This window comes from Chaetodon auriga, chromosome 18 (genome assembly GCF_051107435.1).
Source record: "Chaetodon auriga isolate fChaAug3 chromosome 18, fChaAug3.hap1, whole genome shotgun sequence".
NCBI classification, from domain to species: Eukaryota; Metazoa; Chordata; class Actinopteri; order Chaetodontiformes; family Chaetodontidae; genus Chaetodon; species Chaetodon auriga.
This window is the reverse complement of record NC_135091.1, coordinates 14,378,414-14,433,281: the sequence shown is the minus strand read 5'-3', so window position 1 is coordinate 14,433,281 and position 54,868 is coordinate 14,378,414. Positions and strand designations below refer to the sequence as shown.

Sequence of the window (54,868 nt, the reverse complement as noted above, 5' to 3'; positions counted from 1 at the left end):
AACACGACTGGTTCGTCACTCACTCACACGCACAAAAATCAGCCACAGGTTCAAACACATGCACAGACAAAATCACACATCAGGAGAGAAATTTCAGTTTGTCTCCCTTTTCAGCCTCCAAAATAGATCTAACTGTACACTGTAGAAACTAATAAGTTAGCACATTTTGTGATATTATTACATTAGGATTTTGGGGCAGTGTTTGCAGTGAATAATGTAATTTAGCATAATTGTTATTCATTCATTCATTCATCTCCTTTACCCGCGCATCCCAATTCGGGGTTGCGGGGGGCTGGAGCCTATCCCAGCTAGCAATGGGCGAGAGGCGGGGTACACCCTGAACCGGTCGCCAGCCGATCGCAGGGCCACATATACAGACACCTCACACACTCACACTCACACCTATGGAGAGACCAATTAACCTGTGGGAGGAAGCCGGAGTGCCCGGAGAGAACCCACGCATGCACGGGAAGAACATGCAAACTTCACACAGAAAGGCCCTGCCCGACCCAGGGTTCGAACCAGCAACCTTCTTGCTGTGAGGCACGCGCACTACCTGCTGCGCCACCGTGCCGCCCCATAATTGTTATAATAAACTAAAATAATCCACATGTAATCCACACTGAAACTGGTGACAGCTCACCTAGAGCTCTTCCCAAAACCAGCTGAAAAATCAGGACATGAGCCCTCGCTGGATACAATTAGAGCTTTAGGTCTCACGAAGACAAGCAGCAGCAAATAATGAAACGGCTGCAATGAAGGCTGATTTCCATGTAGCTGCTTTAGTTTCAGGGTCTTGGTATTGTGCACGCTGGCTCACATTATCCATGTTATCAGTAACATCTGTACTTCTACCACATCCACTGATGAGGCCATAAAATGTGACTGAAAGCTCAAGAAAATACAAATATGTTGGCTTTTTCATAATATTTCATTGTGAAACTATTTCCATGGCCAGGAAGGAACCGTCCATTTCGTGTCTGTTGTTATGAAGCCATGCAGATACTTTTCTTTTGATTTGTCCAGGTTTTAATACACCTGCCTCTGAGATTTGTTCAATGGAGGTAAATGTGTGTTTTCCATGGCGCTCACAACAGCCTTTCCTGTGTCATTCCTGCAATAACACTCTGGTTTCTCTGGATAACTAGAAGAACCCACTGTGAACAATTTTCACTGGAACCCTTTAACTTACATCAGCTCAGCCTGTGCTGTGACACAAACTTCTTTAGGTCACCACATGTTGACTGTGTGAAGTGCAAATGTGTGTTTTTGTGCATGCAGGTACACACCATGATGGCCAATGTGTGGGAAGCTACAGCTCCCTGACAAGAGGGAGGAGGCCCACGACAACACACGTCAGACACACACAAACACACAGCCACACACCCTCCTCATCAGCCGCTCCTTCCTCGTCCTCCCATCAACCCTCTCTTCGTTGGCTCTCCCCTCCTCCTCCCAAACCCTCCCAACAGTCCTGCCAAGCTGACAGCTCCAAGCTCCGTGGAAAATGAGTCTCGCTTGCATTACAATCGCGCAGGACAGATTCCATTAGCACTATCTGAAATTGAGCGCGGGGAGCAGAGAGCGGGAGGCAGCGGCGCGTGCCCTTATCAGAGGGAGAGGGTGAGTTCCGCCGACGTCACTAATCCACCAGGCAGGACTGCACAGGCACAGGCGCACACACACACACACACACACACACACACACACACACACACACAGAGTGAAAGACAACTTGGAAGAAACACAGGATGCACACATTCTTTCATATACTGAAGACACCAGGGACAAACATATGGAGTAACATACCAACACACACACACACACACACACAGAGGAACATTAAGACACACATGAAATGAAAGGCTCACAAACACACACCAATGTCACAACCTCAACTCTCTTATTCTACAACGCACTGAAAGGGACCAGAATTTGCATTTAGCTAAAGGACATGATGAAACTGTTGGAAAACAGGCAACAGATCAACTCTCACACAGCATCTCTCGCTCTGTGTGTGTGTGTGTGTGTGTGTGTGTGTGTGTGTGTGTCTTCAAGAGTCTTTTCCTGAGGAGTGTTGGCAGGTCTGTTCGGCGCTGCTGCTGGTGGGATTTGTAACATGTCAGTCCGTCGGTTTGAGATGAAACTGAGCCTCTCGTGCACTTGCTGTGTGATCTCTACCTCCCTGCTTGCGTGCACTCCCTCTCTTCTCCCTCTCGACTCATACACACACAAACATCCTCGCATGCATACATATATAAACACACTCTACATATACTTGCTGACACACACACATGTGCAATTGCAGGAACACCCTACATGACCCCCCCCCAGTGTCCTCATCCTCATAGTTATTAACCCCTGACACATAAATCCAAGGGTATGTGGGTGTGTGATATTAGCTGTGTGTGTGTGTGTCTGAGGGAGGATGGGGTTAATCATTATGTAGTGGGGATCTTTCACACAAGATCACTCAATTTAAATAGAGCGGGAACACTTTGATGTCTCCAGCCCCCTCTCCTTCCCCTGCTCTCCGTGTCTCATTCACCCCTCTAATTTGCTCCATGTTGCCCCCTCCTCTGTGCCCCAGTGATAAGGTGTAATGAGAAATGTTTTCAAAACGGCTCTCACCTACCATGCGATGCTAATTGAGCAGTGTGCTTGATAGAGCCACGAGAGGAGAGCGCTCATCCCTGACCGCTGAAGGTGCTGAGGAGCGGGGAAACAGAAAAGAGGAAGACTTAGCTTTGCAACCATGAGTGGAGAGCAGAGAGTAAAACAAAAGGGACACGTGCTTGCATCAACCCAGCGCCGCGAACAGCCCTGCCCCCTCAAAGACACAAAGTAATGAGGGGAAATACCATCTTCATTAGTTGTCATTTACAGGGAATTACGATGATGCCTCCTCAGGGCTGTTATTGGTCACGCTGAGAGCGAGCAGCGAGAGCAACGTCGGGGATGAAAAGAGGAAAGTTTGGGAGGATGTGGGAACAGAGGAGTGTTTGGCCTACATTCATTTAGCAGCGGAGGGATGCCACTGCAGGGCCCACTTCCCGCATCAAAATGAGGAACATGAAAGACAAATTAGCTCAGTTTCAACAGCCAAACAGGCTACAAGTGACATAGGAACAGACATTGAAAGGTAAATTAGCTGGGCTCCATGTACAAAATATAAACAAACAGGAAGAGGGCATGAAATCAGAGCTATAGACTTGAGTCTTGATGACATAAGACTCACAAGCACGACTAAAAAAGTGTGTCACATTTGGTTGAATGTAAACTAATGACATTTATCAGCTATAGAAGAGGTTTGGGAGTCTGTGAAACTGTGATGTATGTGAATAAAAGTGATATGAGGCGACACAACAGAACTCCAGAGCTGCCAAACCATCAGGCCTGAAGGATGAAAGGCCTCATGACAGGTAGACAACAACCTTAGTTAATGTGGTCACATTAGACCACGTAGGGCCGGACAAGAATTCAATATTACAGCTTTCAGTGTGGTTTTGAATGGTGATAATATGGTTATACTGTGTTATCAAATCTCTGCTGTCCACATGTGTGTCTCCAAACAAATTCCAGATGAAAACATAAAAGCATAACACTGTAAGATGTTTCAGCTCATTGAATGTGATTCAGATTGCCGTATTATGATAGAATTCATATCAGTAAAAAAATAGTAACACTTTATAGTAAGGGTACATTATCAGCATGAATTCATGCAGTATTATTATTATTATTAGTATCATTATTTCACTAGCAAGTTATACTTCAAAATTAGTAAAAAGTACATTTGATCATTTGATGATGATGAATTGAATTTTAACTAAATATCTTAATCATATATAATACAATTTTATTAAAGGTTCACCCAAATCAGAAAAATAGACCTTTTCACTCATTTCTAGTGGTATCTATCTTTGCAGATAGTTTTGTTTTCATATGTCCAAAGTTTTTAAACAGAGCTTCTCAGAGGTGTTTACTACTTTAATACAGTGTATCTGGCAGGATGGTCCACAACATATAAGAAATATTGAGATTTTTGGCCATATAGAACGTAAAAGTGGCCTAAATTTCCTAGAAAATCGACAAAGGACATGACCTCAGCTTAACATTCAGTCGCTCTACTAATGCTGTACATGAGAGGTAAAATGTTGAAATGATGGATGCACAAAACTGAGCCTGATTTGGTAATTGGATAAAAGTCTGGGTGGAGGTAGAAACTTAAGCAGCACCATCAGCAGGCGTCCCATGGCTGCCACAGTGAGGACGTTCCTACAGGCTTAAGTGAGCTGCCTTGCATATGACAGCTGCTGAAGCAGGTTCCCTCCTCTGCCATATTCTCATCCATCTCCCAGCCAGGTTGGCCCTTTCCTCCCCAGACAGTGACGCGTGACGACAGCCTCCACGGGGGCTGAGTGGGACAGAAGACCAACCCACTGCCACAACATCACCTCCCTAACAGGATAACACGGCATAATAAACTCCATAAAATAATCAAACTTATTACAACTCTTAACCCCTGTTTAATACAGTCTGCTCAGCTTACGTGTGCTGGCATTCACTGCCACATTCACAGCCACAAAAGAGAATAGTCTTATAAGACGAGAGAACACAGGGCAGCAGCTTGTGATGCCTTAATTTTGGCTTTAATTGGATTTGTAAATTATTTGGCTAAATTAACACTTTCTATGGCTCAGTGACTTAGGGAAATGTGTAGAAGGAAAGAAAAAAGAAATGAATGTCTTAAAGTTAATTAATCGTCTGTGGCCCCGGCTTAATTAAAGTTTCCCAGTGTTTGTAGTTAATGGGTTGATTGATGAAACAATGGCTTGAATGCCCTCCTGCTACCTCCAGAGAGTTTATGGAGAGGAAGATTTCGGAGTCGCTGATTAACACTCACACACACGCTCAGATGCCTTCACATGCTCCTCACTTGTACGAGTGCATAAGCTGTGTTTGTGTGCACGCACGCACACAGACATGTGCATGAAAACACACACGCGTGCACATGTACACACACAGTCCCCTTCAAACTTCCCAGTCACAGATACCCATTCCTTCCCAGTGAGGGTTTCACATTAATTAGCTGGGATCAAAACCTACAAATCCTTCCACTGAGGATTGAACTGTATTGCTAAACCCTGCCTCCATCATCTATGCTGGGTCCCATGACACACCGACACACACACACACTTACACACACACACTCACTGAGCATGGCCGGATAAACCTGCAAGGAAGCCTCAGGGCAAGAAAGAGCTCTCTGTGTGTATGTAGGCTATTTCCTGGAATATTTGCTCTGTGAAAATCTGATTAAATATGAAATAATTTAGAAACAGCCACCATTTAAAGACAATATAATTTTAGATTTGTTTGTTTAAAACTATGACAGTCAAGTTTAGGCCTTGAAGCAGCTCTCAAAATCAGCAGTAATCTGGTTTTTTTTTAGCCACTTGTGGGCAAAACTCAAGCACATGCATGCTTGAAATACTATGACCTCATGAAGTTGATACGGCTAACATGTTAGCAACCAGCTTTGTACACATTAAACTTGCACAGAGCAAAACAAATGCTCATTTGGAGTTGTGTTTCTGGCAACCTGATGAATAACTCCAGCATTCACTCTGGTTATATTTATCAGTCTGAGCTTCTTCAATGAAAACATCTGCAGTCTGCTGCTTGAAACAAGGCTGATGAGAGCACTGAAAGTTTACAGTTACTGTATGAGCAATTGTTTGTATAAAAATATTCATTAGTGCAGCTTCAAGGCCTTTAATATACCTAGTGATATTGTATTTTAGGATTATGCATTATATTACCAAACTACATTAATCAACATGCTGCACAGTGCACAGGGCTTGTGGGTTGTCCTGGCCTTCCATGAGAAATTACCCACTGTGACCTGGTTGGTAACCAAGCCTTGAAATCAAAAAAGAATTAAATGAATAACACTGTGCATTTTTGATCTCAACTGTGCAACCGGCTGTTGTCTGTACTTTTCATATCACTCATTATAATATCACTGGGATATTTTGTCAATGACAATGCAGAGCGTCTTTCCCATTAAATCATATCTCTGAGTTCTGTGCTCTGAAAGTGATGGCCTCCCAAAAAAAAACCAAAACACAATACTGTATCTTCATTCCTTGAAATTTATACTGTGAAAAAACTTCAAGCTGTAACCATCGAAAGCAAAATTTGCCACAGTGTACTGAAAACAGGTAAAAGGTTCTGGTTATTATCAGATAATTTGAACACAAGCAGCTCTCTAACTAAATGTTGAGGAACATGTAACATTATCACAACTTTTTACAGTGTCTTCACTTGGCAGAATTGACTTTGTTCATACGTGTTCCTCTATAGTTTGAGTAGGATTTTGGTGTTCTCCCTCCCATGCTTTGGAAGAGATCAAACATAGTGTGACACTGAGGATACCCATGAAATAGGCTTCATGATCTTTGAAAGAAAAAAAAGAGCCTCCTCATGGTTCGAGTGTGAAATAATTTCTCAACAAACTTCTGAATAACACCACTCTCAGCAGGTCTTTCAGCAGACATCCTGAATTCTTTGCAAAGGATTGAACTTAAGTCCTTCAAATTGCCATTTTAAATCAAGCGTTCTGTAATTTTGCAGACATTTGCGGCGTCTTATCGCATTTGCGTGGTGATGAACATGACTGCCAAAACTGCTCATTAAAACGGTTGATTATAATAAAGAGGTGATGCAACCCAAAGCAACCCCATCATTGTGTGTGTATGTGTGTGTGTGCCCTGCTGTCAGCTTCAGAGCAGGTAGAGAGCGCCCTCTGCTGGCACAGCACATGTGAATGCACCACTTCTTAATTTAAATACAATGAGCTGTTTTCTGTGTAATAAGCACATTCTTGACTTGGTCTGCAGCATTTTCTACCCAGAAGAAAAAGCAACTGAAAACAGCCAGAGGAACAACACACTCATCTTTTTAACAGGTTTATTGACATGTGTATAGCGATTGTCTGTGCACCGGACGATTACAGAAGAATATGATATAAAATAATATAAAATAGCTGTACATAACACAGATGTATTTAAAGGAATGCATTATTAACTGTGAGGTTTTATGCTGTATAATACGTGTCAGCTACTCACTCACCTGTGGTAAGATGAGTTCATAAGTTGAGGTTTTGCCATCTGGAATAAAGGTCAATTGATATATATATATGTATATAATAAAAAAAAACTGTTAGGGAAGAGCTAATGATGTCACTGTTGGTATTAAACAACCTGAAGTTAAAATACTGGATTGGGAAAATTCATCAATGCTAAAAATCTAAAAAAAACAGAGGGAAAGGAAATTGCATACGGACGCCTAAAACCCAAAGAGGGCTCAAACGGAGAACGGGGAAAGAAAAATCAGCTAAAATAAAAGTCAGGTCATAAACTAGAAGCCAATGAGGGTGCTGCAACGGTTCTCCCATCCACATGCCAATGGTGTTACATTAATGCTTGTACATATCTTCAAAAGCAGGATTCACTGGGTTTGGCGTGCTTAGTAAAGGGCAGCTGATCCAGATGTTCTCATCGCCTGTTTCACTAGACCCCCTTTATTATGACCCGTATGTGACTGATCCTAGACCTTGTGGTGATCTACCCTACTGTATGCCCTCTATAATCTGGCCCATACGTGATGTGATGACTCTCACATCGGATGCGTCGCTGCTGTGAAACTTCTCCGCTCAGAGCGTCTTCTTCCAGGCTTCCTTCAGGCCTCTCCAGCTGTGAATCGGAAATCTCTTATCCTGAGCTACAGTAATTATCAACACCGCGTCAATCATCCACCGCGCTGTGGGGAGTTTAAATCTTGCATTGAGACTTCAAATGGAAAATACAGTATTTTTGAAAGCAGCAGGCTGACTTCCAGTAGCTTGAAATGTTCCGCGATCGGTCTGAATGCAACATGAAAACAAGCGTGGACGCCTTTCCGCGGTGGAGTGGTTTGGTGGAAAATATTAGCATAGTAGTACAAAGTGGAACTGGACAGGTCTCATTCACAAACCTTACGCATCTATCAAGTATGAGGATTTTTTTTTTCCAGGCTCTCTCTCTATTTTTTCCTTGTTTTTTTTTCTTTTGGAGAGGTCTTCCAAATAAAAACAGAAATGCTGCAGTTTTAACAGCTGAGCACTTGGAAGACATCTTGGTCTGCGACAAAAACAAAAAAACAAAAAACGCTCTCAGCATGAACAACAGGTTGGCAATCAACCGTGCAAAAGTTTTCCAGTAAGTGTGTGTAGTGTACATACTGTATGTGTACGTTCAGCACATGCAAGCTAGACACAAGTCCTGTGTGAGTGTGTGAGTGTGTGTGTTATCAATTATACGTCTTCCACACTTGAGGCTATTTTGAAATCGTCTGACTGTTTCAAGCTAGTTCACCAAGCTACACAATAATATTCGGTTACAAAAATAGTATCACAATATAGACCATTCAATATGAGCACCAGGGAAGGCTAAATATAGCCTGAGTATTTGGCTACATTCATTGTCTGGGCAATGTTTTTTTAACGGTAGCAGTGTGTTAAGTGTGTGTTTGTTGGACACAGTGTTGGCAACGTTTTCTCACTCACAAGCTCTCCTAGATCTACCACACGATAATATTCGGAAACATACAGAACTTGCTTACACTGAGTAACAACGGTTAACTAAAACCAATTATCAGTTAGAAAAATAGTTTTTTTTTTCCTTTTTTAAACACTCAACATCGAAAAGAATTCCTCCCGCTTCCCCAAATAAATCCCTCCCCATTTTCCTAACAAAATAGTTTTCTTTGAAACCAAATAACAACAAAAAAAAAAGGTTATCTTTTGAGGTTATACAAGGTCAAACCTTTTTTTTTACACTCCATCACACTAACATGGACCCTGTTTAGCATAATTCAGCAACCAGAGGTGTGTTCAAATTCATTAACAGTAGAAACGTCCTTTCGTCCAATCTGTCAGCACGTCGGCGGCTGATGCATCTGAAAAGAGTGGTGAAATAAATCAGGTATCTAATCACTTCACCTTTAAAATCTAGTGCTTTGGTTACATCACACATACTCCGAGTCACCGGCCAAAGAGCTCATTTGGAAATCAAAGAAATCACGATGTTGAACACGCCTCTGGTTGAGCCCTTAATCTGGAAACCATTTCAGCCATGTTTGAAGTGACCACCGACGTAACACTTCGCTAAACGCAGCACAACATCTAGCTTATCTATGCGAGTGCTATTATTGCTGTTGAGAGTTCTGACGTGGGCTGTAACCAGTTTCATTGCCAGCCACTGCTTATCCTTTGTTTGGCTGATAATCGGGACACGATCTGGCCTGAACAGGTGAGCTCTTTGTGGTGTGAAGATACGCCGTGTGCTCTTCCCTCTAGTGCTTCACAGATAATCAAAGTGTCTGCAGCATTTCATTCCAACCTAATGATACACAAGGGGTCTCATTTACGGGGTCTCTCTGCATAGATTTCACAATAAAAGGATGCACGAAGACAAAAGATGAAAACTGCATACTATGGTTAACACAGAGCAGAAGCACCAGCCTCTGATCTCACCTTGTAATGTACTTAGAATAAGTGGTTAGTGGAACAAAAGGTGGTTTGTGTAGGAGCCGAGGCCAGATGGGGGTAAGGTTTGCTGATCAAAGTGCTGCCACAACCAATAAAGAACAAACAATCATCGAGTGGTGGCATGTCGCAACTACAGCAACACATTTTAGAAACTGAGAGGCGGTCTGATATCAGGCCGAGAAGTGCAAGAGGTGGCGTTTCACCGAGGTAAGGACACAGCGACGCTGCAGATCAGCCAAGTAAAAAAGGCCATTCCTTTCTTATGTGCAAAAAGCTACTTGTCATCTTATACATGGCTTCTGAAACTAATTTAGACAAGTTTAGATCAGTTTGATTCATGTGACATAGAGGATAGAATTAGTGGAGGGTTGCGTCATTTGATAATGGAGGGAAAAGAACTGTTTGGGGAGGGGTCGAGCAGCATCGTTTGAGTTTCTGTGCAGGCACAGTTTGACCTATGAGAACGCTCTCTAGCTGATGGGTTGGGTCGTTGGTGAAGTCAGCTTGTGTAGAATTTGGTTGGAATGAAAAACAGCGCAAGAGCAGAATCCTCCATGACGGAGGGCTGGACACCACGCAGAGTGGACAGCACTGATTATCAGTCTTGTTTTGTCACCTGTTCTTCAGATCCTGCACCAATCAACACACACCGAAGGATAAACAAGGGGAAGGATTCTTCGGCCTCGAGCTGCATTCAATAATATTTGACAGTGCTCGTTATACACAGAGAACGTGAGGCCTGAGTGTAGAACACACATGCTGCACACATCAATTACTAATCCACACCGAACACTGATCAATGCTTGCAACCTGAATGAAGCTCAGGCCTCTTCCTGTTACTGTGACAGTGGTTGCTGAGGAGTGGTGACTAGTCGATGGGGCCCTGGAAGATGAGCCGCGTCCAGCCGGGGGAGCTGAGGGCAGTAGAGCAGAAGGGGCAGATGGGTCTGAAGGCGTGCGTCCCGTGGGGGAGTGGGGTCTCCGCCCAGTATCTGGCTGTCCTCTCCGAGCAGACGTGGCCGCACGGCACAAAACCGTGAGTGGGGGCTCCAGCGTCCACGTACACAGCAGGCTCACAGCCCAGCCACAGGGGCACGTAGGGGCCCACGCTCCTGCACAAGGGACATTCTCGGCGGGCGGTGGAACCGTCGGCCTCTCCTGGCTCCTCCACTCCCTCGGATCTCTGGCCCCAGTCGTGACGTCCATGGACATGGCCGCAAGTGAGGTAGACCCAGGGCTGACGCTCCTCAAGGCTGAAGAAACATCAACAGAATGTCGGTATTTTCAGCTTTGTGTGGCACAGAGGCGGTTATATGTTCTCTACAGGCAGGCTTCAGGACAGAGAATTACATGTTTGAAACAGATCATGGCTCCCACCTGTGGCTGCGTGGCAGGCTGGGGAAGGCCAGTGTGCTGAGGCCGACAGGACACTGGGGCCGGGACGCATTCAGCTCCTGGCGGAGCGCTTCCAGGTGACGCAGGGTGGGAGCACGCATCAGCCCCTCACCTGTACGCCACAGCAGGGTGGCACCACACAGGTCAACCAGGGAGCCGTCTCGTAGTGCACTGCTCTCACCCTCCGCCTGCAGAGGTTGATACACAGACAGACACACGCTTACAATCGAACCAAGAATCAGCTCGCACCATTGATGTGGCCGAACGTGGACACGGTGACCAAACTGGCTGTGGCTCACCAGTTTGCCCCGGCTGGGTCCGGAGCGTGTCTCCCGCAGGGCGTACACGTCTCCGCAGACGGAGATCTCCCTCCACAGACCCTGCTTGGGGTCCTCTGGGAAGCCCTCCGGATGCATCACGAGTACCCCGTTGGTGGTCAGGCCATCCATGTGCCCATCAGGGTTTTTCCATTTGGTTGCTTTCTCCTGCACAGACATGAAAGCACAGAAAGCATTCATAATTAAATGAAGATGATTTATCACAGGTGAAAAATGAGTTTCAAACCTTGACTTAATGTCTGTTCATGAAGCTTGTCAGCCTTTTAAATGACTTCAGCACTCATTCCAAAAATACAGTCTTCATTAGAAACCTTTGCACGTTGGATCTTCAGTCAACTCACCCCTAAGAAGATATTTTTGGAAGAATCAAAGCCGGCGGCGTAGATGCGTGCTGTGTACGGTGGATTGCGTTCACACACCACTCTGCAGGCAAACCGTGAGATGGTGCTGGGAGCGATGGAGGGGTCCTCCCCCTCCTTCCCCCCTCCGGAGGTGTCTGTCACCACAAAGTCAATGGGACTTTCTGTGGAGCGTCCGATCTGCAGGGTATAACACAGAGAAACTCAGCGACATACCTGGACACCATTCATTAACACAAATGTCTTAAAGTGATAAATTTGTTGGAAAGTAAATAAATCTGTGATACTATTATAAGAGCAGAACTTTGTGCATAAAAATAGACTTTCTTGGAGATTTTCCACACGTCTCTATTCTTAATAGTCCCAGTTTTGAACCAAAATAATCTGCCTAATGTAGAAGTTCCTTTGATGACATTACATAACCACATATTTTGGGAGAAACTTGCTCTTGATGACAAATCCAGGATTATTTTTGTAGTGAAACGAGTCTTTTCTTGAAGCAGATGTGTGAATAAGCTGACCCTCTGTTTTCTTGAGCTCCGTGCTGTGTTACCTGGAACATGTCTGTGTTGTTGTCATGGCAGTACTCCACCACCACCGTCTGGTTACGGGACAGAGTGAAAGAGATGCTGTGCTGCCCCCTGCTGTGGACGGCCTGCAACAACAATGGCAACAAGCAAGAGTTGATGCACCCATCTTCTAGAAAAGTCTTTTTTTCTTGAATGCTCATGCATCGAATTGAATTATAGTCTGTAAGATGTGGCCACATGAATAATTCTAACATAAAAGTTTCATACTTTGATGTCGCATTTGAAAGCAGCGACTGAAACAATGACCTGATTGTGATTTTTAAATGTCATTTTTCACAAAGTGACATTCAACAAACAATCACGCATTCATATGTAAGCCTGCACGCACACACAAAGATGGACAGCTCACATGCTCCAGTCATCATGGTTAGTCATCTTTCCTCTTGCTCATTTAAAATAGACAACAGGGAGTCAGAGGAAGGAAACCATTGCACACAACATACAGTGCACGCACACACACACACACTAACAGTACCTTGCTGTCCTGTGGTGTGTTGAGGATGTGCACGGCGCTGGGTTTGACGCCGTTGGCCTTGGCCCTTCGGTACAGAGCGAAGCGGCTCTTTCTGCGCCCACGGTCTCCGCTTGGAAGAGAGCCATTGTACCTGAGAGAGGCAAACAAAAACAAGAACAGGATGAATACACGAGCGCAAACACGAGTGCGTCACACTCAGATTAATCCAGACTAGAATTCAACTCAGACCGCGCCACACAAGTTCACGCATGTTCGTTCCAGTTCGTCGAGCTTTATTGAGAATGCCTAATGGCGGAGAAAACGCTGTCAGCTCACTGTTTGCATACTGCACTTACGAGCTGTCGTCACTTGTGGGAAAACTGAAGCTATAAATAAAATGTCACTGATGCTTCCAAGATGTCTGAAGAAATAATGGCAATTAGAGTGTGAGCTGAAATGATTGTGTGCGTCTTTACAGCCACATTATCGCAGACTCTTTTGAAACAAATTAGAGCAGCACACCCAGGCCACTCATGATTCATATTAAACTGCTGAACCTCAATGAAAAGCACAACTACTGCTTGATCTCGCTCACTCGGCCTGTACTTCAGGCTCACACTTGCTGAAGAGGAGCTCGCTCTTCATTTAAACTCCTTTTACAGCTGTGCACGATCATTTTCACGACCTTCAGACTTGATCAGATCAGAGGGCATCTGGTCTGGCTCTGCTCTGATCTGTGTCACAGTGGCCTTGCCACCACTGCCTGCTTTGACAGTGTTTAACAATAAAGCTGAAACTCTGATTTATTCAGACTGTCTGTCATAAGGAAGCCAATCAATAGCAATTTTGCCATAATGACTAATTAATTACTTCATAAAATGAAAATGTCAATAATCGGCTGGTCATAGCTTTTCAAATGTAAAATGTCCTTTTATCTGGTTACAAATTGAATCCTTTGGCTGTTTTTCTGCTGGTAAGACGTCGTCAACAGTTTTTTAATCTTTGAGTTCTGTTCTGTCGGTCAGATAAAACAAGACATTTGAATATGTGAACTCACTATATCCTGACATGAATCAACTAATCATGCAAACCATGGGCAGATTAATCAACAATGAAAATAATTATTCCATGCAGGCCTATGCTGAACATTTACTTGTTTTACTACCGCCAACTACATAAAAAGCATTGCTCTGATAAAGCAATAGATGTGAGTGAGCATTTGCTGGTTGTAAAATCTCAATATAGTTAATATATTCAATACACGGGTTATAAATATCATGCAAATAATCTCTACCGGAGGGAAAACACAAATTTAGGGGAAAGTACAAGGTGGGGCCATTGTCAACACGGAGCAGCTTCATAAACAGCAGTTAACACTTGATGCACTTTACTTGTTCTGTTCAAAATCTGAACTGAGGTTCAACAAGCCACGTTCCCTTGAATAAATTTAAGAAGAAAAAACACAAATCCTGACCAGATAAGACACAAGCTGAACAGGTGGCAGAGAAATAAGATGTTTTGAACTGAGTGTTAGAGCAAAAACAACATGAAACCTGCAGTGCGCTGCAAAACATTTGACTTATCTTTCTTAAGTCATCTTGATATTTTATAATTTCAATGAGAGCAGTTCATTTTGTCTGTAAAAAGAAAATGAATTGGTGTTGGTGGTTAAAGCTATGTGTGTCTCTGGAAAGTTTGTTAACATTATGCATTTTTAATGAGCTTTACTTCGATGAATCTCAGGACCACAATTCATTTTCTGTGGCCAACAAATATAAGGGCAGTCAGCAGGGCGTTGGTGAAAGGATCAGTTATGCTGCCTTCAATAACCTTCAAACAGATCACATTTACTTGTGATTTTTTTTTTTTAATGTGGAGTCCAGTCACAGAGGATGACTCAGTGCTACCTGCTCCCTCCATGGCCCTGCCTGTCAGTTCAAACTGGACCTCTGGCTAAATAGAGAAGGACTGGGTCAGGAGAAGAAGACGCATGAGGACAGGCTTCTGAGGGGTCTGGTTAAATGGCAGAAGATGTGAAATGGGGGCGAGGATAAGAGGGCACAGGAGAGAAAATCAGCTTATGAAAAGAGAAAAGGTAGCCAGCACCTTGACAGAAACAGAGACGGAAAAGAAGCCAGCAGCTATCAGGAGTATTCCAGACAGAAAACTAAAGCTGAATGAATGAAATGCAGTAAAGGGCAGAGTGCAGGGAGACACGAAGGACAAGGAAAGCTGAGAGACAAGGCGAGGCGGAGGGTCGAGGGAAAAGGCCACAGGGAGAGCAACAAAGCAGGATTTGCCTGGGCAGCTCTGGCCTGCATCACGCATGTGCGTACATCATAAAGCACAATATGAAATATTCACTCCTTCTGCCCCTCGACACGGGGTTTATTTTCGTTGAGGGCAAGCCACCAAGGAGGCCTGCCTCTGTGAAAGTCAGCACTCAGCAAAACACTGGGAGGCTGGCTGGGAAGGGACTGGGTGAGAGATGGAGGAATGCGACAGGGGCAGGGTTAAGAGGGGTTACGGGTAGAGAAAAAAAAAGGTGTGGGAGAGATAAATATGGAAAACAAGAGGGTGTTTGCATAGTGGAGTGGGTCATAAGTGAGTTGTGCTTTGCTGGGATGCTGGACAGGGGCAGTGAAGTACATGGTGTCCAAGCTAACTAAGGCAATGAGCGATGGCAGGCAGCCACTGCAAAGATCACATGGCCTGCAGTGAAGCAGGCATCGACCACACGGGGCATGTGATCATCAAGGCTGACAGATGCAAAGTTGAACCGCACTTGTACAAAACAGGCCAGGAAAATGTGATATCTGACAGGAAGCAGTGGAGAGAACAGCCTGTTCCAACACCGGGTATCTGCTGTCGAAGCTACCTGCATCAACTGGTCATGGGCCTGAATCCTAACACCGCTGTTCAGGATGTGGGATCACCACTGTGATAATGTTAATATTGACATTAATAGTACATTGTCTACAGCTGTAATCACACGGTGACATTTTTAACATGCTGTAAATCATGTTGCATAACAAAATAACCGCAACAAAGGAAAAACGTTCTTTCTGTCCATTTTTCAGCTATCATACAGCCCCTGTTCAAAACCACAGAGATGATACCCACAACAGCCTGCACGCCTGTGGCTGTCACTCTGGCAGAACAACACCAAACCACACCTCAATCACTACAGTTTTAAAGTGAGCTGATACAAATGCATTTTCAACCCTCAATGAGGCGCATTGCACACCGTGGCGCACACCGCAGTGCAAGCTTGTGTTTAAGTTGCATTGCCAAAACCTCAGGACGGGCATTAAATGATCACTTCCTCCCTCTGATCTGAGGGTGTAAAGGACTGCTATGTTCAAACAGTCAGATGACGAGGAGGGCGACTAATCAGTATTCTGATGTGGGCAGGCTACAGCTTCCTCTCTCCATGTTCAGCCGGAGGGGAAGAGATAGGCCATTAGGTCAGTTATCTTTGGCATACACAGGAAGCTCTGCGGGGCAAGAGGGAGGCCTGTGCAAGCCTGGATATGACTCTGTGTGTGTGTGTGTGTGTGTGTGTGTGTGTGTGTGTGTGTGTGTGTGTGTGTATTGTGGCATTTCTGGTCCCTGCAGACCCTGCACAGTGTGGTGGAGCTGCAGGGGTGGAAATGCCGTGGAAGCTGGTAGCTGTCATCAGCACATCCTGCCTACTGTGTGCTTGTGTGCGCTGGTGATGTAGAGGGGCTTTTCTCCGCCTCCTCCTTCCTTGGCATGGATGGTCATCTGGCTGCGACGTTTGTGCATAAGTAATAAAAGAGGCTTCGTGATTAATATGAGAAAGATGCGTGTGTGTTTTTCAGACAATGATATCATCCCCAGTCCCACTTTTAGCAATCTCGGATCCAGCATAGTATGACATCATTGGGATTTTCAGCCCGAGCGATCCAGCGCTGCTTACCCCCACTACAACCATTGATGAAAAAGCGGCTACATCCGTAGTAGCCTTACGTGCTATGGCTACAGCAGATTTCGCACCTTTTACACTCAAACGCACCACGCAGGTTGTGGAAACAATACGGTGGCATACTTTCGGAGAAAATGCCTTCATTTAAAACATAAAGTTAAGTTTGTAACATTACCACACAGCCGCAGACTGGTGCTTTTCAGCGGCAAAGGGCAGTAAATGAAAAACGAGCTAAAATGTGTAACTATTATGGCTTTTCTGTCCGAAAAACGACGATAAAGAGGGGATTTTCTGTCAGAGCGGTGGATTAAAGCTGAACTCACACGTCATCTGTTGGTTTATTGTGCTGATGGTGCCGCTACATGTTTAACGTTCATTTGCCTCTGGAGCTTTTCTCCTTCCTACACAATTTTACTATCGGTTTAGGTTTTAAGAGACTTACCCCAAAATGACCAATTCGCCGTATTTTACCGGGTCTTTAACGGGCACATCATCATCTCCGTCTTTTTTCGGTGAATTCATCAGACTGGACTGCTCCAGGAGAAAAAACGCGTCCAATGGCAAAGTGGTGGGATAAAACAATGCTAACACACTCGAAAGTGCAGGGAAGTGATTTAGGTCGTAGTCTATCAAAGTTTGGGCACAGTTGAGCAAAGTTTTTCCGGACTTCTTCTTGTTTCTTTTATTGTTTTAATCCCGTAAAGGCGCATCTTTTCGTGGCTTTCACGCCGGTGTGTAGCTAGTTAGTATCGCAACATATCTGCTCAGTAGCAAAGGATACAACAACGGCTAACGGCAGAGAGTGGGACGTACCATATTTTGTGGGGGTGGTGGTTGAAGCATGTCCCAAAATAGTTAACATGGTGTCCTCAAAAAGGACAAATACACGTTTGTCGAGGTTGTAACGATTGACAATACTGTACTAGGGATTAGGAGACAAAAACGTGGTCAGAATTCAATATTAATTTACATTAAAGCGCGAACCCTCCTGTGGAATCAGAAATGGATGCAACCCTGATGAGACGCTGGCTCCCACTGACAGAATAAAATGAGGCATTTCGAAATCCAGAGGAAGTGCCCACATCCCCTGGCATGTGGAGGCGTACTGGCACATTTAAAGTAAAAGACTTGGCCGTTTGATGTTATGTATGGAAATCATATAGCTCAGATCTCGTGGGTGATTATGGAGTCTGACGTAATGAGATGCTTCGGGGGGTGTGGTGGAGCTCGGATGTGGGTCACCATTGCGCCCCAGACTAGACACCTTCTTTTCTTCATGTCTGCATTTCATGTGGGAGTCGGGAGACAGATATAGGCCGACTGGAGCCCACTCTTCCATCTCTGTACATGTATTTCTCTCTGTCTCACACACACAAAGAGTAGCGCCTGTGTAGTCATAATACTGTGACCACATGAGGGCAGTGCACTTCAGTTGCAAAGTACAACTTTCCAGTCTATGAAGTGCAGCTATTTACACTAATCTGTATGTGGAAGCATCAGTTTTACCTGTGCACACCCACGGTATTCCACCATGTGTTCTGTGCTGTCATACTTGACTGTTGAGTGACATGACTGAAAGGGACAGAAACGTGCAGCTGGGTTAGACACAGCTGCCTTGTCACATACTTGGCACATTTCCCTCCAACAACCTGCTTGCTGTTCATTGTTTTTTGATGAGAGAGAAAGCAAAGCCTTCGCTGCAGGCTTTTTGAACAGAACGCAGGGCTGGGGTGTCAGTAAGAGAACCTGATCAGTCTCAGCAGCGGCATAGCTGCCTTCATCTGGGACAGTAGCCTGTGTTCAGGCTGGGTGGTATGACATGTCGCGGCTTGCATGCAGGGTAAGGCACAGAGGCGCCATGCAGTATGCTGCATGTTGCTCTGCAGCGTGCGGTGACGTCGGCCCTCGCTATTAGATAAGTCATTTTCACATTTGCCTGTGCAAATTTACAGATGTTTCCTGAGTGATATGATAATGCATTCAAAATGGAAATGGTCATGGCCTCCCTCACGCATTAGCAAAGGTGCTGCAAGTACAGGGAGACTATTCATGACACTGGAAGGGGTGATGATTCATGCATGACCTCAGTATAAGACAAACCAAACAACCACACCCTCAATCTACAATCCTGATTCCTAAGAAGTTAGGAAGCTGTATAAAATGCAGGCTAAATGAAAACAGAATCCATTGATGTGAACATCCTTTTTTGACCTATATTCAGATGAACACAGCACAGAGACAGGATATTCATTGTTCAAACAGATGAGTTATTTCATTTTATTAGGCTAATAGACACTCATTCTGAATTTGATGTCTGGGACCTGTTCCAGAAAAGTTAGGGCAGGGGCAGACCACTGTGTTGCATCACCTTTTTTTAACAGCACTCAGTAAGCTTTTAACTGAGGACACTAACTGTTCAAGTTTAGAGGTGAATTTTTTCCCCCATTCTTGCTTGAAATATGGCTTCACTTCAAACAATCTGGCGTTTCCTGTATTTTGTGCTTCCTAATGCACCACACATTTTAAATGGTGGACAGGTCTGGACTGCAGGCAAGCCAGTCTTGTCCCTGCACTCTTTTACTACAAGGCCACCCTGTTGAAACCATAGACTGCATGAAACATGGACATAGTCTCCGTGATGTCACCCTCACTCCATCCTTGCTTGTGAACGACTGGGCCTTTCCAGGATGCCCTTTTCATACCTAATTAGATTCTACCACCTGTTACCAATGAACCTGTTTACCTGTGGAATGATCCAAACAGGTGTTTTTGGAGCATTCCACAACTTTCCCAGTCTTTTGCTGCTCCTGTCCCAACGTGTCTGAAATGAGTTGCTGGCATTAAATTCAGACTAATGCTGAATTTAATGCTAAACAAAAATCAATGCAGTTGATGAGGTAAAACATTCAATATATTGTCTTTGTACTGGAATATTTTTTGGCCAAAGCATTCTGTCTTCATTCATGTTTTACACATTGTCCACACAGCTCACTGTGGTTGCAGAGTAATTAATCAACCAACTGGAGTGCTGACTCACCTCTTCAGGGTATACAATAGTACGTGTTTCACTGTGTGTATCAGAAGTTAACCTCCAACATACTTTTCTTATGAGATACAAAGCAGAAACTGGATGGACCAGATGTGTGTGTGTGCGTGTGTGTGTGTGTGTGTGTGTGTGTGTGTGTGTGTGTGTGTGTGTGTGTGTGTGTTTTAGTGAATGTGACTCTCTTTCTTTCCCACTCTGAGATTAAGGTCACACCCTCCTCACTGTGTCTCTCTCTCAATCTCTCTGTTCCTCCATGCCTTCCATTTTCTGCCTCTCTCCTCTGCTCTGTCTCCTCTCTCTGGCTGTCACTGTCCTTGTTTGGCTGAATTTCAGCATTAAACTGGAAAATATGTCCGGCCTCCATCACGCAAGAGGAATCCTCCCTGTTCCCCTTTAATCTACGGGGTTTATGGCCATAATAATAACATTTGTGCTGTGGGGATTATTGACTAAGTCTTGTCTAACCAGGAATTAACAATGTAAAGAATACTCTGAATGGATAAAAGCCACCCTATGTCAGGTAATCAACTGCATCTGATACAAAATATTCAATGATTATGTAGTGCTTCATTAATCCCCTGAAGAGAATTTCAGCAACAGAACAGTGGGTAGGAATCATCAACCTACTCAAGGAAACTCAGCAGGTCAGATTTTTGTCATTACAGAGCTGACTTTGTGTTCATGAACCATTTTTCCACTCACGAAACTAACCCACTTCTGCAAATAGGCACGGAAATTATTCATATTGTCTTTCCACGATGTCATCAGTTCTGTCACCAAGGTCCTCTTGCAATTAAACTGATTAAGAGAAACTGACGTGAGTAATTAAAAAACAAATGGACATGGTGGCTGTGATTGACGGCCACTTTGCTCTACGGTGGCCTCGTCAGCCAGACAAATTCTCATGAGTTAAAACACAGCATGAGGTCTTGGCTGGCTTACGTGTCCTGCTGCTCTGCTGAGTACTGTTTGTATTCACAGTTCACCAAATAAGCAGCAGTATTGACACACAAATGCCGTACGGTAGTTCAACTCTGTGAGTCAGAAGTATGAAACAATTTCAAATCTCCATTTACGGCAGCTTGCTTTGACATTTATGTCACCGGCATGAACATGAGGGGTCTTACCAGCCAAACTGGAGAGGAATTTTTAGTCTACTTTGAAGTGTGTAGTAGTTAACAACAGTGTTGCATCACACGAGTCATCTTGAAACCATATTTGGTGAGCAAATCACAGATCAGATTGTATGCCTAATTGTGAACATGTGGAATGCATTACCTCTGCTATCATTATGCAACTTTCGACATGCTGTATTTCAAGTCAAGCAAAACGTGGTAGAAAGAGTAGCTGCTGTTGGAGTCACTCTATACTTACATGCTATAAACAACAGCGGATCTCTTGATAAACACAGATATGGCCACATATTCGCAAATGATAATATAGACCACAACAAAATGGACACATCCCGAATAAATAAATGGTTAGGGGCACAGGAATAAATCACACTATTAAAGACAGACGAGATGAATAGATTAGAAAACTCTCACAGGCTATATGCTCATAACTGCATCATACCACTAATGCTTTTGGCTTAAAAGCCTGTTTCATATGTTGTACAGCATGGGACATGGGTTCATGATGGATGTGACCTCTGGATAGCTTCTGGATCGTTTCAGTGATTTATACCCAGAACGTCAGTGTACAAGTGACGCAAAGACACCTCAGGGCCAACTGGCCTCAATCTGGATTTAACTGATGCTGATTCAAAAGACGGAAACATGGTTTTTGGTAGAAAAATGGTAAGTAAAGGATGACAGTGAATTTAAACCACTTGGATGTGCTACAGCCATCTGCCACCGAGTCTTTGTCAATGTTGCCATAGAGACAAGAGCAAACAAAGAAAAGGTATTCCTGCAATTCAGCAACCCCGTTGCCCCTTGTCTGCAGTTAAATCTTAGATGGGCTGCTGAAGCAGAACCTAAGACTTCTGGATATAATGCAGCCAAACAGAGCAGCGAGAGTGATTAAATCACTTTAATCCAAAACATGATAGGATCTCTTATATGTATGCAGCAGTATTTTACTTGTGTATGTGCGTGAAGCCTTGCTTGCAACAAAAAGGCAGTGTCCTACCTGTGATGCACGAGTGCACACATGCCTGCTGGGTGTGTGTCTGTGTGTGTGTGAGAGACACCATACTCCCTCGACTTGATGAGGAGGCAGACTACACAGAGCAGGCACGATACTGCAGATGGCTCAGCATATTCCCATTCTCTGTGGGCACTGGGACACAACAGGCTCCGCTAGTGATTTTTGGCTCCCTACAGGGAAGACTAATTGCATACACAAGCAGGTTTGTTGCAAAACACTGAAAATGAATGGCATCACTAACTACGGCGGTTGATTGTATAAACTGTAGATAATAGCTTTAACAGACACAGTCACACAGAGCTATATGCAGTGTATTTCAAGCGTTTTGAAATGTGTGCTGATCTGGGGGCAGTTTGATTGCACATAATGGTGATTTTAGATTTAGCACATCATTGAGCAAGACTAGAAAAGATGATGTGAGATCATGTGCGAGGCGGGAGAAGAGGAAGTCATTTGAGGGCTTCATAGAAAGAACTGAACCAAATCAGTCAGAAATGCACCAAATAAAGCTGCTGCACACGTGACAAGCTTCACTTTTGTGTTCGCTTGGTTAGGCAATACACTTTATGTATTCCATAATTCCATTTTGAATGAATTATCAGTTATGTTCCATCATGATATACAAAAGAAAGAGAGAACCGAATAAATGCAACACTTGCGAGGAGAACTGTCATTATAACCTAATTCCAAAAGTACCATGGAACACCTACAAACTGTCATCTTCACAGAAATAGGAAACATTGTCCCAGTGTGGGATGTGAAACTGCTTGTACATCCTGAGGTTTTTTTTAATAGCACAACTGCAGCTCATCTTGAACACTGACTAGTGAGCTGAGATGCCCTTTCACAAATCACTGAGCTCCACGGAGCACCTGCCAACAAGCTGCCATACATGCACACGTATGGACCCGAGCACATAGGCTACACACACAGCTGCCGGCGTGAGCTGTGCTGGGAGCTGCTACATGAAAGCAGATGGCTCCTCAGACGGGTCATTAATAAGAGCCGGTGGGGAAGGCTGTGTGTGGTGGGTTATTTTTGGATTTAGTGTTGTGTGTTATTTAGGGATGAAAGTTGTATTGGTGACTCTATTTCTGTGTTTGTGTAAGCGGGGGGGGGTTGCCAACAGGCACCAGAGAGTGAGCGACATTTCGGGTAATTGGCTTCCCTGTTCAGCCTGGCTGTATTCCACGGCAGACCTATTAATAATTACACAATGTGTGAGCGGCAGCCTTTGACCTGACTTCAACAGGTTGTTATCGCCACAGCTTTCCAAGAATGTGTTAAGGCATAGTGACACTGGTTGATTGTTTTATCACCGCTCCACATGAGGTAGCAGTAACTGAGATGTGAATGATGCTGATTCCGCTCCTCTGGGCTAAACTTACATTGACAGCACTGCACTGTGTCTCAGTTTCACAGCAGAAAGTCAGTCCAGATAATTACAGTGCTGTTTAACAGACACATAATTTTCTTCAGAATAACAATACTTTAGCCCTCTTCTGTCGCCCAGGCATGCACGGCTGTTGTACTTCTCACTACTATGCTGTTAATCGTTTTATATCTCAATGAGTCCATCTGTTGCTGTGGCGTGCCATGTGTCACACAGGAAGGTTGCAGCATATGTCACTTCCTGTCACAAGCCAACATTTACACATCAGTTGAGGCCTTTATCTATAGAGAAAAAAAAGAAAATCATGCAGCTTCCTGTTATTTATCTCACGTGGTTTTTATCTACTGAAGACACGACTAAGAATTTTCACTTATCACTCCCTGTTCATGTATTTAGTTTACTGTGCTAGAGATTGGTTTACTAATCTTGAACACAACCTCATCAATGAAACTATAAGTGAACATGTGTACCAGACCTGATTGTGAAATAGGTTCTGTTAAAATCAGGCTTTTTCTGAAGGATGTGAAAAAGCAATACTTTCACTTCTCAGCCTCCATTAATTACATCTGTGAGCCCAAATCGTTGCACACATCCCTCCCACTGCACAACTTCTCTGCCAAATGCAAACACAGGCCCCGGGCTCCCTATAATCATTAGCACATTGTCCAAGGTGGAGGGAAACGCAATGTGTGACAGACTCTGAGGAGCTTAAAAGTGCCTGGAAGCTGAGTGTCACTCCGCATGCTGCTTTTATGACTCTGTTTAAACAGGCCCCATGATAACCGATACGCTAAGGCTTGTAGCTGCAGCCCATCCAGCCGGTCCTAAAGTCTCTTTGTGTGTGTCTCTAGCAGCTGGACAGGAAATGCCTGTGAAGACAACACTGCATAAAATCATTCAGTCAACAGATTTTAGAAAAGCTGCAAAACAAAAGCAATCCATGGGTGCATCTTATCCTTGATGAGCCAAACAAGAATCGGTTAGATAGAGATATAAGATGGAGGGGTGTGTTTGAGGAACATACTGTTTTTTGGCCCTGTTGCCCACGGCAAGTGTAAGATGCACTTCCCTGGGTTAGAAAATCCCCACAGGAAGTGGAGGTAGAGTGTCCATACTATAAGCATCAGTTTTGCAGGTGATGAGCAGAAACAAGTTTGATTATTTTCTTAGGACTTCTCATTTCAACAGACACATGCCATGACTGCAGTCTGTGTGCTGTTTACATGCTTTTCCCAGAACTGATTAGGTTCATGCCAACAACTGGTAAATACAAAACTTCTGAAGAATGGACATTATGATACGTTTTTACAGGAGAGGACTAAAGGAAACTGGGAAAACAGGTAGCCTGACTCTGTCTAGAGGTAACAGAAATTGCCATCAAACAAGAAAGACCTGTTTGATATATTTATATATATATGAGATAATATATAAATTATCATATATATATATATATAAATTATCATACAGAGTGAATTAATTAGTGCGCTTTAGAGGTGCTGATTGTTACCTTTAGACAGAGCCAGGCTAGCTGTTTCTGGTCTTTGTGAGATCTTATCATGTAACTCTCCACCAGGAAGGGAACAAGCACATTTCCCAAACATTCAGAAATGTGAACGACAACTGCAGTTTACATGCTCATGCCTGAGCTTCACTGTCGGTGGTCCATGAGCTGCAGCTATGTTTTCTAAATGTTATCAGAACTTCTCCCTCCGTCGGCTTTTCATTCCACAGATCCTGTACATACTGCATGTACACGGGGCAGCCAAACATTGAAGCACATGTACACATTTGAACAAACATGATGAGAAAAAGCTTGAGGCTGAAACTCTGAGTGCTTGGCTTGGCCTCTGACCCTTCAAGTGAAGCGGGCATTCCAGCTCTAAACTCCTCAGCTCTATGGAAACAACTGTGGGTTGAGACAGACAGCAACTGTCTGAGGTGTCCCTTCAGCGCTAGATCTCACTATATGAGTGTTGGCGTATGTGTGTGTTTCATTTGTGGCTGTAGTTAACATGAACACAATCAGTACATTTTACAGTGCATGGACTGATTGTAGTCAACCAAGATTTACAGAGGCAAGACACACATCAGCTGGCTCAGCACCGGGCAAACAGGCGAATGTTTCCTAGAAAGCAAATGTTAATGGTTTTTAAGCTATGAGCTCTTGAGCAACTGAATCTGATGCGATGAAATGTGTATTGTCTGTGCATTTCCTGGTTTGCTGAATGAAGAACTGCAGGGAGATTAAAATCAAAGAGGAACGCCTGAGTAAACAAATGACAGGGGAACTACCAATGAGCCCCATTTCAAAGTATTGTTTGAAACCACCCCCTCCGAGAAGGCGTACAATAGTCTGGTCCACCCCCACCCAGCGACATACAATGGCAGAGCTCTGGGGCTAAACCTGAGCGAAAATGAAGCAGGTCTGCTCAGGCTTTCATTCAAATCCAACACTTCCGTAGCAGCTTTCACTGAGGGGCTGTTTGCAGGAAACACATTTGTAGTGAATCACACTGAAGTCCTGATGTGACTGTTGATGATGACGACTGCGCTAGGGAGGTTACAGGCGAACTGCGTCGTGTATGACCACAGCTTGAGGAAGGAATGACGGTCTGAAACTCCTACATCAACAGCTTTACTCTGAGGCAGGTTTTTCTTGACAAAACCACAGCTGAATCCCCAAATTGTAGCTGCTTAAGAAAGAGCGACAAAGCAAACTCTCGCATCGCGGCCTTTGGCTGAGGGGCCACAGGTGAGCCTGACAGCCTTTGACACCAGCCAGTGTGTGCAGTGCATCTGCTGCTGAGTGCAGTGACAGCTGTACAAAAGGCCTCTGACATGTGCAGCATGATTCACCAGCTCAGCACTGATGTAACATCAGGAGCCGTTTCAAGCAGCTCTCCCTTCCACATTTCCTCTCCTGAGAGAAGAAGAGTGTTTCTAGATTTCACTTTGGAATTTCCACATCCACAATGGACGCGACGAACGGAAAAATCATGAGCAAAAACAAGATCGAACTTGATGCTGCAGAGGCACTGCCCTCAGCTGTTCAAATAAAGTGCTTTCATTACATTACATTACATTACAGCATGCAATGCAGGAAACTCCTGTAAGAGGCCTGATTCCCAAAACAAAAGTGGAAAGTGACAGCGGTTTCAGGAGAGGTACCAGGCTGCAGCTTTCATGTCTTCACGTGTGTGTGTGTTCATCTCTCGTTCAACTGCTCGTCCCTGTCCTTCATGCTGGTATGTCACATGCACGGCACTGCTTTCAACACAGCAACAGGTCAAACTCCAAATCAGCAGCTAAAGAACAAACAACACACAGTGAAAGAGAGCAAATACAGAGACAGAGCGCAAGCATTCCTGCACTGGAATTCCTGGACTGAGACTCTCCTGGACTTTGCTACAGGAACATATTAGGAAAAGAGCCGAAAACCTGTCATCTTTTCAGGAAATTGTAGCGTGCTACTGTTCAGCAAATGAGCTTCAGAGACAGACAAAACATTGGAATCAGATGTTTTCTGTCTTCAGAGTTCAACCTGACACACTGTTGTTGTTTTCGCTCACCTACAGACTCCTAAACCACCAATTACCATGACAACTATTCTCTTCCGCCTAGCGTTTCCTGACTTCACACGACCATGTCACTACCCACAATTCTCACCCGCCTCTTTCAGTGCATGTGTAGAGGGGAAGCTGACCAAACGCACGCAGCTATTTTCCTCCTCCTTATGGCTTGGAAACACATGAAACGACAATGAGCGGCTTCAAAACTGTATCTCAAGTCCGTGCCTGAGGCGACTCACATACGCGGGGCGGCACGCCAGGCTGGCAGGCACCGTCGCAGAGGCTGTCACCCTAACCTCAGCAGTTACACAAGACACTCCATCCAGTGTGCAGTTATCCACTCTGCTCATGAACACATTCTCACCAGAGTTCGCTCTTTTTTATGATGACAGTGTAAATGTTGGTTGGTAAGAAACGTGTCACTTCCTGCTTATGAAAGCGGCCTAATTTACTTTACTTTGAAGCCTTGTTTAAACAGACAAATGTGAGAGTTCCCCGTTGCCAAGAGAGCAGTGAGTATCCCGTTTTTTCTGTGTCTTTAAAAGTTTAGGCTTGTTGACTTTTGCCTCTTTAAATTTGCTTTCCGCGTTTGAAAATGTCAGAATTGGCGGAGTCAGTTCCCTGACGGACAAACTGATAGTATGAGACCTTCAGCAAAGCAGAGGTTTACCTGACAATCACTACACTGAAACCAGAGATCTCATCACTTATTCACAGCTGGTGACTCACACATGCGAGCGTGGAAAGGAAACCGGCCGAGGCTCACTTCACTTCACAGTTTGCTCTAACTGGTCCCTCTTTCAGCCATTCTAACGCCCTTGACTCTCACTTCCTCTTTGAGCAGCTCAACGTTTTCAGAAGAGAAACATTACTTTCGCTACTCCTCTAAAGATGGCAGCCGCGTATTGAAAAGGCGTCACGTCTGTACTGATCTGGATATATTTTTTTTATTATTTCATCAGCATAGGAGAAAAAAGGGAACAAAAATAAAACAGTAGCAGTATCTATGAACTATTAACAGAAGGTTGGTGTGTGTCTGCAGGACCTTACTTAAAGAGTACAAGGAGAGGTTGATGATGGGTCAAAATGAAAAAGAAAAGGAGAGTTGCAGTCAATGAAGCACCTACACTGGAGCTGGTGGGGGGTTGGGACTGTTTGAAACACTTGCTGGGGTCCAAAAGTCAGTCACAGAAAATCTAAATGTGCACAGCCAGCCAGCTGGTAAGCCCCAGCCCCCCCCCACCTCCCTCCCAAAGTGTAAACTCGGCAGTCTAGTGTAAGTTCTGCCGTGGTAACGGTCTTGATTTTGGGGCACCTGTAACCTGGGTCCCTCCTAAGGCAGCTGAGACTACAAACACCTAACAGTGATGGAAGCTCTGGGAGGAACAGAAGAGGCGACAATAAGACTGGTGGTAACAGATTCAGATCCTGAAACAACAAAAGTATATATCCATATCACAGTGTGTGTGTGTGTGAATATCCAGCGTCCACATAGTGTCTTCCAAACAAACCGCCACAGCAGACATGATGGATGTAATCACTGCACAGGAAATACGTACAAACACACTTCTTCAATCATCCCAGTACAATCAATTAGGAAAACAGTTGCCTCGTTTTGAGGTCCTAACATGTCCACAATACACATTCTTACAAATGAGAGGCAGTTTGAGCCATGAAAGTGATATGCTGATGTAGGCAACAGTTTCTGGACGTCTCCATCCTTTGGATCCGTAGCTGGGTCATGAGAATACTGAATGAGAGCTGAGCAGGGGTGAAACCGTAAAGAGCGTGTCCCAAAGTCCCCGAAAAGAAATCATACAACGAAACAAAGGAGGAGGAAAACAAAAGAATTTGCACCAAGAGCTCAAAAGTAAGCTTATCGTATATTTAAACAGTACTGATTATACAGAACGTGAACCAAAGCAAACTACTAAAACGAAAGCCAGCCAAAAAAAAACAATTTGTCTTTTGTTTAAATGAAATCTGGGGTTATAGTGAAGTCATCATTATCAAAAAGAAACATAAAACAAAATATAATTGCTACTCTCTTTGACATATATACTCAGCAGAGAGGTCAGGGTATTAATTGCTTCAGATTGCATTTTTTTTTTTAACTCATGTTTTCATTCTCAGCTACTTTTTCTTGCCTCCGAGTCTCCGGGCTGGTGAAAGGAGAAACATTAAGATTTGTAATTTGAGGTAAGCCAGGTCAGGCCCTCGTATAGTCCATCCCCTGTTGTCGCACACGAGGGCTGAACGTACCAATTCCTATCTCTGATCCGGGTCAGGCCTAGCTTCTCCTGGATCTCGTGGGGCTTCATGGCATCTGGGAGGTCTTGTTTGTTGGCGAAGATCAGGATGATGGTGTCCTTCATCTCCCGGTCGTTGATGATTCGGTGGAGCTCCTGCCTCGCCTCATCGATCCTGTCCCTGTCGGCACAGTCCACCACGAAAATGAGCCCCTGGGTGCCGGTGTAGTAATGTCTCCAAAGCGGCCTGATCTTGTCCTGGCCCCCCACGTCCCACACGTTGAACTTCACATTCTTATAGGTGACGGTCTCCACGTTGAATCCAACAGTGGGGATGGTGGTGACCGACTGTCCCAGCTTCAGCTTGTACAAGATGGTAGTTTTACCAGCAGCATCAAGTCCAAGCATCAATATTCTCATCTCCTTGTTGCCAAAAATCTTTGCGAGCACTTTCCCCATCTTGTTTGCAGTGCATAAATACTTTGCTAGAAGAAAAACAAGGCTTCTCTCATGAGAGCAAAGAAGTTGTATTCAATACAACTGAGAAGTTAGTTGACAGTGTGTGCCGAGAGCCCTCCACGTGATGGCAGCGGTGGGCTGACACGAGGGTCAATATTCAAAAGGCCTTCCAGTGGGGACAGATGGATGACAGAACGCAGGACCTGAGCGTTCAGAGGGAGCGGTGTGCGTGGAGCCCTCGCAGAATTGGGTGGGGATATATTTTCATGATCCACTGCCCTCCGATGTAAGAAGAAAAAATTACATCCCCTTGTTTCAGACTTCCGTCAAAATCCACACATCAGAAATCTCTCACTTGAGCTGGACTTGTTCCAGAGTATTTATTTTATTTTATTTTATTTTTTCACCCCTACAAAAAAGCCGACTATATGAATCAGGCCCTGTCCAAGCCCGGGGTTCCCACTTCCTCCTTGGCTGCCGGCTGTCCACACTTGCCCTTAGCCAATTCCAGTCGATGGATTTCAAAGCGCAGTTCTTGGTAAAACACACCGAAAGACGAGCTCTCCGTTCCGTTTCTGCGCCGGGACATCCAGACGAAGAGCGCTCAAAAGGTCATTGATTCGCCCGACTTTCTTCTCTTCCCCCTGTGACACAAGAGCGGTCCAGAGAAGGGAGGGGTGTTAGTACAGAGGACAACTTTGGATCCGAAAAAATATTCTCTCTGCAGACAGAAAAGCAAAACAAAAACAAAGGACAGAGAAAGCGGGATAAATACCTCCGTCTGCGGCAATCATCCCCCAGTCCCCGGGCCGTTTCTCCCCGCTCTTGCCGCTCTCTGGCTCTCTTCCTCCCTCTCTCCCTCCAGCCGTTCAGTCACAGCGGTGGCGGTGCTGTGTTACCGGAAAAGGTGCGGACCCAGATCAGCCGCCACTTCCTCTACACTGCTCACACACACTGGTGCGGCGTTCAGGGGCCCCTCGTGAGCTCCGACATCTGGACGCGCGAAACACATTCCGACTATTTGGGCACTGCAAAGTTTTTTTTTCTGCTGTTTATTTCTTCTTATACTGTATTATTTGAGCTATTTCTGTGGGTGAAACTATTTTATTGTAATTTTTATAGTGACTATTTGTAGTATAGCAATTCTGTTTAAAACAGCCTCCTGAAAAATGTGATGTGATGTCACATACTTCTGTGCACCAATCAGGGTTTAGCAATATTTAAATCAAAATCTGATGACAGCTGGGGGGAGTCACTATCAATCAAATCGGATCAACCCACACCTAATCCAAAACAAACAGTCGTGATGAAGCCGTTTGAGTGTTAAATATAGATTCAAAACCCCCAAAACAACAACTTCAAGTTTCTTTTCTTCATAGTAAGTGTTTAATATTACAGATGAGATGCAAAGCCACGTTTTCAGGGCCTTTACTACCAAGTTGGAACAGCATTAACAAATTTTTAGTTGTTAAATAACAGTAACTGCTTAGTTGCTGTTTGAAGATGTTAAGTGTGCCACCTAAAATTAGATATGATCCAACACACAGAGAGCATTAGCTGGAATGCTGACTGGCATGGCCATTGGCTCCCACCAGCACCTAACAGCTGGCCAATAATTGAAATATGAATTAACAATTTAAGACGTTTCAGGCTGAAATACTTATTCATTTTTTAATTTGTATTTGTATGAAATTATTTAATAAATTGATAATCGCTTTTTTAAATGCATGAATTAATTAACCTATAATAATTGCACACTGTAAGCGTCTCAAGGCAAGGCTCCAGACAGACGAAACACGATGGGTATGAAAAACAAACGCGCCATTCATTGAAATTCTAAGAATTCCGACTGTACCCAAACGCACTTAGCGCCATTTCGCATGCGCGCTTCAAAAAAACTGAAGCGTAGACCGGTTCATTAGTTTCTTTGACGCCATTTGAGCTTTCATTGTGCATTTAATTGCCTCTGATGTTATGCCTGCCATAGGAATTACACATATGCACGTACACATGAACCGGATGTGAGGATTCAGGAGACCTAATGACCCGACGAAAGGTTTTACGGCCGGGTGTTTCCGACATGTCTAATCATTCATTCAAAACGGTCCCCCATGATTAGAGTGACGTAGACACTGTGAGGAGGAGGGTCACTGTCTGATTGTCGAAAGCAGAGCACATGACACCTGCTTACAGAAACTGAATAAAAACCAGTGTCTCAGCCTGCATTCAGACTAAGATTTCAGTCCCAGCAAACATTTTTTCTTTTTCAAATGTATTACACCATACAGCTTTGACATACAGCTTCATCAGCTCAGCTATCCATTCATTCCTCCTCTTCATTCAGTTGCTGTCTATCAGGGTGACAAAGAGCCAACTAAGCGCACTGAGCCCCCCATTCCAGACCCCAGATCCAAATTCCCAGTCACGTTGTCCTCCGTTTCACCGATCACATTTTCGGTCAAGACCCCTGACTGCCACTTCAAGTACTACTTCAGTTACTGCCCAGGCTCCTTATTATTATCATATGAAGAGCAAAACAGGCAAACAGGAGCAAATAAACAAACAATGGTAACAAACATTGGTAAAACCAATCACAATTTATTGAAATAAAGCTATAATACAGTGATTCTAAAATCTAATAGCCTAATCGTTAAGCATTGGTTTCACACATTACACTGGAAATACGGGGCCATTGCAACAAAAGCCAAAAAAGTGTAAAGTGGTTCATATTATCCATTTAAACACAGATCTCAATAAATACAGCTCGTGGTCTGAAGTGTCCACTGATCTTTAAAGCTCAAAGCTACCATTTCACTTTAAAAGTAACTGTTGTCATGACATGTATCTGTATCATGTTCCTATTATTCCCACATCGACCACCAAAAGATGTAAACGTCAGGGCTTTTCTGGCATCAGTGCTTAAGACTGTCTAGAAATGCTGGGATTGTCCTGTGAAGATGTACAGCAGATATCAGCAGAAGGCACATAATTAAAGGCAGGTTGTTAACGACTGGCTAAAGAGCCAGTCGTTAACAACACCTCACGAGGAAGTGAGGCTCTCACACTTCAAAATACTCATTTTCCGATCTCTCCCTGAGATTTCTGCATATGGACAGAAGGATGTCCTGAAATAGTCCAAGTTGGCCCAAAGATGGCACTCGAATCAAAACAGTGATGCCACAGTTACCCACAGACAACCTTTGATGAACTAACAATTAACAGCAGTTCTTAACAACAACTCATTTCCAATAGAGTTTCATGATCAGTCAGGACCATCTGTGACAAAAGACAGAAAAAGAGATGACTGCATGAGTGTTAGATGTGTGCTTGTCACATATAAACAAAGCAATACGATTAGACAACTCTTTTGTTTGGCTCTTGTTGGTCAGTGGTTTGATGCAACAGACAACACAACCTCTGTGTTTTACCCACAGACATTGAACTCCAGCAGACTCGAAGCTTTCACTGAAGACGTCTGCTACATGTTTGTCTGATAGCCTCTGTGGAAGTGTGTCCCAGTTCAATAAAATTTATAAACAATCTACAGAAAAGTCTGCACTCGTGTTGAGAATGCACCATTTTTACAGTCCATAGACAAGAATTTAATGTATTTGGGACATACAGGAAATCACTGGCAGCACACATCACAGGACCAATCAGCCTTGTCGTCACACTCAGTTTGGCCTGGGACGGACGCTCCACAGCAAAACCTGTGGAGAGAAAACCAAATAAACATCAGGACACTACTGAACAGTCAGTCAGCATGAAAGGATCCAACCTAGAAAGCTTACAATCAGTTTTAAATGAGAGGTGTGTTGTGTGTCTAATCGTCCAGCCTCACTGACCTCATGCTCTTCTGTATTCTCCCACAGACTCCAGCGCTGCATCAGCAGATTTAGGAGATGACCCAGCACAGAGCTCTTACTGTGTGCTGGCCAGCCTACACCAGTCCTCACTTCAGTTAAGTTAAACAGAGCAAAGCAAAATCAGTGACAAAAACATATGTACCATACATGCAACCAATATAGTGCAATGGGATGTTTTTGGTTTCTGAGGGAAACTAAGAAAAAAGGAGCCACACATAAGTGAAGTGGTTCTATGTAGACACGCAGAGACATGCAATGAGGCAGAGTCGAGTCAGTTCCTCCAGCTGTTCTGTGGACACACAGGACAGAGAGTGCAGCATCTGCTCTGCTCACATTTTGAACTGATCTATAAAAAGAGCACTTGTATTGGATTGGTATTCTGTCAGGCATTGTATCAGGGGACTAAACATCAGATTTGTGCATCCCTATTAGCACATGCAATATGCACAGCTTCTCAGGTCCAACGAAAAGTCTATTGCCTTTGATCATATCTATTCAGGGTGTAACAAAGTGTACATAAATGTCTTAAAATCTAAAAAATATGCTAGAATATAGGTTTTGGTGACATTAGGAACCATCCACTACCATTTTTAAAAATTCCACATTCTATTCATAGTAAAGGCGTACAATTTTTAGATTTAACCACATTATTTCAAGGCATATCCACTAAGTATTAGTGCAATGCTGCTGTGACAACACTGTTTGAGTGGCAGAACTACTGCTGACAAATAATGATACAAAGGGCATTACTATGTGGCTAACAATTTAGGCTTGGTAGGTCACCGTGACTGACCAAATGAAGTGGAAACTGTGGGGAAAAGGGACCCAGCCCCTGGCCAGACAGGTTCAGGTCGACTTAAACTTCAGTTATATCACTCTAATAATTAGCAGTCGTCATAGGAGTCTGATGTGATAATGTGAAAGGTTTATTGTGTTTTCCCAAAAATGTACACAATAACCCGAACTGGTCCCAGGAACAGATGAATCAGGAACAGAAATCACTCTCACTTATACCTACTCTAACTCCTCCTAATGTGGAGCTTCAATCCAAGTTCATTCCAATCAATATTCACTTTTTTGGCTGACCAAGGCATTGTTGTTTAACTATCGGTGCTTTCCGCCACACATTACTACCCTCTGAAATTTATTGGCCTTTTCATTAACTGAATATACAGTGAATATCATTCTCATTAACTAATATCTTCCATTCTCATTAACTGATGTCTTCATGGGAATAGACATCAAACACATTCTTGTTCCACTAGGTTCCTGACATCATTATATTTGAAGGCACACTCACATTTTCAGACTTCTCTTATTCTGTTATCATTATAATCTGCAGGTCACTTAAGGTCACCAAAAATAAAATGCATCGTACCATGATTATTCAGACAATATGTAACCATAATGATACTAAATGTATACTAAATGCAATCAATGTATGTTATTGAATACCCATGTGTAAATACAGATTGAACATAGCATAAATATTTCCCACAAAACACTGATTTATATTACTGATACTGTATATGTTACAGTGTTCATCCATGTCTACCTGCAGCAGATGTGCTGTCCATCACAGGTCATCTTCCAGATGTAGTGTGGTCGTATTCAAAACCTCAGTCTCCTACATCTTTGCTTTCAAGTGGCTCCTCGAGATTCACTGTTAACAGTGATGCACATAGAATCACAGACTTCCCCCCTACGCTACACACACACACACACACACACACATAGAGGTAAGAATAATTAGGAAATATGAACTCAAGCTTAAAAAAAAGCTCATATTACAGGATGACTTTTTAGTGAGCAAGACCACAAACACCGAGGTAGTATACCTTACAATTTTACTTACCTCTATTCCTGTTAAATTTACCCAGTGATGTCAAAACTACTTTGACTACTGTGACATAAATACCAATTGGTAGCGTAACTCATGTAGCTGTTAGCTAATGTCCACAACATGTCAGAGCACCTAAACTAACTTAAATTATTCAAAACATATTTATCTATCGAACTAGCTTGTTTATTAGACGCATGCCGTAAATTTTAAACACGATATTTTATCAGACATTAATCTTAACTGACGCTGAAGATCAATAAGCTAACATTAGGTACTGATATTGATATTGGCTATTTGCTTTTGATATTAGCTAACAATAACAAACCCTAGCTCACTCTTGCCTGATAAAATACGAAAGCAAACGTTTTCTTATAATGTAACGTACACCATGAAGTTTATACTGTAAAAAATTTTTTTTTTAAATGTCATAAGGCTATGATTTTTAAGTAATTACCTATTAATTTATTGAACCCCACCATATCAACGAGCTGACCTGTGTGTCATGAACCGGAAGCAATAGAGTTAACTTAACAGTCTCGCGAGAATGTGAGAGTGGCGCTCACGCTGCGTTCTGGCATTTCACGATGGACCCTTTTATTTATTTTTGATGAATGATAAAATGATATTTGAATGATATTGATTGTAAAAACGGTATATTTTAAACCTAAATACATTTATCAATGTAAATGGGCTAAAAGGAAGCCACACAACAATTTAAAATAGAAATCAGTCATATATACAATATGGTGTTTTCACAAAGAAAGCAAAAATAAGACACATACATACATATACACAAACACAGGTATATATTTACACGGTATATACGTTACCACATAGAGCTATACATAAATATAAAACTATATATAAGTATTAATACTGTATATTATACATACATATTGAGATAAAATTAAATTTTGAAATTTGCAAGTTTGAAGCGACAAAGTACACTGTATAATTCAACTCTGAAAACAGAACTTTCAGAGAATCCTCTGGGAATATCCCCTGTTCATAAAACGTTCCTCAAAAGTTGCTGATGGTTACCTGTTTGCTGGGGTAAGACCGCATAAACCTGCTAGTTAGTGCCATGTTTTACACGTTGAAGCCCGAGGCTACAGTAAACTTTAACCGTTACATTATAGGCTAAATGATTTAACCTCTTTTGTTCTTTAGTTAATCAAATTCATGCCGCCCGCCTCGTTTTTCTGCATCTATAATTCTCTGAACTTGACAGTTGTGTAAAAGATATAAAAATGTGGCAAAAACTGTAATAGGGCTTCACAAAATCAACAGTAAACACGAACACACGCACTCACACGCACATACACGCACGCACGCACGGACGTATGCACGCAACCTGCACTGAGCATGCGCTTATCCTTTATCGGTTCTTCCCCGAGAATGGTGGGTGAAGCGCGCCTTGCCGTTGTAGGTTAAACCGAGTGACTTCGAAAGCTACTCACAAGTTCTTAAGGTTGACCAACATTTCATGGAAGATACTGGTAAGGTCACAAAACGTATGGTTATTCATGAACTTGGAGTAATGTGGCCATAAGTGTGGCATTTCAGCAACCAGCTAACGCTAGCTAACGTTTCTAGTGTTAACGTTACCTTGTGGGATTGGCAACGTTAGCCGGCTAGCTAAAGTGGAGTAGCCACCGGTACCGACTATTAACTGGAGATGGGGGGTAATGCTTAGCACGTTGTAATCGCTCTAGTTAGCGTAAGGTGAATTAGATGAAAAGGTTGTCCGGTGATATTACAACGTGTAGCCCCGGTTAACCGAAAATTGTAGTAAACTAATTAAATGCGCATATTTGAGTTTATACTCAATGCTACGTTACAAAAATAGCGCTAATGTGAAGCTAACGTCAACCTGTGGTCACTTCGGCGCTGCGATAGTGCTCGGCAAATAGATGGGCGCCTAGGCCCAAACGCTGATTGAACTTTGACTATGGAAACAAACCACCGAGTGCAACATGGTCTCAAACGACAGTGCTATTTCATCTGCTATTTGAGATGTTTTAACGGAACACGTAGCTAACTTTAGTTGACCCTTGTTAAGTTATCAAGTCACACGTAGTGTTAACACATCACGTGGATAATTTATTTTTAGTAGCTAACACAAGGGTTTAAGCTAAAGCTGGCGTTCGTGTTCATGTTTGAACAAGGAAGTGTCCTTTCGCACCGCTTGCTGCTTCTACCGGGATGATCTTGGTGTAAAGCAAGTAAGCTTAAAGTTCACATTTGAAAATATAATTTTTATGTACTGCCACTGAAAATATGGTACAGCATTGGTAACGTACCACTTAGATGACGGTGAACTCGGAAACTGAAATCGGTTCATTACTTTTCTAGAAAGTTTAGCATGCTACCAAACGAGTTCTGGGAATTTCTCCATAGGATGTGCACTTTTGAGGTGATGAGGTAAAAGTACTTGTGAACTCGGTAATAGTTCAATTAAAAAAAAAAGTTAGCTTTTCCTATATGATATGAGCACAATATTCCCTAGAATTATTCCACTGGACTTGTATTTTTCATTACTGATTAATCTGGCAATAATCTTCTTGCTTAATCGAATGCTTAGTCTATAAAACATTAAACATGTGAAAGAATGATATTTGCAATTTCCTCAAGCCCACCATGTTGTATTAAAATAGCTTGTTTTGTCTGACTAACAAAACCTAAATATATTCATTTAATTGCATATATGAGGAAGACAATAGATAGATAGATAGATAGATAGATAGATAGATAGATAGATACTTTATTCATCCCCAAGTTAAATTCACAAGTTCTGCATATTCCACAAATTTTAAGTAAGAGGCATATAGAAAATCCAATAAGAAAATCCTAATTTTTGAGAGGCTGAAACTAAAGAATATTTGTTAGTTTTGTTTGAAAGATTACTTTAAAATGATCAATTATCAAAATGGTTTGCAAGTTGATTTTAATGTCAACCAATCACTGCAGTTTTGATGATAACCCAACCTACTTTTCAACAGGCCTACAACTCTCAGACGACACCATTACTGGAATGCTGGACACTGAGTCCCCTGCCATGGAGAGCAATGGGGATGCCTTCCTTCCTGACCTTCCTGTTCTAGGCCAAGCTGGTGACTGGTCCACGGACCAGACTGCTGCAGGACCACTTACCAACATTTTGCCTGAGGACTCAGATGTGTCCCAGGATGCTCTGGGCCAGCAGCAGCAACAAAACCAGCAGATTAATTCCACGGAGCTGGGATCTGTGGAGAAGGCTGTGGAGCAGTTTCAGCTTGCCAGTGCTCAGCTCTTTCACGAGGAGCAGCCACCACTACCACCACAGCCCCCAGAAGAGGCAGAACAGCCATCAGAACACAAAACAGAGCCTGGGGAGTCTCAGCAAGACGGCGAGGAAATGAGTGTAGAGCAAGAGGCTGCTGTACAGCATGAGAGTCAAGGTAATGAAAATAGTTGTTGCTATGTATCCAAAATTAGCTTTAGGATGGGACATTGCTAGACAGCCCATCATTGATTGATATGCAGTAGTGCTGTCAAAACTGGCCAAACAAAATTCATTCAAATATTTCCTCTAAAAGCAACCGCATAGGTTTGAGCCATTTGAATATCTGTTTTTGTGCATGATGTCCATGAGTGGGCAAACCATTACAATAAGAGACATACTGCATGTATAGTATTTCAACATAAACATGGCTTTGAAAAGATCTACATTACTACACATTTTAAAATATTCCTATAAAATAATGTTGTATACCATGTTGTTGAATTATTTGCTCATATGCGCTTGACCCACATTTAGTTTTCAATCAATGAAAGTGGTGTTGCTTAGATTCCAGTTTATGCTGGTCCATGTGCCCTGGATGATTTTAATGTCCTGAACAAACAGGAGAGATTCGAGCCACATACCCAATTTTCCCCAGGGTTTTGTGTCCCAGTGGCTAATGGGGACAACAATTTTTGAAATTAGTCCAGTATTGAGTGAGAGCTTTGCAGCCAGCAGACACGAAACAGACAGCAATGTAACCCCTCTGGACGTTTGCAGACCATCAGTATACATCCACTAAAAGTCTGACGGCTTCACATTGTGTTACTGTTATTATTAGTGTTTGACAAAATTATGGAAAGGATTTTTATCAACATAAAACACACTTCATTCAAACATGATAAAGACAAAACTCACCAAAGTCTTGTCGGTTCATCTTTTCCCTGTTCCAACAATCATCACCAACTCTTTGAAGTTGGTTTGAAGTTTTGAAATAAATTGTTAATTCACACAATAAGGAGTGAGAGAGATTTAGATATTTAAAGATTTGAATGTGTCAGACTTTAACAGATTTTTGTGGTTTAAAAAAAAACAAACAAAATGTTAATTACTGGACAACACAAACCCTGTATGTTAGTATAAATGCAGGCTGAAACATTTCATTCGTGCTTTTCAGACAACATATGATCAAAACGTGTTTGAGTCTCCTCTTAAAACTACGTTAAAGTTTTTGTTATGCTTTGACTGTCATATATTTCTTGAAAAAAATATTACTATTACTAAATTATTACTTTACTGGTAAATATGCATTTACCATCTTCTCTTCTCACGATTCCAGATGAGACTAAGGTACCACAGGTGATGGAGGATGGCATGGAGCTGGAAGAACCATCCAAAGAGACAACAGAAGAATCGATAGTTCCGCCAGAACCAGAGCTGCCCAGTGAGTTTGAAAGACTCTTCACAGGGTGTGAGGAGAACCCAGATGACTTCAATGGTTGGGTCTACCTGCTACAGTATGTGGAGCAAGAGGTAAGAGAAAACATGCGGATTAATCATGGTCGTGAAGACATGGTCAGTTATGGTTTTACTAAAACTGAATTGAAGTAGGTCAGACTTTTACATCATGATCTCATTGAACTTCAACGTAACTGGATTATCATAATAAAGGGAAATAATGACATGAAATCTTTTTGCTGTTTCCTCTGCCCTTGCAGAATGTCCTTACAGCTGTGAGAAAGGCATTTGATGTCTTCTTTCTACGTTATCCTTACTGCTATGGCTACTGGAAGAAGTATGCTGATATTGAGAAAAAGCACGGCAATGTACAGGTTGCAGAAGAGGTAAATATCCATACTCTTTGAACAAGCATGTTTGTTGCTTTTTTTTGTCTTGGTTTTCTACCTTTTACTTTCAAAATATTTGGCAGGTCACCAGCTGGGCTGGTCTGGCCATGTCCCTGTCACGTACCCCCTTATCTTATTAGTACACTGACTCAAGACCATGTACCCCTTAGAGACTGCATACAGCAATTGTTTTGGCATTAAGGTAGAAGAGTAAAGAGAGAGCCAGTTTTATGAATATAGTAAAATTGCTCCAGCCATTGACAGGCTTGTGTTTGGTGTTTCCCAAGGTGTACAGAAGAGGCTTGCAAGCTATCCCTCTCAGTGTGGACTTGTGGCTGCATTACCTGACCTACATTAAAGAGAACTCAGACCCGAGTGACCCAGAAACTGAGGGACGCATTCGAGCGTGAGTGAAACTCTTTCTTTGTAGTATTTATTGCTACAACTGCATTTGTAACAGCAGAAACTGTCTCCAGCTAAAGTCTTCTTCTGGGTACATGGTTAAATTTAATCAAATATTTGATAATTTATGCTAATGTGACTACAAAAAGTTGCATAAGATTCACTGTCTTTTCTACTTTTAGTGCGTACAACCATGCAGTGGTTGCGGCAGGCACAGACTTTCGCTCTGACCGTCTGTGGGAGTCCTTCGTTAACTGGGAAACAGAACAGCAGAAGCTGGCCAACGTCACCGCCATCTATGACCGCATCTTGGGCATCCCAACCCAGCTGTACTCCCAGCACTTCCAGAGGTAGGAGGGTGCTCCTCAGTTATATGCTAGATAGAACTTCTCTGTAGTTGACAAAAGAAAAGTAAATGTAACAATGGCTAAAATAGGGCCATGTTTTCACTGGGTTCCACAGAACACAAAGGGAAATGCTTTTCCTTTAAGTCATTTTGACTAAAATAACATCTACATTTGAAACCCTTCTTTGAGTTGAATATGATTTTACTGTTTTTAATCTGTCCAGCTTCAAGGATCATGTGCAGAGCAACAACCCCAAACACTTCTTGTCAGAGGAGGAGTTTGTTCAGCTGAGGCTAGAGCTCTCTAAAGCCAGCCTCGTGGCAATGGTCTGCGAAGGTGAAGAGACGCCTGTTGCACAGGAGGAGCTACCACCTGGCACAGAGGATCTTTCGGATCCTGCTAAGGTATAAACTCTCCATCCAAATCTGCAGCAGAGACACATTTCCAAAAGTACTGCTTCCAGGGGTTAGCAGGAGCCTGCCTGTTCTCCATGATGACAAGGAAAGAAAGCTTTGTTCAGGTTTGAAGAGGTGTCTTTATGTCAGCAGCCAAGCCAATGAATGCCAGGGTGGATTCAAGTTGGCATCCAGTCAGAGACTCGCCCTAAAACTAAAAGGATCAAAGGATCAACCGTGGCCCATTGACCCCAGCACCTGCACCCAGTGGCTGATATGCAGGGTGCATACATACCTCCCTCCTCCTCTTATATCTGGCAAGCTCATGGTGATGTAAATCCTTGGCTGCAGGACTAGCAGTTTTGACATGAAGTGGAGAATGTCATATGGCAATGGGTACAAGAGGGCATTGACCATGTGTTTTTCTGTTTTGTGTGTCTTTATGTAGAGGGTGACAGAGATTGAAAATATGCGCCACAAGGTGATCGAGGCTCGACAGGAAGTGTTCAACCACAACGAACAAGAAGTCAGCAAGCGCTGGGCCTTCGAAGAGGGGGTATGTGTCTTGTTTTCTCCACTGCTATGTAAATTGTTGGAAATATACTGTATGTTTTCTCTTTATTCTTTGACACTGTAAAACAACATTTCTTCATGTTCCTTTTAGATTAAGAGACCATACTTCCACGTCAAAGCCTTAGAGAAGACCCAGCTGAACAACTGGAAGGAGTACCTGGACTTCGAAATTGAAAATGGGACTCCGGAGCGTGTGGTCGTTCTTTTTGAGCGATGCCTCATCGCTTGCGCTCTCTACGAAGAGTTCTGGACCAAGGTAATGTGACCTTTGACCTCTCTCTCACTCCCGCTACCTCCCTGCACTTCCCCATCCACGATGTTATCACATCGACACAGTAATCGTCCTGCACTCTCTTTGCGTGTAACGTTGATATGTGACTGTATCTGTTGTATTAGGGGATGGCCAGCTTGCCACACAAGATTTGACTGCAGCATTTGCCAACTACTACGTTGCATCTTCTTCGTCTCCCACTACCTTACAGAAACTTATCTAATTGGTTCCATGAAGGTGCTGATGGGTTTACACAGAAAATTTCTAAAAACGATCTTGTCAATGAAGAAATTCACTGTTTCTGTCAACTGAAAATTTAGGTTTAAAATGTGTTGTCTCTCTTGCCTTTCTCTTTCTCCTCTTTTCTTTTTCTCTGTTCTCTCCTGCATTTCTTCCAACTCGCTTTCTCTTTTTCACTCTGAAGTATGCAAAATATCTAGAGGGCTACAGCATTGACGGTGTCAGACATGTCTACAAGAAAGCGTGTACCATCCATCTGCCCAAGAAACCAGCCATCCACCTGCTGTGGGCAGCCTTTGAGGAGCAACAAGGTGAGTGACACAGCCCAGGAGATTATGAGAGGAACTGTTATGAGATGACCTCACTACGTACATAGTGATACAAACATTTTAGAACAAAATTGCATGTGATTTGAGTTAAGCCATACTGACATTATTTTGCTTTTCTTTGCCCAGGCAATGTCGAGGAGGCTCGTGGCATCCTGAAGTCCCTAGAGGCGTCGGTCTCAGGTCTGGCCATGGTGCGCCTTCGGAGGGTCAGTCTTGAGCGTCGCCATGGTAACATGGAGGAAGCGGAGGCCCTGTTACGGGAGGCCATGGAGTCTGCGAAGAATGCTACTGAGATGTCGTTCTATGCCATGAAGCTGGCCAGGCAGCAGATGAAGGTGCTGAAAAGTCTGAGCAAGGCCAAGAAGGTGCTGCTGGATGCTATTGAAAAGGATGAGGTGAGAGCTTGTTGATGACTGACAGACATACAGAATTTAAAGAGTTAGGAAGCACTTATTAAATCCTTAGATATAGTAAAACCCACATAGCAGTGAAAATAAATCATTTACGTGCTGCATTTATTTATTTCCAAACACGTGAACACCTGTAATGTGGAGAGGAATTCAGTTCGGTTTCTCCTGCAATGAATTCTGCTCAGACTGCAAAGCGAAGCTGTAATCCACATGCTTTTTAAAGCTGATGAACTGCCTTTTCCTGGGATATGTAGTTTTATATCATGGTAATGTATATGTCACACTATGGTAATTGTTCTGTAAATTTCTTTAAGAAATTGGTTAAATATAAACATACCATATCACATTTGATTATTTTCTTCTTTTATTTGAACTTCCATATAAACATGTTATGTATGTAGATGTGCATGTAATGCTGCAGGTGGTACACTGGGCTGCTTCAGGAAGCATGTGCTTCTTGTGTCTGAGCCAGGGAAGAGGGGCCAACTTCATTCGATTTACAAACTGCAACCAACAAATCGTACTTATTTTGCCTTTCTATGTGCAATTAGAAATGAATTGTACCACTTTCCACTGTGACTATATTGCACTAGTTGTGACATGCCCTGATATCTTTGGCTTAACAGACGAATCCAAAACTCTATCTAAACCTGCTTGAGCTGGAATACAATGGAGACGTGATGCAGAACGAGGCTGAGATTTTGGCTTGTTTTGACCGAGCCCTGAAGAGCCCGATGCCCCTTGAATCTCGCCTCCTCTTCTGCCAGCGCAAGGTTGAGTTCCTCGAAGACTTTGGCAGTGACATCAATGTGTGAGTTTTTTTGTTACTTTTAGAAACAGAAGTGGAATAACATAAATAATCCTGTCATGTTTGATGTTGAGTAATTGTCATTCTTTTTCCATCTTTTAGGCTTGTGGCTGCATATGAGGAACATCAGAAACTACAGAAAGAAAGCGAACCCACAAAGAGGAAAGCCGAGAACGGGTATGACAGGTGGATAGTGGAACAGGGCTTGGGTCACATCAACACATCATCATTTTCATGAGCAACTTTCCTGTCAAGTAGTAAACATTGTTATATAGTTATAGGCACTACACAACACTCAACTCAAGGATGTAACCAGCAATAGATTTTACTAACTTGAAACTATTCATCTCCAGCTCTCAAGAACCTGATGCCAAGAGACAACGCGTGGATGACAGTTCCTCGGCTGCAGCAAACGCACTGACAGACGTGCAGGCCAACAACTCTGCATACAACTACAACTGGTACCAGGTGGGTCTCTTACCTGAGCAGCTGAACACAGATTTTTTTATTTACTATTTTACTTTCACTTCATGTCACCCCAATCATGTATGGGCATTTACTAGGTCTATCTTCGAGTAAGAATCAAAACAGGCTGACAAAAATATATCAAAGTTAAGCTCCTGGAAATGTTGGAAATGTCGGTAATCAGATTAACTTTCTTTCTTTTTACTCTTTCCCTCCTTTTCTTAGCAACAATACAGCGGATGGGGACAAAACTCCTGGGGGCAGTACAATCAATATGGCCAGTATAGCCAGTACTACCCTCCTCCTCCAACATGATGTACAAAATCCTGACATGAAGATGGAGACTCACAGGAAAGCATCCTTTCTGACCTGCCTAGATCCCCAAACAGGACTACTCAACAGGATGTCATGGAGATTTCAATCCAACCACAGATGCTGATTTATTCCTTGTTTGTGGTTTAAAGCGCGCTAATCCCTTAGATTACACTTTGTAGCCATTGTTTGGAATATAATACACTTGGCCCTCCATGGCAGCCATGTTGATTAGTCATGTTGTTTAAAAAAAAAAGCATTAATTGCCACATTCATCTCCAACACTGGCTAATTCTTTTAGGAGGGTTCTTTAATGCATGTTATTTGTGAAGGCAAATTTATTTTTCCGTGTGATAAAGGCTTATTAATTTTTAGATCGGATGACTTAGTTTGGTCTCTTTCTTTGTGTTGAAGATTTAAACTTATAAAGGAGGCATTCAATGATGTACCTCAGAGTTGTGTTTCTTCTTCCCAAGATTTTTAATATTTCATGGTTATGTTTCCATAATGAAAATGAAGAGTTCCTCCTTTTTTTTTATTTTGACTTGATTTCATAATAAAGAGGTTGATATCCTGAAGTGTCCTGTGTTAATTTTGTCACCGTATTCATTTTGAAGTGGCTCAAAGGATTGCTGAAGATCTGATGAGCTGTTTGGAGGCATTGCACAAATGATCCCTCAATGTGTGTCTTTACAGAAATATTCTTCTCCAGATGTTCAGTACAACGTGCAAATGATCAACTAATATTTGATGTAACACGTATGTAGCCTGTATTGAACAATGGGTTGTTATGAAATATAAAAACTGAATATTTGATATTTACTAGTGAGTCACGTGAAGAAATGAATCCATAGTTCAGCTTGTAAATAGGCCCATAAACCTGGGCCTGCTCAAACACAGCTGGTCATAATGTCCTAGTTGGGCAAGATTTAATGATTGTTCCGTGACTTTTCACAGCTTCACTTTACTTTGTATTGGTTAAATGCAACACACTGAGTTGTTGCGGATTGAAAAATGGAAAAAACAATTCTTGATCCATCAAATAATTAAAGATGGTTCACCGTCCAGAGCGGGATGGGCGTGGCCACAACGTCCAACGAGGCTGACGTAAATTCACACATGCGCAGTGTCGGCCCTTAAACAGCCCTTTCTATGCTTAGCGTTGAACGACTAGCATCGAACGAGGTAAGGCCTGTGCAAATTTAGTGAAAAACACTAAATATGTAAAACCCTGACAGATTTTGGTGTGCTAATATAGCACCTATACAATAATTTATTACACGTAACACTTTATTTTGAGCAGTTATGATGTATTTCATGTGTTTTTAAGTGACTTTAAGAAACGCGTGTCCCATGTGGCTAAGTAAGCTAGCATAGCTTTAGCAAGATAAGAGAGAAGTGTGTTCAGCTCCGGGCGTGTTGCTTTGCACTGCTTCTCATCAATTTTCAACTCGCCAGTTTAACTGCAGTGTCTACTTTGTTAGTGTGTTTTCACGTTTGACTCATCTAACAATCTTAGACACAGACATAGCGTGGCGGGGTTGGTAGCCAGTCTCTGCTGTCACAAATACATCCGACGACACAAAGGTAGATAGACGGAGACTCCCAACTGAGTTCGCTCACGGACGCGTAGCCCCAGGTGGTTTAGACGATCTATCCCGCCGGATTATATTTCACGTATTATCATATATATACACTGCCCCCTGATTATATTTCACGTATTCGTGTCATTTATAGCATATATTATGTATTGGCACACGTATTATTTCTTAACACCACTCCAGTAAGAATAACACTACTGGATAAAACGACGGCGGAGTATGCCAGTCGAAGCGGCAGTAATGCCAGTAACAGGACGTTCTTGGCCAGTAATAGGACTGGTTTGCTAGTCCGGAGTTGTTGTTCGCTCTTTTCTACACGCATAAATTGTCGGGAGTTATAGAATCTACACGCATAAATGGTCGGGAGTTATAGAATGGTCCGGAGTTTTCGTTAGCTCTGCGGTACAAGTTAGCAATGTTGTTAACGGAAACGGAAAGAGGATTTATCCACTACTTGTTAAAACGTAACGACAAAGTCAATTCATAGGCTAATGGTCATACTGTAGGTGTATTTGAAACAATATGTCACTAATTATATGTCAAATACACTTGTACGTAACAAAAAACTAACATAAAAAAAGATAACTAGCTCCGTTATATGTCGGTGGGCTCGATAGTCTGGCTAGCGGGAGAGTGCCGACCGGGGATAGTCCCGCGTTGGGGTAGACAATCAGGGAATCGACACAAATGATTTCCGCAATTGTAATGTTGATAATAACTCAAGCCACTCGGCCTTTTCATATTTTCTTCCAGCATCAAGATGCAGCTCTTCTTGCGTGCCCAGAACACTCACACCCTTGAGGTGACCGGACAGGAGACTGTTGGACAGATCAAGGTAAAATATCTACAAGCTGGCGAGACTGCACCAGACCTTTGACTTCAGAGGTCCCATTATTTGACTGCAATGCTTTCAGTGATCTGTGTGAACCCTCGTAATGGTATCCTGTGGAAAGAGTTTTAATAAAAACGTTTGTTTGGTGTCTGTTAGGCCCATGTCCAGGATCTGGAGGGTCTCCTGGTTGAGGATCAGGTGCTGTTGCTTGCCGGATGTCCACTGGAGAATGATGCCTCCCTGGCATCCTGCGGTGTCTCAGAGCACTGCACCCTGGAGGTAGCTGGCAGGCTTCTGGGAGGTCAGTACACAAATGCACCGTGCAGCTTTTTAGTAAGCAATGTGGATGGTCAGCCATCCACCAAAGACATGGTAGACGAGCTGGACTTCTGACACGTGGGCGTAAAAGTCAAAAGCTCATATTTCCTGTTTATAACAAACATTTAATTATGACAGCACATGACGAATTTGTTTTGTCTGGGCGCGCTGCTGTCTGTGTAAGACCAGCCATGAAACCCAAACCAGCACAACCACTGTGGCACAAGCCATTGTATTTAAGATCATCAGCTTGGATGAATACACAAATCGCTAAATGTTTTCAGTAGATTGTGGCCCCCATGGTAGTTTTGAATGGTGGGTACAGTACAGTGTCTGAAAACTGCAGATGCTTTAGTTTGTCTGGGAAATAACCCACTTAACACTTTCCCCCTCTTCAGGTAAGGTCCACGGCTCTCTGGCTCGTGCTGGAAAAGTGAGAGGACAGACACCCAAGGTAAGAAGATGTTATGTATTTTTCCCTGCACCTCATGTTCTAGTACAATTATATGTGTGAAGATGACTTGTACATGTTCTGTTTTAGATGTGCTATTTTTAAAGATGCATACATTAAAACACATACTGCATTATGATCTTGGAGAAATAACAGCTGCATCTCCCTGTCACATCGTCCAGGTTGACAAGCAGGAGAAGAAGAAAAAGAAGACTGGCCGTGCTAAGCGTCGCATCCAGTACAACAGGCGCTTTGTGAATGTGGTGCCCACCTTCGGAAAGAAGAAGGGACCCAACGCCAACTCGTAAGCGCATCAGCGCCCAAAAGGAGAAACACGGTCACCACCCATGTTTTTACCGAGTCAAATATTCTCCTGTTATACAGAATAAAAATCTGCTTGGATAAAAGAACTGTTGTTGTGTATTCTCCAATCCAAGTGGTGTCTTTCAGCAAACCAGGGTTGCAGGGGTTTTTTTTCCACAAGAACTGTTACATTTAAATCTATTACCCTGTTTAAAATGCATTTTTCATCAGACTTTAATGCCGAGCACGTCAGTGATAACTGATCTGCTCAATTCTGACATCCTTCCTATGTGTACTTGTAAAATGATTGGTCCTTATTTACATGAAAACCAGAGAGTGACTAAACTCGTTCTTTTAGTCTCTGAAACAGGTTTATTCATTTACATTGTACATGCAAAAAACCAAAACAAAACACAGAATAAGGTTTCAGGGTATCTCGTATGTACATTATTGACAGGCCAACACTTAAAACATTCTGATAACTGGTTGCTGTTTCTTGTAACGTGATTAGAAATGAGACAAACTAGAAACAGAATAGTGCAGTCCAAATGCCATTTTAACTTGTATTTCGACAGCAACCCTGATGAGAATTTTTCCCCCTCTCCATCTTTGAAAAGTAGTGCATGCTGGCCAACGTTTTTCGGTTAATCCACAGACACCAGCTCAACCTCAAAAATCAGCTTTGCGTTGGGTGGAATTCTGGTAGAGCTGGAGTTCAGGAAATAACAGCAGAAAGTTCAAATGTGCACAGTAAATAAATGAAGCACACCGACACTGAATGAGTCTCAGCCCTGACCTTCGACCAGCTGTGCCTGCAAGGAAATTGGAAAAATCCTCCACCTAAAATGAACAGAGTATAAACACATGTATTTGCATGACATGCACAAATTCAGCCAAAGAAAAGGATACTTGGACTCGGGGACACCCTTCTTTCCATAGGCCCACTCTGGCTCAATCTCCACTCGGGCTGTTTCACCCTTGCTCATTGTCAGAAGGGCCTCATCCCACTAGTGATGGCGTGCAGCAGAGAAAAGTGACGTATTGAGGAACTGACAGGAATTGGGATGCACAGAAGGGAAAAACAAAAACACAGGCTTCACTTACGCCTCTGATGACTCTGCCCAGGCCAACTTTGAAGCTTAACGGTTTAGTCTGCTTCTTCTTTCTTGCCGCTGCAGAAAAACAACAGTGATGGTTTGAACCTGAAGACAGAATCTTCATCATAGGACACTGATTTCATCTGCATCTAGAACCATTTTAAGGGGGTTACAAAAAGATCCAGCTCATTTTGTTAGGTCCCTAAAAAATTGTACATTTATGTATTTTGGGTGAAGTGTGACTTCAAGCTGCAGGTCTGTCATACTTGTGGGAATATTGGTGTCAAACACAGTTCCATCCTCCAAACTTCCAGTATACCAGCAGCTCACAGTGTCGCCTTTCTTTGGAAAGTTTGTCTTGTCACCTTTCTTGAGCACTGACTTGATGTACTTGGGCGGACCCTTTGAAAAGCAACACAGGAGCATTGTTAGAATAGTTGGTGCATGTGCAGAGCAAAGATGGACAATCAACATCTCCTGAAGTCGACATCCTGGACCAGTACCTCGTCAACAACCTCTGTCTTGACTTCTTTGGGCTTCTCTTCAATTTTGACAGCTTTAACCTGCTCGGTCACTTCCTCTACCGGCTCTGTGCTTTTAAACCTCTGCAGATGAAAATCAAAGCATAAATCACACATTCATTGTTGAATGAGTTAGTGGGTGAACACAAGCAGTTCACAGATGCAGTGTCACTGTGCACCATATCAAGTGTCATTATGGCCACTTACTTTGCTCTCAAAGAGCTGGTTGTAGGCAATAATCAGCTGTTCTTTCTTTGCTGTTTTGGCAACATTTTTGATGTTTCCCAGCAGCTTGTGCTCATTGAGGAACTGAGGGGGAAATTCAATTAGAGAGAGAAAGTTAACAGATGATTATCTTTGTTAAACCATCATCTTTGTCGCATCGCTCCTGCGCAATTCACTGAGGTTATAAAATCATTGTAGACAGTAAATGTATCTGCTCAAGGTCTGATGAAACAACGAGCCGTGGTTCATATCTGAATTGTGCATCACTCTTTTGTACAAATGCTGCTCTGTATCGTTGTATTGTGCCGAGCTAGATGCTCAAACACAGCAGCCCTGCTAATGAGGCGTCCCTTAGCTAACCACGCAGCATGCTGCAGTTCAAAGTGAGCATTAACACTTTAACCCACAAATATTCAACACAAAAGCACAAACGGACTACAGCCATGCAACATACCGAATGGGCCGCATTGTCCTGAATGAACTTTATAAGGTCTTTTTTGGGCAAATCATCACTTTTGAGCTGCTCATCGCTCCACTCCCGTGTTGGTTCAGCCGCCATTTTGAGAGGCGAACTGCTGAACTTTGACCCCCGTGGCGTCTTTGAAAAACCTCTGGTATATTTTTTGTTGTTGTTTTCTTTAAATTCAAAAGAAATAACCCCATTATAGAACCTAACTCCATTCAAGCCAGTCTATAGTTACAATTAAGATTAATCAGTATTCGAGAAAGTTACATCTCTCTAAAGTGTTTCCTGCCACCTAGTGGACACATAAATATAACATGTCAGCGGGAGGCATTACAACCAACTATGGTCTATGGAACAATTAGAAATAAAGAAGATATAGACATTAAAAGACAGTCACAAAACAAATCACCAGTCACGAGTGACGAAAGTGTAGCTCAGGCAGCTTTGCATAACATAAGTAAAAAATAAACATTTTTTGTACATAAAACAGCTTCTATTTCCATCTTTTCCCATGACCTTATTTATTTATTTATTTATTTATTTATTTATTTTGCATCACTTGGTGACATTTTCAGCACTTCTTCCTGTCACCTCTTTGTGCTTGCTTACGCTTCCTCATTTCCTTTGTGCAAAACTTCCGTATGTTGTGTAGCATTTGCATACATGTGTGATCTGATTCAAGCTGCTCAATACAGAGCTGCAGTGAGAGGAGGGCTGGGGGTGGTGAAAGCTTTACCTCTGTACGGTGGAGGAGACGGTGCTTCAGTTTCCCTCTCAGTCACCTGCTGACTCAGGTCTACTGCTTGTTGCTGACAGCATGTGTTCATGTGGAGACTTCAACAGCGGCATTTCTGGTGAAGACAATTGGAGAAATTGATGATGTTTCATCTCAAGTGGCTGTGCACCTGAGCATAAACAACCATGGGGAATGGCTCCTTGAATTGCACAGGGATTGTAAATGCTGTGTCTCTAATGGAAGAATAAATCCCGGTAATGACACTTTTACATCCATACCAAGAGGAAAGGCTGTTGTGGACTACACCACAACCTCCCATAATCATCTGAACACTTGCATTGACTTTAAGCTTTTGGACAGAGGCCTGATTTTTTTGTAAAGCACATCAGAAAACGTGTGAAGTCCTAAACTACACTGGACCACATCACATTCCTCAGAAGCTGAAAGGCCCGTGGACTAAGCAAAAGCGGAGAAGGCGTCTGTTATAGAAGGCATCCCGAATGAACCTTTAAAACCTCATCTGTTAGAGAGAAGTCTTTCCAAGGCATGCTCTGAATATGACATAATCCTGTCGGCATGGTTCATTATTAAAACCGGTCCAATACCACGGAAGGGTGGCCAGAGAGTACCCCTCAATTAACCTATAGGGGCATCAGCCTTCTTATTAGAGCTTACAAATTGTCTTCTAATTTACTGAACAACAGGCTCAGACGGTATTTAGGAGTGACACAGTGTCTTGTTGATGAGCAGAATGGATTTAGAAAGAAACAAGCCTGTATCAAATATATCCTTACATTCAATATCGACTGTTGGAGCTAGAACTGACAAAAGCAAACCCTCTTTAAAAAGATGTTTGACTGGATTAATAGAGGTTTGCTTGCCTTTAAACCTAGGCTGGATGATGGATTTTATAAAGCAGACCTTGCATAGCTGAGATCCTTTCTCCAGTTTCTTTTTGCAATATTTGTGAATGACTAGGCTCTGCAGATAAGAGCTTAAAAGAATCTGAAGTTGTAGACACTGTGCAGAATGGAGCTACATGATCTCTGGAGTAAATAAGCAGTTTAAGTGAAGGAAGAGCTTGTTGACTTGTTGAAAGTAAGGTGTTATTGAAGTTTGTCCACAAACAGTTTTAAAATATCTTGTCAAAACCTAAATTAAGGACATATGTGCATATGGAACAGATGTTTGGCCCTGAATCATGTGTCACATCTGGTTTATCTGGAAGTCAAAGGTGTTCAGTTGTGGAGGAGGGTCTGTTCAAAAGTTTTCAGGAGGAAACCTGATGTGTGGTGACTGAGTTGTATTTTGTATCTTTTGCACTGTACAAATTCGGATGATTTAAGAGTTCATTTTTGAAGCAGTTGCGGACAAAAACCCTGAAATATTCTGGTGTACAGATGAGCAAAAATTGGAATGGCTGTTTAATTTTGATGTGTTAAGTTTGCTCAGTTTGGCTCAAAAAGACAGTTCATTTAATTAATATTTATTCTGACTTCTCCAGGATGTATAGTCTATGTTCGTTTTTGTCAGTGATCTACGATGGTCTGAAGCTTGGACTGTGAAAGATGCTCAAGCTGCTCTGACTTCCTCTGTTGTCTGTAAATGCATACTCAGCACTCTGGTCCTGGCTCGTAGGATTTATGGTTTTTATGGTTATTTGTGGGACCACGTGTGCTGATCACAGTTATGTATGTCACACAACAGTGAGAATTTCCTCCATTCATCAGAATATACTTATCTGATGTGTACAGATCGGTTATGTTAGGTTCATTATTTAACAACTGCACCTTATTTGGGTGGTGAATGCAAAACTTCCTTCACCTGTCTGTCACTACTGGAACAAGCTGTATGTCTTCTTTTCAACCCACAGTCCAATAATCATCACCTACACCACAAACACTTTGGCACCACCTTCTGGACTGACTCCTGCTTCCTCTTCTGTATTTTTGGAAAGTTGACGTCACTTATATCCACACAGTTGTGAAGTTGCTACCTCTGCACCCAGCCGTGACTGAACAATGAAGCTGCTCAAATTTCACCTCATGAATTTCTTTCACTGGCTGGACTTTTTCAAGATTTAGGTTTTTTCTATTTTCCACATTTTTTTAGAAAGTAGACATCCTTGGTCAGCTCACTGTGAAGTGAACATGTAACCTCTTTGAGATACAATGTCAATTATTTTAATCAAAGCTTATATAGATATTAAAATCAATGTCGCTCAAACATTTAGATTTAATTGTTACTCTGCTTACTAGAAGCAGTCTGATTACACAACCCACTGATACATGTTGTGCTCTCACAGTATATCTTGCTGTATGTTTCCCTACCAGTTATTGTACATGAGGAGTTACACGCAGGCAGGTAACTACAGTGAGATCCTCATATGTTCTGTCAGTTTGCAGCCTCCTGCTGCCTCTCACAGTTATCATGTCAGCCTCATCTTTGTTGCATCATCTGGCCTCTCTGTCTGCACCCCGCTGTTCTACTGGAAATCTTCGATTCGCACACCGACCGTGAGAGCTCCAACATCAAGAGAAAAACTGTGTCTCATCACTGACTTTGCCTGCTTCTATTCATCCATAACCTTGAAAAGCAGTGAGGCGATGATCTGCCGTCGCTTAGCTGTGTTACAGGGGCATGCAGAGTTTTTCCTCTGCCTTGTTGGCTATGAAGCAACAGCGGTGACTCTGGCTAAGAGGCTTGTGAGGAAGAGGAGAGGGCTAATTGTCTCTTTAGAGGACATCCAGGTCTCATTTACTCTCCTGTGATGTCTGTGAAGGAAAAGAAGTGAAAACAGCACAAACTGTGGAGGCTTCAGAAGAACTGGAATCATTGTATAACTCTGTGCTTGATACAAAAAGACTGAATAAAATGTGCCTCCTATTGTGATGTGATGTTTTCTTTGTGACATGTTGCCTGTATCTACCTGATACGCATCTGTGTATAGAACAAGCGTGAATTTTTAGCTATCACTTGGCCAGTGGGCCTACTTAAAATCTCTCTTTCTCTTTCCTTTTTCCCCCACCTCTCTGTCTCTTTCTTTCATTCTGATGCCGCCAGCGTAATGTTTGCTTTTGCATTTTGGAGTGATGAGCGCACCTCTCCGTGTTTAGGAGTGTCTGGATGAAACTTGCTTCACAGGAAGTTTCAGGGGAAGAGAAAAGGCGATTGAGGATCATGTCTGGCGTATCGTGTTGTGACGAAGTATTTCTAAGGAATGCAAAGCTGAGGAGCTTAAATGAGCTCACATATCAAGCGAGGGAAGAATTCAATTTGATGCAGCCCCTGAGAGCTCTTCACATCTACAGGTTACACAAACAAGTGATACACATTCTCTAAGATGTGCTTCTCGGCACAGAGCCGGCAAACAATATAATCCTCAAATAGTGTTTGCAGAGCTA

The 54,868-nt window shown here is 42.8% G+C and overlaps 5 protein-coding genes and 1 long non-coding RNA gene across 7 annotated transcripts; 2 read left to right on the top strand and 4 right to left on the bottom strand.

The window, feature by feature from the left end:
* Positions 1–6,965: 6,965 nt before the first annotated feature.
* Positions 6,966–17,468, bottom strand: LOC143336397 (E3 ubiquitin-protein ligase pellino homolog 2). The gene is made up of 7 exons (XM_076756543.1): positions 17,120–17,468; positions 12,750–12,879; positions 12,238–12,339; positions 11,667–11,864; positions 11,287–11,472; positions 10,970–11,175; positions 6,966–10,845 (listed from the first exon to the last, which is right to left on the bottom strand). The coding sequence occupies exons 1-7, from the start codon at positions 17,197–17,199 to the stop codon at positions 10,461–10,463; spliced, it is 1,287 nt and encodes a 428-aa protein (XP_076612658.1). The 5' UTR covers positions 17,200–17,468; the 3' UTR covers positions 6,966–10,460.
* A 10,299-nt stretch (positions 17,469–27,767) lies between these two features.
* On the bottom strand, positions 27,768–30,462 carry arf6a (ADP-ribosylation factor 6a). The gene is made up of 2 exons (XM_076756547.1): positions 30,320–30,462; positions 27,768–30,188 (listed from the first exon to the last, which is right to left on the bottom strand). Exon 2 carries the CDS (start codon positions 29,542–29,544, stop codon positions 29,017–29,019), a length of 528 nt encoding a protein of 175 aa, XP_076612662.1. The 5' UTR covers positions 29,545–30,188; positions 30,320–30,462; the 3' UTR covers positions 27,768–29,016.
* Positions 30,463–32,122: 1,660 nt separating this feature from the next.
* On the bottom strand, positions 32,123–35,773 carry LOC143336327 (uncharacterized). Its single transcript, XR_013078514.1, has 5 exons — positions 35,708–35,773; positions 34,966–35,117; positions 33,390–33,499; positions 33,167–33,254; positions 32,123–32,820 (listed from the first exon to the last, which is right to left on the bottom strand). It is a non-coding gene; the product is annotated as an uncharacterized LOC143336327 (long non-coding RNA).
* An 849-nt stretch (positions 35,774–36,622) lies between these two features.
* prpf39 (PRP39 pre-mRNA processing factor 39 homolog (yeast)) lies at positions 36,623–45,488 on the top strand. 2 transcript variants are annotated; one of them, XM_076756445.1, is made up of 15 exons: positions 36,623–36,752; positions 38,256–38,693; positions 39,855–40,048; positions 40,234–40,359; positions 40,650–40,768; positions 40,947–41,114; positions 41,335–41,515; positions 41,955–42,062; positions 42,171–42,335; positions 42,775–42,901; positions 43,046–43,314; positions 43,956–44,140; positions 44,240–44,314; positions 44,491–44,605; positions 44,828–45,488. In XM_076756445.1, exons 1-15 carry the CDS (start codon positions 36,740–36,742, stop codon positions 44,915–44,917), a joined length of 2,373 nt encoding a protein of 790 aa, XP_076612560.1. In that variant the 5' UTR covers positions 36,623–36,739; the 3' UTR covers positions 44,918–45,488. The 2 variants fall into 2 exon arrangements, with proteins under 2 accessions (XP_076612560.1, XP_076612559.1); XM_076756444.1 differs by having other exon boundaries at positions 44,240–44,323.
* Positions 45,489–46,028: 540 nt separating this feature from the next.
* Positions 46,029–48,526, top strand: faua (FAU ubiquitin like and ribosomal protein S30 fusion a). The gene is made up of 5 exons (XM_076756836.1): positions 46,029–46,099; positions 47,269–47,350; positions 47,504–47,648; positions 48,064–48,119; positions 48,299–48,526. The coding sequence occupies exons 2-5, from the start codon at positions 47,276–47,278 to the stop codon at positions 48,422–48,424; spliced, it is 402 nt and encodes a 133-aa protein (XP_076612951.1). The 5' UTR covers positions 46,029–46,099; positions 47,269–47,275; the 3' UTR covers positions 48,425–48,526.
* Positions 48,527–48,768: 242 nt separating this feature from the next.
* Positions 48,769–50,847, bottom strand: fkbp3 (FKBP prolyl isomerase 3). Its single transcript, XM_076756835.1, has 7 exons — positions 50,717–50,847; positions 50,245–50,346; positions 50,020–50,121; positions 49,783–49,918; positions 49,524–49,591; positions 49,329–49,426; positions 48,769–49,118 (listed from the first exon to the last, which is right to left on the bottom strand). Exons 1-7 carry the CDS (start codon positions 50,819–50,821, stop codon positions 49,064–49,066), a joined length of 666 nt encoding a protein of 221 aa, XP_076612950.1. The 5' UTR covers positions 50,822–50,847; the 3' UTR covers positions 48,769–49,063.
* Between the last annotated feature and the right edge of the window lie 4,021 nt (positions 50,848–54,868).

What these genes read in the sequence shown, in the direction of transcription:
- LOC143336397 (XM_076756543.1), bottom strand. Translation starts at nt 17,199, where the DNA reads ATGAATTCACCGAAAAAAGACGGAGATGATGATGTGCCCGTTAAAGAC. An exon ending in GGCGAATTGGTCATTTTGGG is followed by an intron (nt 12,880 to 17,119) that starts GTAAGTCTCTTA and finishes TGCCTCTCTCAG; the next exon opens with GTACAATGGCTCTCTTCCAA. An exon ending in AGCCTGCCACGCAGCCACAG is followed by an intron (nt 10,846 to 10,969) that starts GTGGGAGCCATG and finishes ATGTTTCTTCAG; the next exon opens with CCTTGAGGAGCGTCAGCCCT.
- arf6a (XM_076756547.1), bottom strand. Translation starts at nt 29,544, where the DNA reads ATGGGGAAAGTGCTCGCAAAGATTTTTGGCAACAAGGAGATGAGAATA.
- prpf39 (XM_076756444.1), top strand. An exon ending in ACTGAGGGACGCATTCGAGC is followed by an intron (nt 40,769 to 40,946) that starts GTGAGTGAAACT and finishes TTCTACTTTTAG; the next exon opens with TGCGTACAACCATGCAGTGG. An exon ending in ACGAAGAGTTCTGGACCAAG is followed by an intron (nt 42,336 to 42,774) that starts GTAATGTGACCT and finishes TTCACTCTGAAG; the next exon opens with TATGCAAAATATCTAGAGGG.
- faua (XM_076756836.1), top strand. Translation starts at nt 47,276, where the DNA reads ATGCAGCTCTTCTTGCGTGCCCAGAACACTCACACCCTTGAGGTGACC. An exon ending in AGACTGTTGGACAGATCAAG is followed by an intron (nt 47,351 to 47,503) that starts GTAAAATATCTA and finishes GGTGTCTGTTAG; the next exon opens with GCCCATGTCCAGGATCTGGA. An exon ending in TGAGAGGACAGACACCCAAG is followed by an intron (nt 48,120 to 48,298) that starts GTAAGAAGATGT and finishes CACATCGTCCAG; the next exon opens with GTTGACAAGCAGGAGAAGAA.
- fkbp3 (XM_076756835.1), bottom strand. Translation starts at nt 50,821, where the DNA reads ATGGCGGCTGAACCAACACGGGAGTGGAGCGATGAGCAGCTCAAAAGT. An exon ending in AGGACAATGCGGCCCATTCG is followed by an intron (nt 50,347 to 50,716) that starts GTATGTTGCATG and finishes TTTCCCCCTCAG; the next exon opens with TTCCTCAATGAGCACAAGCT. An exon ending in AAGGGTGTCCCCGAGTCCAA is followed by an intron (nt 49,119 to 49,328) that starts GTATCCTTTTCT and finishes CAGCTCTACCAG; the next exon opens with AATTCCACCCAACGCAAAGC.